A 70,412-nucleotide genomic window follows, 5' to 3' on the forward strand; every position below is an offset into this window, starting at 1 on the left:
TAGTGGAGAAAGAAAAGAGACGGTCTGCCCTCTTGAACTGACACTCTTTGGGGGACATGAGGATCACATGTATTAAAAAGTCAACAGTCATGAAGTAACAGTAGGATAAGTGTCATAAAACGGTGTGTGTTAAATGCTAAATATAGAATAATACAGCCGATAAAAGTATTATGGGAACACTTCAGAAAAAGATGGTATCTGGAATAGTCAGAGAGACTTTGAGAAGGAGGTGGAGCTTGAACTGAGCGTGGAGAAGAATTGTTAAGATGGGACATGGGGAGAGCAGTGATTGATGTGGGGACCAGTGTAAGCCAAGTGGGAAGGTGAGAAGTCATCAAATGGGAACTCACGACTTGAGGAACTAAGCCAGCTCAGCTTGTTGAGGAGCTGTGGACCTAACCAAGATAATACTGAGCAACTGGCACTGAATAAGGCAAGGTGTTGAGGGGGATACAGGATAAAGGCATGGACTCTGCCCTTGTCGCAGTCTGCTCAGGGAAATAAGACACTTCGTGCCCTGTGGTAGTTTTCCTTCTGGCCAGTTTGTTAAGTATCAAATAGGCCTGACTCTGCCACATAGATTACACAGGAGCAAGCAGTCTTGGGGATGGTCAGGCCGCATCTGAGCCTCTCCCCACTTTAGAGATTACTTTAGCTCCCACATGCAGTGCTTTATCTCATGAGTTTAAGTCTTAACAGAGAGTCAATGGAGTATGCACTCTCTGGGATGAGGAGAAGCTATACTGAGGGGTGTTTCTTCACCCCTGTGATGTGTTAGTCACTGGCCTCCTTTCTGGGGCCAAAGCCAGTGGCATCTGCTCTCCCCACCCAGGTTGTTCCTGTACCCCTCAGCTGCTGCACCACTGATGACATCAAGGAGGCCTTCATCATCCAGGCCCAGGAGCAGCAGATGGAGCTGCTAGAAATCCCAGAACACTCAGATATCCAACAGGTGAGGCCTTAGGCCCCTCTCCTTTTATGTGGCTGGGGGTTACCCTGTGCATAGGCACCCTTTTACTCTGAATATTCTTTGAGAAGCAGGAAGAGCACGCAAGCAGGTCTGATAGTACTCTAAGAAGTGATCCTAGTGTAGTGAAGAGGGGACACTGATTGTACCAGGCTCAGGATGTGGCTGCGACCTGGGAGTGCTTAGATGGGGCAGCAACACAGTGTCTCCCAGCTGGGTGTCTGGTGATTGTTGATTTCCTTTTGTCATTGTCTCAACTTTGCCTTGGAGTGGTGGTTGTGGGATAGATAGGGAAGACAGCAGAGAAGCCAGTAGTCAAGAAAAATATGTCAAGGCTCACTACACACAGGGTAATGTCCCAGGCACTCTGAGGACATAAAGAACAAAGTTCACAATACTAAACCATGTAGGATAAGAGCCAAAGGAGAAAAGTGCGCTGGAGGTCGGAGAAGGCCTCCTAGAGGTGGGGTATGATGCCCTTCCTAGAAACGGCCTTGATAGATGAGTAGGGTTCAGATAAGGAGTGGGGAGGACCCTCCAGCACAGGGCAAGGTAGAAGCAGAGTTGTGGAAGTTTAGATACTCATGGTATATTTGTTGGATCCTTTAGAAGAACAGTTTCATAAGGCGTGTTTGTGGGATAGTTAGGAATCTCACTGTAGCTGAGGATAGTAGATATGCTTAAAAAGACAGGAGACAGTTTGTGTGGAGTTTGGACTTTATCCTGTATGTACTGGGGACTCATTGAAAGCTCCTGAGCAGGGGAATAACATGAGAAAAACAAACAGTCTGCCCTCGTGGAGTTCACAGTGTCTTGGGGGACATGATCACATGTATAAAAAGTCAACAGTTGTGAAGTAACAGTAGTCATAAAATGATAGGTGCTAACTGCTAAATATAGAATAATACAGCCAATAAAAGTATTATGGGAAGTCTTCAGAAAAGATGAGATCAGTATGAACTGGAATAGTCAGAAAGACTTTGAGGAGGTGGCGCTTGAGCTGAGGGTGGAGAAGAATGGCTAAGATTGTGTCAGGGGACCAGTGTGAGCCAAGTAGGAAGGTGAGAAGTCATCAAATGGCAACTCACAACTTGGGTAACTGAGCCAGCTTAGCTTGTTGATGAACCGTGCTGTGAGGAAGATCAGTCTGGTGGTGGTGTGTAGGAGAGAGGGCTGGCTGGAAGACCAGTTAGAGAACGTGATGCTGGTCCAGGTGGGGCCTGAACAGAAGCAGCATCAGTGGGAATGGAGAGGAAGGTCTGTGTGTGAGAAAGCTTGTAAGCTACATTCCCTTCATATTCACAGACTCTTACTGAGAACCTGTTTTTGAGCAAGGCACTGAGTCAGGGAATACAAAAATTAGTCCTCATTCCTTCCCTCAAGGAAATTACTACCTAATATTATTGCATAGGATTATAAATTTAAAACTGGAAGGGATCTCAGCAATCATGTGGTGCAACCCTCTTTTTGCAGATGAAGAAGCTGAGGCCCAGAGAGGCTTAGTGACTTGCCCAAAGTCACGCAGATAGCAAGAAGCACAGGCAAGATGCACACCAAGACCTCAGAGTCCAAATCCAGCCCTTTACACCACATACTGACACCTCCTTAGAGATGGCATATACACAGATAGCTCTAATACAAAGGAGCTGGAGGTGCATGAGAAGTACACCGTGCAGAAGAAGGAGGCATCACTTCTGTTTTGGGGGAGACAAGAAGGTCTTCGTGGAGGCTGGCTTTGATCTGGCTTTGAAAGGTGGCCTGGAGTGTTAGTAGCAGAGATAGCAAAGAGGGCATTCCAGGCATAGGAGACAGCATGAATACAGGGGCAGAAAAACACAGAATCTATTCAGGGAGTGGTGGAAGTAGAATGAATGTGTCACAGAATTTCAGAAGTTAGAAGGGACCACAGGGGCATCAAGGCCAAACCATGGCCCAAAGGAATCTTTATTAGAATGTACCCAGCAAGTGATCTTATAGCCTCCAAGGAATGGAAGTTCACCTTTTCCCAAGGCAACCCATCCCACTTGTGAACAGCCTTCAGTGTTAGAAAGTGTTTTCTGATGTCAAACCTCAAGTTAACTCTGAGGATTTTCACCCATTGCTCCTGCTTCTGCCCTGTGGGACCAAACAGAGCAAATATCCTCCTGCCACATGGCAGATGTCTTGTTCTAATCCCTCACATGCTCCCAAATCTTTTCTTCTCTGAGCTAAGTAGCATCCTTTCTTAATATGTTACACTAGAACCACTAGATTTTTTTCAGATGGACCTCAGTCTACTTGTGACTGTTTCATCATGTATTTGTGAAATTAGTTTTTTGAATCCAAGTGTCAGACTTTACACTTATGTTTCTCAGGTTCAGTCTAGTACTCTGGCCTTTTAATATCTTTTTGTACCCTGATTGTGTCATCTGATATGTTAGCTATACCTCCCCAGCTCTGTGTCATCCACAAAGTTAATAAAAATGCCATCTTAGCCTTTATCCAAGTAATTGATAAAAATGTGAAACCTTATAGGGTGAGCATAGATTGATTCCTGGGACGCTTTACTAGGCCCAGGTGCTAAGTAGACATCTAAACCATTAATAACTCTTTTCTGAATCTGGCAGTTCATCCAATTCTAAATTCATCTAATTGTGCTGTCATCTAGTCTGCGTCTCTTTGTCTTTTCCACAAGAAAAGCATGAGATATTTTCTTAAATGTTTTGCTAAAATCTAGGAAAACTATATACAGCATTCCCCAGATATGCTAGTTTCGTAACCCTGTCAGAAAAGGAAATAAAGGTTGTCTGGCATAACCTATCCTTGATAAAAGACATGCTGGCTCTTTGTAATAGCATCTTTTTCAAGATGTTAATCAACCATCTTTTTAATGATCCATTCTAGAATTTTTCAAGGGATCAAAGTCATACTAATATAGAATTTGCAGGCTTGGTTCTGTTCACTTTTTTGAAAATTGGGACTACATTATGCCCTTCTCCAGGTCTGTGGTTCCTCTCCCATTTTCCATCATCATTCAAATATTGGTGATACCTCACCAGTCACATATGCTCATTCATTTAATACCCAAGGATATGGTTCATCTGGTCCAGGTGATGTGAATTCATTAGGAGTATTTTCTAGTGGAGTGGCTAGGTGACACAGTGGATAGAGCCTTGGAGTCAGAAGGACCTGAGTTCAAATGTGGCCTCAGACACATGATACTTAACTAGCTGTGTGACCCTAGGCAAGTCACTTAACCCCGATTGCCTCACCAAAAAATAAATAAATAAATAAGAGTATTTTCTCGTACCTTATCTGTCAACTCCCTATTGGCCATTTTTGTCCTGGCATTTCTAATGCAAAGATCATTCTGTGTCTAGAGAGAATGAAAATAAGAGGTTAGCTTCTCTGCCTTCTCTCTGTTGTCAGTTATTGTGTCCTGGTCACTGTAAGCAGTAATCCTGTCCCTGCCGTGATGCTCTTCCTTTTTCTCAATGTGGCTTTAAAAAAAAACCCTTTTGTTCTTCATTTCCCTAAGCAGCCTCAGCTTTACCACTGTTGACACTATTTTTATAGGACTAGGTTTTATATTCATCCTCTGTGGCTTACCCTTCTGTCCATTTCTTTTTAAAATATCACCTTCTTACTGCAGATGAGGTTTGCAGCCTTTGTATCTATCACCTTTGAACTTTCCCTCTTTCACGGCTCTGCATCCAATTAGTTGCATCCTGTCTGTTCCATTTTCACGGTATCTGTTGTTGTATCCGTCCCTTCTGCATCCCCTAGTCCAGTCCTTTCCCTCTCTCTTTTTGCCTGGACCATTGCAGTATCTCCCTAACTAGCTAGCCTCCATCTCCATCCTCACTCCCCACCGATCTGTCCTTCACATAGATGCCGGGTCCGTGTCACCGAAGCAGGGCTCTGCTGGTCAACCCTCCTGTGGTCCTGATGCTTAATCAAGTTGGAACCCAAGCCCAGCATTTAAGGCTTACAGTCTGGTTCCGCTTCACTGCCCCAGTCTTCTCTCACCAGATTCCTCTTACACACCCAAAGTTTAGGCTACACACAAGAAGTGCCCGAGGTCCTAACACAAGAAGGAGACAGGAGAATTGTCTGAAGAGGCTGATATGCATAAACAAGGAACTGGCCAATTAATTTAGATTTTTAAGTGATATTCAGCTGTCAAATTGATCTTCCAAAAAAGGATGTCTGACTATATCACCCACCCACCTGCCCCCATTCAGTAAGCTCCAGTGGCTAAATATTATTTCCAAGATGATATATGAAATGTTCTGTTTGACTCTTAAAGCCCTTTATCATCTGGCCCCACCTACCTTTGCAGTCCTCTTACTCCTTATACCAGACCCTCCCACATAGTCCTCTGTCTAGTGACTGGTAACAGCAGCTGGGAGCGCTATAGTGCACGGAGCACCAGGCTGGAGTCAGGAAGACTCATCTTTCTGAGTTCAGATTGGCCTCAGACACTCACTAGCTGTGTGACCCTGGACAAGTCATTTCATCCTGTTTGCCTCAGTTTCCTCATCTATAAAATGAGCTGGAGAAGGAGATGGCAAACTGCTGCAGTATCTTTGCCAAGAAAACCCCAAGTGGGGTCACGGGGAGTCAGACGCAACTGAAGGACGAACGGCAGCAGCGGTGACGCTGGCCTCCTAGCCGTGCCCTACACAAGACTCCATCCCCCCACTCTGAGCGTCTTCTCCAGCAGTCCCCTGCACCTTGGATGCTCCTTCTCCTTCATCTTAGTGCCTTCCCTCTGAGATTGCCCCGAATCGGTCCTGTCTGTATCTTGTTTGGCTGCACCTGGCGGCTTGTCTTCTCCCTTACTAGACTGCAAGCTCCCTGGGAGTGGGGACTGTTTATTCCCCCTTTTTTTGTATCCCTAGTGCTTAGCATGTAGTAAGTGCTTAACAAATGCTTTTCGGTTGTCTGACCAATGACACTCGTACATCTATATAGATGTGTTCAACAGGCAGATGGCTAGTGCAGGCCTGTATTTCTGGAGGAAGATTGGGGCTGTTGTGAGAGATGAGTTTAGAGCAAAGGCCTAGTCCTCACGCTGGAGCTGGACTCTGTGAGGGAGCGTGTGACAAGTGGGGACCCCAGCTCTGTCCCCAGCCTTACAGGGATGCTTTGCAATAACCAGGGGAATAATTGTCCTTGTTGAATAGCAGAACTCAGCTTCCAAGAGCTCTGGGAAGGTTTGTCTCTGCACTTGTTGCACTTACTTCAAGAACTCTCTTTGTCACAGATTGCACAGCCGGGAGCACCATATTTTTATGTGGAGTTGGACACAGGAGAGAAGCTTTTCCACAGAATTAAGAAGAGTTTTCCTTTGCATTTTGGAAGGTTTGTTTTATTTTCATTTATTTCATTTCTTATTTTCATTTATTCACTATCACTTCATTGGGCACATTTATGTGTTAGGTACTCACTGCAGGAATACAGAAATGGGCAGGGCAGAATCCCCTTCTTCAGGTAGTTTCCATTTCAGTAGGAGAGACCATGTGTAAGCCAGTAGCTGTAATCCACATCAGAAGGGGGCTGTGATAAGATCATAAGAAATATCAGCCAGGCAACCAAGTGGAGAATGGGTTTGGGCAGGGAGAGACTTATGGTAGGGGAGACTATTAGAGAGGTTATTGCAGTAGTCCAGGTGAGAGAAAATGAGGGAACAAGGGTGACTGGAGGAGAGGATCTGGAACTGAAAATGAAATACAACTGAATTTTTAAAACTGGTAACGAGGGTCTAATCTGAGGCTATGGCCATAGGAGTGGAGAAGAGGAGACATATAGGAGAGCTTTTTTGAAAGAAGAAATGACAAGATTTGGCAGCAGCTCAGGAGAGAGGAAGGAGTTGAGGATGACATGGAAGTTGTAGGTCTTGATGTCAGAGAGGATGGGAGTGCCCTTGACCCCAGTAAGGAAGTCTGGAGGGAAAGAGAATGAATGTTTGGGGCATGTTGAGTTTAAGGTGGCTAAGGGACATCCTAGCTGACAGAGGTTAGAGCTAGAATACCACTGTTCAGACCAGCCTGTATCCAATGATAAGGAGCGAATGTGTGGAAAGATTGTTTGGAGAGAGACGAGGAGGAATTTATGCCCTCTATTGGTACTTTTGGGCTTTCTCTGTACAAAATGAAATAACTATATAGCATACTTTATAACCGTAAATCAGTAAATAACTTGTCCTCCTATCTAATATGCTAAATTGTGCAGTAGAGGCAATGAGTATAATAAGTGTTCAGAGAAAGGAGAGACTGTAGGTTTGAACATTTCTGCTAGAAGATGGGCAGCGTGGGCTAGTGCGTTGAGAACAGGACCTGGAGTCAGAAAGATGTCTTGTCCTCAGTTTACTCATCTGTAAAATGGAGGAAATGTGTGTGGTTGTGAGGGTCAAATGAGTTAATGTAGTCTGTGAGCCACTTTGCAGAACCTTTGAAGCACCGGTATGTAAATGTTAGTGGTGATGATGACGATGATGCTGATGATGATACTGGCCTACAGACATCAAAGGAGAGTAATCATTAACTTCCATTCCTTAAGCATTTATTAAGAGTAAGGCCCTGTGCTAAGCCTCTGAGATACAGAGGCAAGGTGAACAATAGTCCCTTACGTTTGGCTGGGGACACAGCACATAAACAGGTAAGTTAATGCCCAAGGAAGAAAAGAGAATGAACACAAAAGATGTTTTCTTATTAGAAAAGGGGGAAGAGAAAGGAATAAGTATTTATTATGTAACTGCTGCATACCAGGGGGCTGTGCTAAGATTATCTCATTGATCTCACAACAACCTTGGGAGGTAGGTACTGTTATTGTCCCCATTTTACAAGTAAGGAAACTGAGACAGAGGTGAAGTTAACTTGCCTGGAGTCACACAGCTAGTAACTGTCTGAGGCTGGATTTGAACTCAGGTCTTTTTGACTTTATGCTTGCCATTCTGTCCTTGCCTTAGAGGATTTAGGGATTCCCAAAGGCAGAGATAAAGAGAGAGCATTTCAGGCATGAGAGACAGCTTGTGTCTCTAAAGTCACAGTTGGACGTCATGTACGGGGAACCGCAGGGTGGCCACTTGAGCTGGAACATCAAGTGCATGGGGGAAGGGGACATGTGTGCTGGAGAGATGGTCGGAGTCAGATTGTGACGGACTTTGTTTAAAAGTCAGAGGAGTTTGTATTTTCTCCTGAGAGGCAGGAGAGATCCTCGAGCAGGCAGTGATGTGCCTGGGGGTTAGGGACCTGAGGCAGGTTGTCTCAGCAGGTCTGTGGAGGAGAGATTGGCAGCTGGAGACCAGTCGGGAGGTGGTTAGAGCAGTGCAGGTGAGAGGGGGTGCTGGAGAACTAAGGTTGTGGTCCTGGGGATGATGGCACAACTTGGCCTCTGACTCAGATAAAGGGCAGAGGTAAAGAAGGAAGAAGTATAATCGTGGGCACTTGATGAAATGTCATTTAGTAACCCCACTCTCCTTGAAAATGCCGTCAAGCCCTGGATCTTTGCTCTGTCCCTTCAGTGAAAGCTGTGATCCGTACACAGTGGCACACACGAAGTGAATGAAAAGCAAATAGCGATCAGATCACAGTGTGCCCTCATTAACAGGATCAGTACCCTGTTTAGTCCATTCGTTCATGCAGGGCATCAGACACCTAGGCTGCAGAAGCTTAACCTCGGTATTTTTTCGTTGCTCTCTGCTTCCTGACAAGATGGGTTATACCTTCCCTGGCTGTAGATGATGGTGCTTCTTTAAATGCTGTCCAAACATCAGAGAATTGCCGTTTCTAGCTAGAAGTTAGGGAATGTTTGATCAGGAAAGCATCAGCCCCCCTCACCTCTACTAATCCTTTTAGATTCTTTTCCCTTCTGTTTAATCCTCTGCAGACATCTTCCCCAGATAGCTCCACTGGCCTCAACTGGCCCTGTTTTCCAACTGGCTTCTTGACTTTTTTCAACTGGTTTTCTTGCCTTTACCTCAACATCACTATGGAAAACTCCCAAACTTACTCTTTATTTGCCTGACCCTCCCAATGCCACCAACAAAGCTGTGGAATATTTGAGCTGTAAGGGACCCTAGAGGTGACCTGGTCCCACCCCCGCATTGTACAGAAAAAGGAAGCGAGGTCCGAAAAGGTCAGGCTGAGCCTGAACTGGAACATAGGTCTCTGGACTCTCAGTCCTGTGTTTTTCCTGCCAGATCACATCCCACTCTCATAACCAGTCATCCCTCATTCTGCTTATTCATTCAGCCTTATCATTTCTTCCACCTTCAGCCTAGCCCAAATGTTATCTATCCATGAAATCTATCCCCTCAGCAGGAGGTGACTTCTCCCTTCTGTGAATCCTCACAGGACTTTGAATGCACTTATCACATTCTGTGTTCTGCTGTGGTCATTTTTATACATCTCTTATCTCCCATAGCAGACCAGGAGCCCCTTTCAGGGCTAGGGAGCAGGTCTGATTTGTCTCTGCCATCTCCTTGGAACCCAGCCCAGGGCCTTAGAAATAGTCCTTTGTGTTGATGAAATGGCTAATGTAGGCAAACATGAGGCCAGTGTGGGTGGAGGGACAAAGTTTACACTGGAGAGTAATTGGACTAATGGCCTCTGGGCCTCTCAGCTGAGGTTGCTGTGACATGCCTTGTTCTTTTCAGGGAGGTTTTGGCAGGTGAGGCCATCCTCAACATTCCCAACAAGTCTGACTGGAGGCAATGCCCTCGTAGCCGAGAAGAGGAGGAAGCTCTCGCTCGCTTGTTCCGAAAGCATTTCCAGCCCTTTGACTTCGCCCTGGAGGACTGACCGATGAGGAGCCCTTTCCACAGTTCAAAGGTAGAACCAGTGGTCTGTCAGGCTCAGGTTTCCTGGTCCTTTGAAACATTTTCTCTGTACCATAAGCCACATCTTCGGTGTTCCCACCATTGAGAGTTGCCTTGTGAGCAGTGAGGATTAGAGACATGAGATTACCTTTGGCAGAGGAGGTAGGATTGCTGTTTGTGGGAATGAAGCAGTTTCCAGAACAAATATCCTTGCCTGCTAATAAACATCTCTTTTATACCTTTATTACAACCAGCTATTATTAATATTGTGATATTTTTTTTTAAACTACCAAAGTAAAATTTACTTTGCTCAAGGAGTGCTCAATGTAACATTTGACTCGTTGGCCAAGGTCATTCTTAATGGAGTATTGAGAAGGCTCTTGCCACAAACTAATTGTAGCCCCAGGTTGAAGGAAGGCAAATTACCTCCCTATTTTCAGTGATGTCCAGGGCAAGAGGAAGGGTGATGTTAGGGCAGCAGGCTCTGCTTTTAGCATATCAGGCAGGGATATTTGTGGTATGGAACTCTGGGAGCCATGGGGAGTTAACCTAGCTGGAAGGTTGGCTTAGAGTAACAAGGGTGTGAAGTCCAATAACACCCCTAGTCACTTAGGGAAGGCTGTGAGGATTATGGTTCCATTCTCTGCCCAGATTTTTCATAGCAGGAAATGTGGCGCCAGTGTTTCAGGGACTCATTGTTGGTTATCCGGGCCTGGGGTGGGCTGGCCTGGAGGATGTAAGAGAAGCCAGTTTGGAAAAGGGTTAGCAAGAAGTAAAGTTACTGATGTGAGATAAAGAGAAATAAGCTTTAAAGAGAGAAGCAAAGATTGCAAAATATACTGTGGTAGCATTGAGGCTAAATGAGCCTTTCAGTGGAGAGGGGAGATTTATTATAAAGGGAGACCTTTGAGGAAAGAGCTGGATGGGATGTTGTGTGCATCTCAGGAAAGAAGGGGTGGCCTCTGGCTTCTGAAGCTGCCTCAGGTATGCTGACCCCTGGCTGTGGTCCTATTTGTGGCTGATAAAACAGTATGTCTTTGCTTCAGAGATGTGGGGCTCTTGGGCAAAGTTCTGGGCACTTGCAGTTTAGGAAATATACCTTTCTGCTGCCTCATGCAGGCTTATGACGGAGAACCCAGGTTTTGTACCCCAAAAGGACTTTAGAAGTGACACATGGGTAAAGTCATTCTGAACTTGGCAAAAGGTTGTCAGAGGGTACCTAGTGTGGCAGAGGTAAGTCTTAGGAAATGAATATCTTCATCACTAAGAAAAACCCCTCAGCTCTTCGAAGGCAGGAGCTATTTATCTTGTCTTTGGATTCCTGGTGCCTAGCTCAGTGCACCGAGGCACTATGTGATTGTCGGGTGGAATCAGCAAGATCTAAGCCTGGAGGAAGGCTGATCCTCTGCAGGTGCCTTGCAGAAGAGGCAGGGAAAAAATGCCAGATCCCAAAGGAGATTCCAAAGGGAAGGGGAGACGAGTCCTCCTGCAGACCGGACCAACACAGCCTCGGGGGAGGAAGAGTAGATAGCAGCCAGAGTGTCCATGAGCCACAAATGTGGCCTGGAGGGTAGTAGAAGGGGCTGTAAGTGCTTAATAAATGCTGGCTGACTAACTTTCAGACTGTTCAAACACAAAGGCATTGTAAAGATCATCTGGTCAGGGCCACGTACTAAATACTCTAGTGTTTATTTACCCAGTGCTGTTCCACTAAAGGGTGTGAACTTTCCACGGTCAGAGTGGGAGGGACAGGAGAGGGGATTGTGGAGGGAGTAACTTGGACAAACTGACCACTTTTAGACGTTCCCTTTGTCCTTGTGTTCCTGTGCTCATTGAGTCCCAAGCCCTGGTCAGAATGCCTCCACTGTGTTTAGATAGAGCTTGTTCGGGGGGCGGAGCCAAGATGGCGGAGGGAAAGCAGTGACTGTCCTGAGCTCTCTCCCAAAGCCCTCCAAATACCTAAAAAAGTGGCTCTAAGCAAATTCTAAAGCAGCAGAACCCACAAAAAGACAGAGTGAAACAAATTTCCAGCCAAAGACAGCCTGGATGGTTGATCTGAAAGGTATATCGCGCCGGGCGGGGAGAGGAGTGCAGTGCGGCGTGGGAGCAGAGGCCGCAGTGACCCTGGAGCAGGCCTCAGAGGACTGAATTGCAGGCAGCTGTGGTGGTTTCCAGACTTCTCAACCCCTGAACGCCAAAGACAACGTGGAAGGTCAGTGGGAAAAGTTTGTGACTGCGGTGAGAGAGGAGCTAGGTCTCAGCCGCAAGTCTCGAGTGCGGCCCGGGGCTGTGGCTTTTTCCTGAGCTTCAGGCCCACAGACTTAGGGGGATTCCAGTGGCTGATCAGAGGGGGATTGCAAGGATCTCTTTGCCAGGGCTGAGGCAGGAATCTCTTTCTTTACCAGTGCTTGAATCTGGGTCACAGTTCTGAGGGGTGGTCCTGGGACGAGGAGGAAAGCTGGTGTGGTGAAGCTTGTTGTGGTGGTGGAGAGAAAACACCTCGCCCTTTATCATAGCATCTGGGAAGAACTGAAAATTTACAGGTCCCTAGAAGTATCTCTGAAAACAGCTGTACAGACCCCCGAAGCTTGGGACAGTACACTCTTCACATTGGAAGCAGACTTTTACCTTAACAAAGAGTTTAAAACTCAAGTAGTTGGCCGGGATCATAAGTAAGCAGCGCAAAAAGAGTCAGACTACATTATCTTACTTTGGTGACAAAGACGATCAAAACATAGATCCAGAAGAAGAGAACGAAGCCAAAGCTCCTACATCCAAAGCCTCCAAGAAAAATATGAATCAGTCCCAGGCCTTGGAAGAGCTCAAAAGGGATTTTGAGAAGCAAGTAAGAGAAGTAGAGGAAAAACCGGGAAGAGAAAGGAGAGTGATGCAAGAAAATCATGAAAAACAAGTCAACAGCTTGCTAAAGGAGACCCAAATAGATAGAGCTTGTTCCAGCTCTATTTTGTTAAAATGCCGGTGCCTTTTGTTAGAAGTAATCAGCCTTTGCACTGATGAGGAGCACAATCTCTTCACACTTAGCAGGTGGCCCTCATGGCATGATATGACCAAAATAAATAAATGTGGATATTGCTGCATTCAAAGAGGGTTGTAATGAACCTTTTCAAACTAGGCTAGTCCTCAGATGACAGGCACAGAGTCCATTGCTGTGCCTGCACAAGAAGGCTTTCTGTCTTGGTAACGTGTGCCAGACTTTACACACAGCGTTTTATATGTTATATAAACATGATATTGTGTATATATAAATGAGTGTATTACATAAGTTTTATGTATATGTATATTGTATGTAGCCTTTGAGGGTCACCCACCCACAAGAGAGAGCAAGAACCAAAAAATTGTAAAGGGAATATATAGGGAAAATGCTAGGAAGGTAGAATTTGCAGGATTTGGCAGCTTGATTAGATGGGAGGTGGGGTGAGAGAGAGAGAGGAGTTGTGGACGACACCTCATTTGGGAACCTGTGTGACTAAAAGAATGGTGGCAGCCTCCAAAGGTAGGACGCGGGGAGGTTTGGAGGGGGAAGGTACTGAGTTCTGTTTTGGACACGTCGAGTTTGAGATGTCCTCCTGACTTCAGGGCTGGTGCTATATCTGCTGTGCCACCTAGCTGCCCCCATAAGCATTTATTAATCATCGATTGTGTGCAATGGAGCGAGGCTACAAAGACAAAATAGTCATTGAGTCTATTTTTCTTTCTAGTATCTCCTGGATAGATGCTGGAGGGAATTTCCACGACCCCCAGAGCACCAGCCCCACAGACTACCGGAGGTCCCCTCACGGCAGACACACAGACCCTAGAAGTTCTGGCTTGGGATTAAAACACTTTCCCTGCGTACGTGGGCCTGGCAGGTGCATCCTTCGTATCCTGAGGGTCTGAGGGGAGTGGTTCCAGATCCAGTAGCCCCATGTAGGCTGCAGGGTGGATTCCTCCATTGAACCTTGTCTGGAGAATGAGTTCACTGAGCAAAGGAAGAAAGGAACTGTCGGGTGGTGGTGGTGGTGATAGAATCCATTCACTTAATCATTCAGTAGAATAACTTGATTCCCTCATTCCTGCCCCCATGCCTAGTGTTAAGACTCCTTTTAGACCTTGTAAGAAATGACTTGGTTGGTATGGTGCAGCTGTTCCTCAAATGCCAGAGCTTCAGTTTTCTTCTTTCACTATCTCCCTCTGGATCTGGTCTTCAGAGTCCAAAGAGCTCAGATCGTTCCAGGCCCTCCAAATCCAGTTTCCCAAATAGTCTTTCTCTTAATTCTCTACAGAGGCAAGGTTAGAGTTTCTAAGGAATTGAGAGAAAAGTGAATATAATGGAATCCATGTGGCAGTAACTTCAAGACACCAAGAACCTTTGACTTGGACTCAGCACTTCCAGCTAGATAGCCTGAGAACATCAGGGTTAAGCACTTTTCCTCAGCCCCTGGATCCCCTTAAAAGCGTTCGGGCTCACAAGACTCAAGATATCAAAGTTTTATTTGCAGTTAAGGCTTGCACAAAGCTTGCATCCACTCCTGAAGAGAGTCAATACACCCTGATTAGGCACCTCACCTTCCAGAGATCTGAGTAGTTTCTGTGACTTACAGTACTGCCCTGGGTGGGAATCCAGCAAATGGGGGAAGCTGGGGTTTGCTTCTCCGCACTGGTGCTCCTTTCAAGAGCCCCTTTGTGCCATAGTGCTCTTTGCCTGGCAGCTCTTGCTCAGTATCACTGGTTCCCTCAGAAAAACTAAGATTGCTTTCCAGTATAACAGTTTTCCCCAGTAGGATGTTCAGGGTCTACATCCTTTCCCAGCAGAGCTCCAGGGATGTTATAGGGACTGAATTTCCCCAAAACACTGAAAAGAAGCACCAGTGGGGTTCACAGATACCACCCAGCCATAGCTTCCCCTTATAGGGCTGCAACCTTTCCAACCAGGTCTTAGAGGCTTTTGCATAGCACCAGAAAGCCTTCAAGAGCTTAATACAGAGGAATTCCTCATGGGAATAATAGGGACCTTCAGGTTCACAGCTTTCCTCATTAGAGCTCAGAGAGCTACAGGAATGGGAAAACGCTGATCACTTTGATGCAGTAGCCGTTAATGGTTTCAGTTTAGGCTTTGGTCACCAACAGGATACCAGAGGATTTTCCTGCCAAGCCGAGTAAGAGAGTTGTTAATAGAGGCTGAGCTCCCACTTGTCCCTGCAGCTGGGCCAGACTATTCCCTTGCCCGTACCCAACCCACCAGCTGCCCAGTCCTACAGTGAGCAAACCCTGGGAGTCGGGAAAGCCAAACACTGAGCACCATCCTTGTTGCCCCAGACATGACTCAGGAGACAGTGGAATTGGACCTAGAGCCACACCCAGTCTGCCACCTCCCCCATCACGTCAGCAGTCCCCCGCAGGTCTCAAGGGGGGCAGGCTGAGAAGACCCGTCATGGCTCCACCTCCCAAGCCCACCAGCCCAATTCATGGGATCAGGGACAATTTGCCCCTTTTCCAATCTGTTCTGGAGAGGACTTGAAAGGAAACAAGAAGATGTTCGGGAGCCATCGTGGTTCTGTGTCTGTCGTTGCCTTCTTCTTCAGTTCATATGCCCAGAAGTGCTACACAAGAGGGAAATGCGAACAACGAAACGGAGCCCGAGTGACAATAACTTTGAGAAACCAGCCTTTTCTAGAGCCCCCTGCCCCGGCTCCTTCACCTGCCGGGGCACCAGGAAGCAGTTTCTCGCCATCTTTACAAAGTTCTGGAGCTTTCAGGGGATTGCCTTCAAGTCCTGTTCCCTGTCCAGTGAGATGATTGACCACACGAAGAAGCCAAAGTCGCATCAACAGCATTAGACTGTGCTTGGATTGTTAAGAAAGTAAATACTATATGACCACTAAAGCCCCAAGTGAACTGAGACTAGAAAAAGAGATAGTATCCAGAAGCAGGGAAGTGAAGGCACAGTCCACATCATTGTGAACAGCAAATAGCCACCACATTTTAAGAAGGATATTGATAAGCTAGAGGGTGACATAGGAGGGTAGCTATTATGGTGAGAGGCCTTGAGACCATGCCATAAGAGGATCATTTGAAGGAACCTGGGGATATTTCATCCAGCAAAGAGAAGACTTGGAGGAAACATGGTAGCTGCCTTAGGTATTGGAAGGACTCATGTGGGTGGAATGAGAGGGAATGAAAGGTCAACAGAAGGTGCCACCCTGCATTCTACCAATCCAATTGCAGGTGCCGTCCCTTTCAGCTTGGTGTCTGGGAGAGGTGAGAGGAGGGCTGGTAGTCGATAAGTATTAATTACTGTAGGCCAGACACTGCCTCTGACACATACTGTCCAAGTCCCTTCAGCAGTAGAGAAAGTGTCTGCTCCCTTCACATCCCACTCTCTCCTGCACTCCAACGGAAAAAAAAGAGGAAAAGGGAAATAATTGAAGCTGACCTGGTGAAGGGGCCGGTTGATTGCTATAAGGGCTTCTCAAGGCCTGGAGCACGTGACTGATGCTGGGGGGTGAGGGAGCAAAATCAGGAACAGTGAGGGGGGGTTGTAGAATGACCACTGTGAGCTCCGTGGAGGGCGGTCCTAGAATGGAAGAGCGCCTTGAGAGAGGATGGGTTCCCCTTCCTTGGAAGTCTTTGAAGCCAAGGCCAAGTTGGGGATTATGGTGGAGGGGATTCTTACTCCAGTACGGTTCAACTCAGTGGTCTCTGGGGTCCCTTCCAAGCCTGAGGTTCTGTGCAAAGGTGAAGGTGGAAAAGCAGGGGAGCCAATGAGCCCACTTCGGGACGCTCTCCAGCTCCGGTCAGCCCAAATGCCGCACCCTGATTCGGCCTTTCCACTTATCTCAGCAGCCAAGCTTCTTGCTAGGGATCCAGCAATCCAAGACTTTCTCTGTTGGAAAGAAAAATCACATTGGCTTAACTGCATAATTCCTGCTGTTTATGTAACAGCAGAGTGCTTCACCAATATATTCTCACAACCCTGGAAGTAGCTGTTATTGTTACCCATTTTACACATGAGAAAACTGAGGCAGGCAGAGGTGAAATGACTTGCCCAGGGTCACACAGCGGCTGGAATTGAACTCACATCTTTCTGACTCAAGGCCCAGTGTGCTGTCCGCTGCTGAGCCCCATTACATAGACTTGCACTGAGTAATTTGACGTATTCTCTCTCAGAAAGTCCCTAAAACATTAATTCCACAGACACTTCCTGGTATGCTTATATCCAGGGTCATTCTCATGCATCATCTTCTGAGTAAGCAGCCCTCTAAGTTGCTAGTAGGTTGCTAGGAGGTAGCCGTGGCATCGTGGATCGAGAGCTGGCTTGGAGTCAAGAAGGCCTGGGTTCAAGTCTTGCTCCTGATACGTATTGGCTGTGTGACCCCAGGCATGTGACCTAAGCTCTCGTTGTCCTAGGCACTGAGCCCAGCAGCTCTTTAAAACTAAAAGGTCAACAGAAGGTGCCACCCTGCATTCTACCAATCCAATTGCAGGCCCCGTCCCTTTCAGCTTGGTGTCTGGGAGAGGTGAGAGGAGGGCTGGTAGTCAATAAGTATTAATTACTGTAGGCCAGACGCTGTGCCTCTGACACATGCTGCCCTAGTCCCTTCAGCAGTAGAGAAAGTGTCTGCTCCCTTCACATCCCACTCTCCCCTGCACTCCAACGGAAAAAAAAAAAAGAGGAAAAGGAAAATAATTGAAGCTGACCTGGTGAAGGGGCAAGTTGATTGCTGTAAGGGCTTCTCAAGGCGTGGAGCCTATATTGCCTCTGCTCCCATCCTGGCAGATGATCTGTAACCCAGGAAGGGCCGGCCATTCATCATCTCCAGCTCCCTGCTTATTTAGGTTGTAGGTAGGCATGAGCTGCTAAGTGGTCTTCCCGTCCTATGCCGTGCGCCTCATATACTGGCCATCAGTTCCTGAGCCCCCTGAAGAGTAATTATTCCTGCCTGGGCAGCCACTGCAATGTTCAGTTCAAGAATGACAGAACCAAGGCCATCCTATGGATTCCCCACCACCACCTTTCCTACATGTGCCAAGCCTGCCAGGCCCTTGAGTCACCAAGTCTTCTTAACCCAACTGTGAAGAGCTAGGTGCTCCTTGCTCCTGAGCCATGGGAAACCTCTGGTTCCCCCAGCCCAGTGACCAAGAATAAGAGCTTTGAAGGAATACTTCTGATCCCCCTTCCATCTCAACCCAGCCTTGAGGCCACTGCTGCTTACCCCTGCCCTGGCTCGACCAAAGCTGTTAGTTGGCCTTATACCAAGTTTGGCTTGAACTGTGAGAACTTTTCCCCCCTCACCCATGTCTAACCAAAGTCTGGGGGAGCTCTACCTGCTCTCCCCCAGACTAGCCTGAACCTCGAAGGAACCTCCTCCCATCTGTACTGGGCCCCCACTCAGAGCCTGGCCTGACTTAGGGAGTCCCCTTTGCCCTTGCCCAACCAGAACTGTGGGCCCCCCTGACACGGAGTCTGGCATGAGCTCCAACTCTTCCCACCCCCAAGCCTTGAGGGTTGGGAACTGCCCCTGAACTGAACCTAAGCCAAGGTTCCCTGTATCCTAAATCTAGCCCAAAATATCCATGTCCATTCCCCCTCCAATACCCCTCTCCTCTGCTCAGCAAGCTCATCTTCTCACCTCACGGGCTACAACTCAGGGCATTTTTCTCCCTGATCCAACCTTTGAAAGTCCCTGAGCAAACCCAAACCCACAACCCCACAGCTATAGTCTCCAGTGCCCCTAAGATGACAACCTTCTCCCGCCACTCTGGCCTACAGGAATCTAGAATGAGTGGCCTCCTCCCGCTTCTGCAGAGCCCAGCCCAACTGACCACCCCAACAATTCTAGAATCCACCAGTCATCAGGCCAACTGACCACCACCACAGAATCCACCAGGCCAATCAGTCATCACTAGGGAGAAATTCCATATGTACTGGAATATATGTGTGTGTGCATGTGTACGTATATGTATGCATGTATACATGTGTGTTTCTATGCATGAGTAGCATCTATGTGCCATGTGTAATAACAATAATGATCATAATGGGTATTTATATGGCATTTTAAAGTTTACAAAGTCTTTTTCATGCTTTATCTCATTAGAGTTTCGCTGTGAGATAGGCAGTACAAGGATTATCATCCCCATTTTGTAGATGAGGAAACAAAAAATCAACGTAGACCCCAAGGTAAAATATGTATTATAATTAACCGAAAAGGGTGAAGGGCAGTAACGTATCCCCTCTCCTGCTGAGTTGTGTGTACCCTTGGTCCTTGTGTGGCCATTATCTTTCCTGTACCTTTCCAGAGCCAACATGTGTAGTCACACCAGCCCCAGCTGTTCCATTTTGCTCTCCAGGTAAGCTGCTTGAGGCGGAAGCACTTTCTTCTCATCACACTGAGCACAGGTCCTGCCTGTGAATATATCTGCTGCCATCCAGGGCCATGAAAACCCATGTTGTACCAGGTCCATTTTCTCATAGTTCAGGTATCCGAAATCATCACGGAGAGTTTTTGTAGACATGCTTTTGGATGGTACTGCCTTTAGGATGAGTTGTACTCTGATACCCTCCTCTGTGACATAGTTCCAACTTCTGCCACTCTCTAAACAGTAGAGTATCCTCAGGGAAGCTGGGGTTGATCCCTCCAAGGGCCATGGCCCTATATCACTTCCTGCATAATGCATCTGAGTTTACAGTCAATCACCCATGGACAACTGGGGCTTGAAATATTAGTCCAGTGCAATAACCCTGGCGTCTACTGATAGCTGCCTCTCCGGAGATTGTGAAAGACTCTCAGCCTCACCCTGTTCCCTTCATCCACTCCTGGAGATCACCATAGTTTCAGATACAGGGGCCTATGACACAGGACATACACATCTGCATTGGTCCTCCCAAACAGTAATACACCCTGCTCATAGTAGGCCAGAGCAGTTCACCATCTTCGATGAGTGACATCCATGGTAGAGGGTGTCAGGACATAGGTCAGGGGATTGTTGTCCAGCCATCCTTGGCATTGATCTCTGCCTACCTTGTCTGGGAACTTATCAGTTGCAGCTCACTTCAAAACCAAGACCCCCGGTTTGCAGACGGTGTAATAAAGACCACTGCTGGTGAGCACTCTTACTAGCAAACACATAGGTTGTTCCTCTGCTGGCATGAAAATTGCACCCTCCCCCCTCAAAAAAAAAAACTACGTTGGCATGAGGGACACACTTAGATTGACAAAAACCAACATTGATGTATGTGTGAGGCAGCTGACCAAGTCCTCTGCAATGATGGTTCAGCACAACTCTTCACTAACAGATTTTGAACCCCAGAAATGGCTTCAGCTGCTGATCCTTCTTCAGACATGGCCAGCGAAGAAGACTTTTTATCTTCTTGGTATTAGTACTCACTGATGAGATGCTGTGGGGCCCAAGCAAGATTTTTGAGAAAAATGATTGAGAAAAATCATAAATAGAAGAGCAAAAGAGTTCATCTGCCCTGGGCACCACCCCCAAGGTGACTAGGAGAGAAGAATTAGCAGATAGTAGCAAAGCAGAGAGGGTAACTGGGGGGGGGGGTGGAATCAGTACCTGCAAACAATGGGGTAAAGCATCCCAACAGATAACATCAGTCAATAAATATTTTGTTGTTGTTATTCCGTTATGTCCAACTCTTTGTGACCCCATTTGGGGTTTTCTTGGTAGAACCACTCCAGAAACCACTGGAGTGGTTTACCATTTCCTTCTCCTGCTCATTTTACAGGTGAGGAAACTGAGGCAAATGGAGGCAATTTGCCCAGGCTCACAAAGCTAGTGTGCGAGGCCAGATTTGAGCTCAGGTAGATGAGGCTTCCTTACTCTGGGCCTAGCACTCTATCACTGTGCCACCTAGCTACCCCCAATAAATATGTATTAAGTGCCTACTATGTGCCAGGCACAATGCTAAGCACTGGGGATACAGGAAGAGGCAAAAAACAGTCCCTGCCCTCTAGGACTTAACAGTCTAATGGAGGAGACCACATGCAAACAAATATATACAGAGCAAACTAGATACAAGATAGATAGGAAAGAATTAACAGAGGAAAGGCACTGTAATTAAGAGGGGATAAAGGCTTCCAGTGAAAGAAGGGATTTTCTTGAAGACTTAAAGGAAGTCATGTTGATCAGTAGACAGAGCAGAGGAGGGAGCTCTCCAGAGGCAGATATGTGACAGGTGTTCTGGGTCAGGGTAAGGAGGTTGGGAGGTGGAGGGAGGGAAGGCATGTAGCCATGAGAGCCGGAGCCAACTCCCACCAGTGCTGGGAGAGTGTGCCCTGTTGTATGGGGGGATTGGCCTTCATATTTTGCCGTTCTGTTGAATTAAAGGTCTTTCCTTTGAGTTAATGTACTCCATTTGATCTGATAAAAAGTATTGTTTTAGGTCATATGATCTGTGGTTTTAAACAGAGTTAGAAGCTACATTTGAGGAGGATCCAGGAAATGCTGAGAACCATCGTCTTCCCAAGAACACAGCCCAGAGCATTTTGAACTTAAGACACAGGGCCCTTTTGCTGAATGTCTTTCTCAGGCCATTCATTCTTTAGGTACCAGGGGGACTCTGAAATTGAGCACCTCTGGATCTACCCAAGAAAGGCCCAGTGGTCCTTTGGTCTCAGTGAGCATGATCTCCGTTTTCTTGTAAGTTTCCTTAAAGAAGGCATAGATAGTCATGGTATTCACCTACCAAACCCTATCTCATTGTCTGCAGGCCTTTGCCAGCATTTTGAATAGGTTGTAGTAAGTCATCAGAGCCACATCCTAGAGGTGTTTTCTGAGTCAAGAGAAACCAGAGATGCAGGTCTGTCATATCACCCATGCCTGCCTTGGCTAATTCCAAACAGACCAGACATTAGCCAGGTATGAATAGTCCTCCCTCATTCCAGGTAGGAGGTTCAAATGTTCTTTTTAAAGTGGTTGGAAGGAGCAGCTAGATGGTGGGGTGGATAGAGCTCCAGCCTTGGAGTCAGGAGGACTTAAGTTCAAATCTAATCTCAGACTGGCTGTGTGACCCTGGGCAAGTTACTTAACCCTGATTGCCTCAGCAAAACAAAACCAAAAAGAAGTGATTGGATTATAATTGTCCATTGGGATCCACTATCCAATCCGAAAGAATACTTTATATCTTCTGTCTTTATTGTCACTTGTATGGGATCCCATAAGACTAGGTGGAAAGGATCCAGGAAGAGTTGGTAAAACAGACTCATTGAGGTGGCACAATGGATAGAGCGCTGGACCTGGAGTCAGGAAGACCTGAGTTCAAATCTAGCCTCAGACACTTGCTTAGCTGTGTGACTCTGGGCAAGTCATTTGACCTCAGTTTCCTCACCTGTAAAATGGGAAGAATGACAGCACCTACCCCTCAGGCTTGTTATGAGTATCAAATGAGGTAATATTTGTAACAAGCACTTAGCACAATACCTAGCACATAGTAAGTACTATATAAAATTTAGCTATTACCACACAGAGACACATATACATGTATGAATACATATATGTGCATGTGTATATATGTGTGTGCGTGCATACATATATGTGCGTGTGAACGGGCACACACGCACATACACACACACACACACACACCCTTATCTACCCCATCCATCCATATCAGAGCTATCCAAAAGTGGAATGCCTGCCTTGGGTTATACTGGCTTCCCTCTCCCTAGAGATCTGCAGTCACAGAGTGGCTAATCACTTATAGAGAGGGTTCCTGTTCAGGCAGAAGTGGAGCAGATGTCCTCTGAGAACATCTTCACTCTGAAATAGTCATTCCAGGGACTCGCTCCTTCTGCAGGGAACACTTAGTTCTGCTCATGGCCACAAGATGGCAGCACAAGCACAGCCTGTGGGTTAGTAGAAGCCTGATGACCAGGAGGCCCAACCCAGAGAGATGAGAAAGGAGGGACCAATGAAAAGTGAAAGCTGGAGATAGCTCAGGCGAGAGTAGGAAAGGATGTCCTTCTGAGCCAGAGCCTGCAATATCTTTGAAGCAGCTTGTGACCTGAGCAGAGCCCTAGCCAGCAATAATTGAGCAGACAGAAAGGATATGAGCTCTATTCTGTAGCACTGGGTCCTCTCCGTTTCACAAGGAGACCCAAAGCAGCTAGGAAAGGAAAGACTTGGATGTGCATTTGTTAAGCACCTACTGTATGTAAGGCACTATAATAGGGGGTATGGTGGTGGTAAAGAAATAGAGGCATTAAGAAAAATCTTTAAACTAGTTTCCAGTTATGGGAGAAAAAATAGTGCAAGACAGACCCTTAAGGAATTACTATTTACAAGATACTGTGGTAAGTACAAATAAAAAAGATAAAAAATGACCCAGTCACTACCTTCTGGTTTACCTCCTGCTAGGGGTGTAGGACCTAAACACAGATGAGTAAAATCATGTACGTGGGGCGTGCTGGGGGATAGGGGAAGTTCAGACAAAATACTTTGGAAAATTTGAGGATGAAGAAAACAGTTACTTCCCAGGCTTCCCAGAGAATTCTTACACCTGAGCTCTCACTTGAAGGAGCAGAAGAATTTTGGAGGGTAAATGGAAGGAGGGGATACATTACAAGGGAGCTGACTTGGGCGAATGCCCAAATAGGACATGGAATGTCCAGGTTGTAGAAAATAGGCTAGAGTGGTTGTCATGTGAAATAAGGCTCAACAGGTCATTGGGACAAACCAAGGAAGGCTTCCATGCCAGACTAAGGAATTCTGTGCAGTGATGAATTACTCTAGGCCCATCCACTAGTTTTGTGCTCATATCTCCATCCCTGGCATAGCCCAGTTTGGTAGCCACACAGCCTTCCAATGGAGGCCCTGGATGGAAAGGTCAGAACCACTATAGGCCATGCATGGTATAGGCACTGGCAGGTCCTCAATTCAGTTCAATTCAATTCACCAAATATTTGTGTCTACTAAGGGCCAGGCAAAAGTGAAAGTCCATGTACCTCCGTGGCCCTTGTGTTGGCTTGGAAGTTATTTGGATGCACTGACCTCTTGAGACAGATGGGGGTGTGGGTGGGCGGGCTTAGTAGAGACACCAGTTAGGGAATCAGTAGAGGTGGGAGGTTGCTTTCAGTTCTGTAATGACATGGGAGATTTTCCTGTTGAGGACCATTGTCCATTTTTCACCACCTCACTGAGTCAGAGCAGATGGCAGCTTCAGTGAAGGCCCTCTCTCTACAGCAGCCTGGCGGAATGGATTTGGGCTCTGAAGGCTTGCATTCAAAACCTGGCCCTCTGCTATGTGACCACACAGACACACACTCCAAAGTGTAGCCTGCTAGAAGGTAACTTAAATCAATTGTTCACCATGACATTGCCAAAGATGTCCGAGCTGAGGAGGCTGTAGTAGCAAGCATTGAATAGTTCAGCCTCTGTGTAGAGAGAAGCTCTTTGGGAACGTTGCAAACTAGTGTACCCACACCGTGTAGACAGTTACTGGGATTTTGAAAGCTTCTTGATAGTAGGGAGTCCGGGATGCATTTAAAACCCAGGTGGCATAGGACCTGCCCTGTCTGCAACTACATGAGGAATGAACAATAGAAGAGACTGAATGCCAAGAATCCTGTTAGAAGGTAAACTGAGGCCCTAGGACCACATGGCCTTTTATTGACAAAGCCAGGACTAAAATTCTGGTTACAGAACATAAAATGTCAGAGCTGGGAGAGACCTCAAAGATCATCACATTCAGTCCCTTGATTTTACAGGTGAGGAAACTGAGGTTCAGAGGAGGGGAGGTGACTTGTCCAGGGTCACACAGTAAATTAGTGGCATAGTTAGAATGCACAAGTGGTGCCAATCTCTCTCTAGTGTAGAAACAACTTTGTAACTCAGTTTAATTATTAAATCTCTGTCCACTAACCTGGATTCGTGTATTATGCAAATTTGGGGCTTCATCTTGATTTTTCTCTTTATAATATTCAACTGTGTTTGGTAGTAATGAAAGCTGCTCTGTTCCATCGTCAAGGGCAGTTTATAGAGGAGAAGGTGAGGGGAAGGGAGAGAGAGAGAGAGAGACAGAGAGAGAGTGAGTTTCATCTCAGGGCCACCTGATCCTTTTGATTTTTTGTTACTTAGCTTTCCCAAAATATTCCCAACCTAATCTCCCTGGCCAGACTGTGACCTTCCAAAGATAGGGATGTGTCTGGTGCCCTGAGAGCCCCCAGAGGTCAGGGAAGGACTCAATGCCCTGTGAGGTCCCAAAGTCAGGTATTGGCCCAGTGCCATGTGAGCGCCCAAAAGTTAGAGATGAGTAAAAAGGAAGCATACGGAAGTGGAAAGAGCCCTAGACCTGGCATCAGAAAGTCTTGGATTCCTATTTTCCCACCAACACTTAACTGGTTCTGTGTCCATAGACACACATTTAATTTCTCTGAGCCTCAGTTTCCCCATCTGTACAATGGAGATGATAATACTTGTACTTGCTGGCCACAAGGCTGTTTGAGAATTAAATGGGGAGGGGCAGCTAGGTGGCACAGCGGATAGAGCCCCAGCCCTGGAGTCGGGAGGACCTCAGTTCAAATCTAACTTCAGACACATGACACTTACTAGCTGTGTGACAGTAGGCAAGTCACTTAACCCCGATTACCGAGAGTGAGAGAGAGAATTAAATGAGAGAATGTATGTCAAGCACTTTGCAAACCTTAAAGGGGCGTATCGATGTCAGCCATGGGTCTTGGAGTGGGGATCCCAGCTGGCACCAGTTCAATTCAGCAAATATTTCCTAAGCTTCTGTTCTGTGCAGGGTTCTTTGACAAGAAGCCCAGAAAGGTGAATAAGATTTGGCCTCTGCCCTCAGGGGGTTCAGAGTTTAGTGGGAGAGATTAGAAGTAGACAAAGAAAACTAAAACAGGAGACAAAGTCCAAGACTCCTTTTATGAGAGGTCTCAGGTGAGGGGCAGAAGGTGCTGGCACTGTAGGCAGAGGGCCTGGGTTCAAACCCTTCCCCCAAACTACTTGAGTTACCTTGGACATGTCATGTAATCTCTAGAGGCCTCAGTTTCCTCATCCATAGAGTGGAGAGATTAGACTAGATGAACTCTTTTCAGGTTCTCCATGTGTGAATGTATAGCGATCCTTCCCATGCTGATTCTGCAGTCCCAGAGAGTAAGCTAAAGAAAGAGGTGAATGGAGTTCAATCTGAAGGTTTGCTTCTGGATTTGTGCCAAGTGGGAAGTGCAAGACTAGCCCTGGACCCCACCCTTGAGGAAGCATCAGTCTGGGTGGATGGGGAGAGAATGATCCAAGCACTGTTAGAGTAAGCCCCGCAACCTCTCGTGCAGACTAAACATGAGGTAGCCATCCAGGGTGGGCCGCTGGAGTCTGGGAAGGCTTTGTGGAGGAGAGAGTCCTAGAGATGGGACAGATAGATTGCAGATAGATGCAGGGGGAGGAGGAAGAGAAAGAGGAGAAAGAAAAATGGAGAAGGAGGAAGAGGAAGAGGAGACAGAGTACAGGAGGAGGAGGAAGAATAGGAGGAGGAGGAAGAGAAAGAAAAAGTGGAGAAGGGGAGGAGGAAAAGGAGAAAGAGAGAGAGGAGGAGGAAGAGGGTGAGGAGAACAACAGGAGCAAAGACTCAAGAAAGGGTCACGCTGGGTATGTCCAGGGAGCCGTGAAACAACACTAGTCTAGAGTTAGGCAGGCCAGGATGGGAAGTGGAGGGTGGAGACACCTTTAAGAATTGGCTCAATACGCTTATTTGTGGTTTGGGGTCCATGACACAAGGGGAACAGTTTTGCAGAAAGTCTTGAATTTTTATGCAAAATTTTTTCAAGAGACAGTGGAACTGCGTGTTTTTGTTTGAGTGCCCATATGCACTGCTGAGATTTTTTTAAGATGGCATGTGTTTTGAGGAAACTGCTTTTTTTAAGAGTTTAAAGATCTTACAAGTAAAGAGAACTATAAGAATCATTTACTTATTTTTACCTCTTTTAAGAGAAATAAAAAATGTTTCTCAAGTCTGTTTTTCTCCAGTCTCTACCTGACTGTTAAACTATTTTTGGCAAATCACTAATCATTGCATAGAGTGGAAAGTGTGTGAATGCAAAAAAAAAAAAGTTAGATATGATATTGTATCTGGAATCTGTGCTATATTTTGCTCCTAATAGGATCAACTCACTGTTTATCTAAGGCTTAGCTGTCTTGTATTAAAAATTATACAAAAAAAAGTAAACCTGTTTTATACATTACTGTTTAACTGAAAAAAAAATTGGCTCTATCACTTAATCCCAATTGCCTAAGAAAAAAAAACCCAAGAACTGACTCAAACCATCCTAGAAAGGGAGATCTAACAGATACCTCAAGAAGGGGTGTGTGAAACCTACAATCACAGCAGGCCACCTGAAATTTTTTGAGTCCTACCGTTTCTAAAAGCAACCCATAGTGGTTTGTTGGTGGCTTCTTGTTTCCTGTGAAAAGGTGCTTCTAGAAGCTATTTTTTTTTCTCTTGTAAGTCACTTAAATTCTGTCTGTCTCGGTTTCCTCACCTATGAAATGGGGATAATAACAGCACCTACCTCCCAGGGCTATTGTGAAGATTAAATGAGAAAATAATTGTAAAGGGCTTAACGCAGGGCCTGGCACACAGAAGGAGTTTAATAAATCCTTGGTTCCTACCTTTCCTCCTTCCCTCCCAAGGAGTCACCCCTAAAGAACAAAAATGTGTGTGGGTGGTTGGAAGGCGCAGAGTTCAGCAAAACTAATCTGGTATGTGCAGTATTCCATACCCATAGCACCCCACCTCTGCAAAGACCTTCTTGCATTTTTAAAAGAACACATCGTTCTTCCTGGCGACCTGCAGAGTGTTGCAGAAAGAAAAAAAAAATCAAGGAAGGAAGAGAGAAATGGAGGGACATGCTCCAGGCCATGCCAGCGGCTCTTCTAGGGGATGACCGGAATATAAACAGGCATATCCTGTACTGGTCATTGCAAAGCTCTGCTCTCCATACTCAGTGGGAGTGAATCATCAGTATTTTGTCATTCTTGGTACCACAGAGAACTTAACTGGACTTCTGGGCTTCAGTTTAAATTAGGAATGACTGGCTCTTGGCCGGTAATGGAGTATACTTAATGAGGGCTGGGGGCTGGTAAGAATATATTTGTCGTGTAAAGATTGGCTGAAGGAACTGGTGATGTTTAGCCCAGAGAAGAGAAGGGAGTGAACATTTATACAGCACCTACTATGTGCCAGGCACTGTGCTAAGTGATTTTTTACAAATATTATCTCATGTGAGCTTCACAACAGCCTTGGGAGGTAGGTGCTATTATTATCCCCATTTTACAGTTAAGGAAACTGTGGCAGACAGAGGTTAAGTGATTTGCCCTGGGTCACTCAGTGTCTAAAGCTGGATGTGAACTCAGGTCTTCCTGACTCCAGGCCCAGTGCTCTAGGCACTACGCCAAAGGTCATGCCTGGATAATCCTTAAATAGGAGGTAGAGTTTGATAGAGGTCCTCAGGACTTTGAAGGGCTGCCATATGGAAAAAAAGGATTCCATTTATCTGCTTGGCCCCAGAGGACAGAGCAAGACACAGTGGCGAGAAGACTTAACCTTTGGCTTGATATCAGGAAAAGCTTCCTAACACTCAGAGCTATCTGAAAGTGGAATGGGTGCCTCGGGAAATAATGGGATGCCTTTCACTCTTCAGGCAAAGGCTGGAAGACCACTTGTAACTTATGATGTAGAGGAGATTTTTATGCAGGTTTGGGTTGGGCCTCTGAGGTCTTTTCCAACTCAGACTCTGTAAAAATCTGGCTTAAAAACTTCAAATCTAGCTAGAAAACCGAACATAAAGCTAGACTAGAAATTTAGAAAGCTAAACTGGGAAATAGCTAGAAAGCTGGAAATGCTCCCGCCCCAGTAAAGCTCCTTAAGGGCAGGGATTTTTCTCTTTGTATTCTCACACACACACACACACACACCCCTTGTATTATTGAAACAGATATACAAATCCTTCAAGAATGACTACCCATGTATAACCTCTATCAAACTGCTTGCCTTCTCAATGAGGAGGGTGGGGAGGAAAGCAGAGAATTTGGAACTCCAAGATCATTTTTACATGTAATTTGGGAAGATAAGATACTTTTAAAGAAGAATGGTGTCTCCAAATGGATAACAGGATCATTTCTTTCTGCCTTGTTTAGGCCATCAGATTCTTAGATTTTCTCATCTGGGGAATCCAATACCCAAAGTCTGGGATCTCATGATGTGAGAATTCTCTCTATGCAGATTGCAACGCATCCCTTTGACCCTCTCATGTCACTCTCGTCTATGTTCTCCCATAAATCTACCACAGAGGGACTTCCCAACCTACTGGAGAGCCTTCCTCGCTTCCTTTGAGAGGACACCATTACCAGCCCATCATCTTTTACTTGTATACTACTACTACTACTACTACTACTACTACTACTACTACTACTACTACTACTACTTCTTCTTCTTCTTCTTCTTCTTCTTCTTCTTCTCCTCCTCCTCCTCCTCCTCCTCCTTCTTATTCCTCTTCTTCTTTGACTTGCCCAGGGTCACACAGCTACTAAGTGTCAAGTGTCAGAAGCCAGGTTTGAACTCAGGTCCTCCTGACTCCAGAGCCTGTGCTCTATCCACTGCACCACCTAGCTGCCCCTACTCATATGCTTCTATTATGATCCTCAATTTCTATTTTTCAAAGACCAGAATGTTCCATGGATCACAGCCATACAACAACACTGGATGATTGTTAGCACTAAAACGATGTGCCTTTGTTTCAGAGATAATTGGGGTCACTAAAAGAACTTTGGAATTTTCCAGAGGAAATCCAGCCAGCTCTCCTCTGTTTGTTCAGTTCTGGGCCCAACTCATTGTCAAATGAGTTGACATATGACTTTCCAAACTTTAAAGGAATGCTGGGTATTATTTTTATCTAAGGTGTATAAACTGATGGAGGGGGCAGCTAGGTGGTACAGTGGATAGAGTGCCAGGCCTGGCCTCATCTTCCTGAGTTCAAATCTGGCCTCAGACACTTACTAGCTATGTGACCCTGGGCAAGTCATTTAACCCTCTTTGCTTCCGTTTCCTCATCTGTAAAATGAGCTGGAGAAGGAAATGGCAAACTGCTCCAATATCTCTGCCAAGAAAACCCCAAACATAGGGTCATGAAGAGTTGGACGTGACTGAAAAACAACTGAACGACAACATCGTCTGCCCACTGGACACATCTCCTGAATGAGATCCACTTGCTTTTTTCCTATGTGAATAGTTAGGCCAAACTCTTTAGAGTGATTATGTATCTCACCTCGGTGGCTCTGCAGTATTCTGGGGCTCGATCCTCTTTGGCTCAGATTCAACACTAGATCTCTCTCATCATAATGGTGAACGTTTTGGCAACCCTGCATTTCCATTTTACACCTCACTTCATATCAATAATCAGAGGGTCTTTGAACAAGTTTATTTCTGTTACGTCTTTCAAGGAATCTTATATAATTCTGGCAGATGCGAGGAAGGCACCTTATTAGAGGAGAGCCTATGAGGTGATATTTTGTTTTACCATACAAAATGTTTTTTGAAAATCAAAGGTAATTGCCTATTTTCCTATCTGTATTAAAGTTTTATGAGCATAATCTACTTCACACATCAAGGGTATCCTTGAAAAAGGTATTAAAAGAGAACACTTTCCCAAATGACATTCCATGGTAGATCCATATTTACCATCACACAATTGGCTGAAATAGGTAGAAAGGATAAAATCCTTCCCATAATTATATCTTCTTGATATGCAAGGCTGTTCTGTCCCTCTGTTCCCCTTCCATCTATTATGTTCTTTCTGAATATGGTATACATGTCCAGAGCCATTTTTCTTTATTTCTTCTTTTAAAATTTTATTGATGCCTTTAATTTTACATTACAGTTATTTTTAGTTATGCCTAGTTCAAATCCCACCACCATCATCCAGGAGCCTCCAGACCCGTGTTCCCAACCCACCAATTCTCAGTGATACCTATGAGGTCAAATTTACCTTCTCACACTAGGATCTCTAGTTCAGTTTATTATTATATGAACTTTGTGTATTTGTGTATCTAGACATCTGGGACATGGGTCTTATTGGCTTGGATATTGTCACCTGTGAATTACTGGGCAACCTCAATGTTACTCTCCCTAGGTTGTAGCTGTACTCTCTATGTCTGGTGGTAAATATTCATAGCTAGCTTTTCTCCCTCCCCTTCCTTTCTAGTTTAAAACCTCTTGAGCAGATTTGCAAACTTTAGGTGAATATATTTTTACCAGCCCAAAGCCATTGTCTAGAAATCCAAATTCTGTGCTCAAAGGCCATCTGAGAACATGCAGCTAGGTGGCACAGTGGCTAGAGTGCCAGGCCTGGAGTAAGGAAGACTCATCTTCCTGAGTTCAAATCTGGCCTCTGACACTTACTAGCTATGTGACCCTGAGCAAGTCACTTACCCCTAGTTGCCTCAGTTTCCTCATCTGAAAAATGAGCTGGAGAAGGAAATGGCAAACTACTTCAGTATCTTGGCCAAGAAAACCTCTACTGAGGTCATGAAGAGTCAGATACAATTGAAATGACTGAACAACAACAATATTCCCTATTGTGTTATTCTGCCATTGGTGCTGACTGTCGTAGGCCTTTTCTGACAGCCCTCCAACCCCTTTTCTGCTTTGCCCTTCTTCATCCCTACCCTTCAGGCACATCAAGAGACAACATTAAGTGCGAAAATATGTTTAAAAGGAATGTATATATATATAGCCTATATCAGATTGTGCGCCATCTTGGGGAGGGTGGTGGGGAAAGAGGGGGGGAAAAATTTGGAAATATGGAAGTGATTGTTGGTAAATCAAAATAAATCAATTAAAAAAGAGAGAGAGACAGCATTAAGGAAGGAGATTTGTCTTCACTGTATCACACACTTTATTGATTCTTTTCCGCTAAACAGAATAGAGGACCTTTCCCCAGACATGAACCATGCAGTCAGATCAGGGCCAGGACCACAGCGCAGTCATGAGCTTACATGGGATAGGAGATTATAGTGGGGTGGCACCCACCATATGGTCATACACGGAAACATAGAGGCAAGAGTCAGAGCTACACTCAACACCGCTATCCATAGACACAGGAGACTACACACACACAGAGACACAGGCCCAGGGAGAGCTCACACATGGAAGGGGATGGGAAAATTACACTAGAAACGGATAGTGTCTTGAGAGAGGTCCTCTGAGAAGGCCATTTGCAGAGGGGCCTGGGGTGGAGACAATTGCTGTGATGGCCCTGTCTCTCCAGCTTTCTCACTATCCTGGGTTTCCCAGGGGCCCAGCCCTGGGGTCAAAGTCAAGGTTGGGGTTAGGGTCAGCGTTGGAGGTGACCGTAGCTGCTCCCAGACAGACTGTTGTCCCTGGGGGGGGGGGGGTGTTGAGAGAAAAGGTCGTTGTGAGGGTTACCTGGGACAAGAAATTCTGTCCCCACCCATTCCAGAAGCAAGAAACTGCCCTTTCATTAGGAAAATCTAAGCCCCAAGTATCCCCTCTTTGAGATGTGATAAGGGGAGGCAGAGGTTATGTGGACATACTGACATTACTGAATGCTATAACCTGGATCCCAGAAGCCCTAGGAAGCAGGTGGTAAAGGGGCATTTTCAGTAAGTTAAGGGGAAGAGTTCCTTACTGTGCCGGAAGGGGAGAAGTTCGGCTCTTTCCTCTCCAGGGCTTTCACCTTTGAACCACCAGCATCCACCTGGGATATGATGTTCCCCAAGACATTTTCAATCTGCTCGACCCGGTTCTTGAGTCTGAGAGTTGGAGAATGTGAACAGGCTCGTGTGAGTCTAAAGGGACTCAACCATATGCATCAGAATCAGGGAAAAACCCTGTGTGCCTGGGGGTGGGGGGAGCAGGAGCTCCGGCGTTCATCTGAGGAGTCCTGTGAACCTGTTTGGGGAATGGGGCTGTGTGTTTCTGGTGGGGAGGCAAAGCCTTTCGTGTCAAGGGAAGACGGAAGCTTGTGTGTGTTGAGGGTAGAGGGGGAGATGAAGAGTCATTAGTGTCAGGTTGTGGGGGGAGAGCTCTGTGTCTGGGGGTGGAGACTAAGCCCTGACTATCTTTAGGGACAAAGCTATTTAGGCGTCTTAGGGAATGAGGAAGGGATGTGAGGGTGGTTGGGCAGTAGTAGAAACAGAGTTATCTATGTCTAGGGGTAAGAGAAGCATAGGGGCTGGGAGAGAAGACGGAGTTCTATTTATGACTTGGAGGGAACAGAGCTATGTATCTGGGAGGGGGAACAGATTTGAGAATGCCCAGGGGTGTCCCAGATCTCTGTGTGTCTGGGGAGGGAGAATAGAGCTGTGTCAGAAAAAGATAGTCATTTGTGTTAGAGAGGGGACAGAGATGTGTATTTATAGGTGGGATAGTTTTATTGGAGGGACATATACTTGTGTGTTGAGGAGGGCCCAGATTTTTGTGTATCTGGGGTTGAGGACTTTAGGATTGAAGACAGAGACTTTTGTGGAATATAGTTGTTTGTGCCTGGGGAGAGAGCGGACAGAGGCATATCCTTCTAGGAAGGCCAGGGCTGTGAGTGTCTGGGGGCTAGGGACAGAGCCCTGTGTCTGTGCCATCCCTCTGTACTCTGCCCCGGTCACATTTCATATGGATTTTTCGGCAGTCAGTGCTGGGCATCACGCTTTAGGAAGGGCATTGGGAGCAGGCCAACTAGAATGGTGAGGAACCTCAGACACACACCACATTGAAGACATGATGACTCCGAGAAGACATGATAACTAGGTCCAGGCTTCGAAGTATGAAAGAAGAATCTGGAGGCCAGAACTCAGAGCAATGAGTAGAAGCTGTGAAACGTCCACCTGGGTGTAAGGGGAAGCCATTCCTCTCACTCTTAGGACTATCCAAAAGTGAAACAGGCTGTCTGAAGAGACAGCGGACTCCCCCTTCCTGCAGGCGTTCAAGCCATGCTGAATGGCCACAGGCAGGTCAGTCCGAGAAGGGAATCCTTTTGGATCTGGATCCCTGGGTGTTGGATGAATGGCCACAGGGTGCTTTCCAACTCTGAAATTCTCTTATTCTACAAAGGACATCCACACAAGGGGCAGAACCCTGCTTATGTCTTGGGGTGTCAGAGGGTCAATAGAGCTGGTTACTTCTGCAAGGAACAGAGCTCTAGATGTTGGGGATGGGGAAGAGTCATGAGGACCTATGAAGGGACAGAGCCATGTGAATCTAGAGAGGTCAAACCCCTGAGGATCAGGACGGGGCAGGTGACAGAACATTATGTATCTGGAGGCAGGGGGACATTGTCTCTGGGACTGGGAGTGGGGGTGGTATGTGAGCCTGAGAGGGCACAAAACCCTATGTGAACAGAGAATATAGTTTGTGTCTTGTATAGAGGATAAAGGCAACTGTGTCAAAAGGGAATAGAAAGGGAATAAGCATTTACTAAACACCTACTATGTGTCAGGCACTATACTAAGTGCTTTAAAAATATCAACTCATTTGATCCTCCCAACAACCCTAGGAGCGAGAAGCTGTTATTTATCCCCATTTTACAGCTGAGGAAACTGAGGCAAACAGAGTTTAAGTGACTTGCTCAGAGTCACATAGCTAGTAAATGTCTGAGGCCAGATTTGAACTCAGGTCTTCCTGACTCCAGGCTCACTACTCCATCCACCACTCCAGATGCCTCTGAAGATATAAAGTCTAGAGTTTTGACCAGAGACATAGCACCGCCCCACCCCAACCCCCACCACTGAGCATTTGGTGGAGAGCAGTCACAGAGGGCTGGGCGGGAATGAACCATTTGTGTTTCGGGAAGACATTCCTGTGAATTGAGGTGAGGGGAAGGGGACAGACTCTTACTAAGTCCTGGGGTGGAAGATAGAGCCTGGTGTCTGAGAAGTGGAGAGATCCAAGTGTATCTGGAATTTGTACTCCCAGGGATTTACAAAATCCCTAAAATCTCATTAGGTTGATTGGAGAACTCATTGAATTGGCCAAGGTGTTCTCTGGTTACTCTGCTTGCTTCCAATGGGAAAACAGTAAGGGGAAGGGGACAGAATCTTGGGTAGCTAGAATGAGGAAATGGGGTGGTTACAGAGTACACTGTATTCCTAGGGTAGGTTTCTGGATGAATGGGCTAGCAAAAGAGGTGGCAAACCCTTGCGTATTGCCAGGGAGGAAGGGCGTTTCTGTACTTGCTTCAGAGGCCTGTGTATGTGTGACAGGTGGCAAATCCCTTCATGTCAGGGATGGGACGGGGGTGAGAACATAGCCCTGAGGGTGGAGGTTGGGGAGAAGGCAGGGGATAGGGTGGGACAAGTCTGGTGTACCTGGGCTTTATGGAGTAGTGGGTATCTAGAGATGGACGTGGGGATGGAGACGTCTGGGTCTGGGGGAAAGGAGAGAATCATGGGGCTCTGGGGGCCCAGAGACTTGTGTGTGGTGGATGGGTCAGACCAATGAATGCCAACAGAGGAAAGAAATATTTGTTCCTTCTATTCGGTGTGTCTGGGAAGGGGGGAAGGAGGGCAGGCAGGATGTCTTGGGGCAGGTACAAGGCCTATGTGTAGGTAAGCCAGAGCTGTCTCTGTTTTGGGGTGAAACAAAGGCTGACTGTCAGGAGATGGGGAGCATGGGCATTTCTGTAGGAGATGGAGCTTTGCATGCTGGGGGAAGAGTCTCTAGAGGGAGAATGGCATGTGTGTCTGAAGAGGACAAAACCCTGTTTGTCAGGTTGTGGGGGGAAGGGAGAAGATGACAAGTGTCCTGGGTCTGGCAATAGTAGAGGGCTGTGTCTGGGGAAAGGAAAAGAGCCCTTGTGTGGTGTGGGGAGCAGGGCATAGAGTCTTTGTGTCTGGAAGGGGGCACAGGACCCCGTAAATGTAGAAGGGAAGGAACTGGGTTGGGGGGAGGCACAGAGAAGGAAAACCGAATCCTGTGCATTTGGGAATAGGACCAGAGTAATGTGAGTATGGGAGGGAGGACAACAAAGTTCTATGTGTTTGGGGTAGAAGGCCATTGGGGGAGGGGCATGGGGGAAGGGGGAGAGAGATGCTGGGGGAGGGGAGGAAAGCAGGGGCCCATCTCTCAGGGAAGGAGATTGAGTCTGGGGGGCCTGGGAGTGGGTGGGTGGGGGTGGAGCAAAGTCCTGTGTGGGGAGAGAGAACTGTACGTGTCCGGAGTGGGAGACAAAGCTCTGTGTGTATCTGTGGAGAAACACATGTGAGCGGCGCAGCTGTATGGGTCCCAGCCAAGCAGGGTCATGTATGGGGGATGAGGGAGGATTGGAGGGAGCAGAGCAGAATGGTTAGGAAAAGACCGAAGTCTGAGTAAATGGAGGAGAGCCCTGTATGTGGCTTTTGGGGAGGGGGGCAGAGGGAATCCTAGATTTCTCTAGGATGGTTGGAGGAGGGGCAGGAACAGAGACTTGTGTGTTTAGTGGGGGGAACAGGGGGCCACATGTGCCTTATGGGAGACTTATTTAGAGCCTTGTGTATCTGTGGAGCTCTGTGTGTGTGTGTGTGTGTGTGTGTGTGTATGTGTGTGTGTGTGTGTGTGTGTGTGTTTTAGTGGACAGAAAAGGAAGGATGGTGGAGAACAAAAGAAAGTCCTAGAAAGAGGCAGATGGGGGCAGGTACAGCATGTCTTGTGGGGCATGGGGGGAGAACGTGAGAGGGTCACAGTCCCCTGTGTGTCTACAGGCAGGGGAACAATGTCTTGTGTTTTGTGATAAGGCCCAGTTGTGTGTGACCTGAGGGACAGGGCCCTGAATTTGCTGGAGCAGAGAAATGGATATAACAGTCTTGGACTGAGCAGTGACAAGGTCAGGGAAGGTGGCTGAGGACAGAGTTAGGGCTTAGCCTTATGTAGACACATACCTACCCTTGTGTCCCTAGGAGCACGTACCTGTGGAATTCCTCTCCAGAGACCCACAGGCTTCCCCTGGCTCTCTCTGAATGCGCCTCATTCTTCTGGCTTCCTCTAAGGGACTGGCCCAAGGTCTGGATCTCAGCACTGAGAGCCACCTGGTAGAGACCACCACGCTCATTGAGTGGTGCCAGGCGGCTGCTTCATTCATGGTCACTCTTCATCCGAAGAGGCCCCCAGGGACAGCCTCCTAAGTCCCCTCCTTCTTCCCCAACCCCATGTGCAGGCTCTCACCCGCTTCCCCTCTAGGTCCTGGCGCATTCTCTCCTGCTCCTCCTCATCCAGCACACAATTCCCATCTCTGTCAAACCTGGTGAAAGCTGCTGTGACCTCAGTGATTTCATGCTCAGCATGTCCCAGTCTAGGCAGGGAGGGGAGGGGAGATGGAGCTGTGAAATCTCTGTGTGATCTACAATCATCTACATATAGTATCACAGATTTCAAGGCCATCCAATCAAACCCTCTCCTTTTAGGAATGGGGACCAGAGAGGGCTTCAGCAGCTTGCTGGCCCAGCATCCCACAGGTTGTAAGTAGTTCCAAATCCAGCGTACTTTCCACTTCTCCTACGCTCCCTCTCTTCACCCCCAGAGAGCCAAATCCAGCCTGAAATGACGGCTGGACTACACTTTCCATAAAGGAGAAGGGAGCACGAGCAGTTTAACATGGGAAGAAGAGGACTACGGGAGTAAAGCCAGGTTTCCACGCGTATGTGTGTGTGCGTGTCTGTGCACACACGCGCACACGTGTGCACGGGGTGGGGCACATTAGGGGGGTGGCTGGTAGACTGGAGGATGGGCGTCTGGCTGTTTCTTACTCACTCCCTCAAGGTGTTGGTGAAGTCCTCGAACTGCAGCTGCTGCTCCCCGCCCCCCAGCACCTTCTGCACATCTGAGACCCGCTCCTTCTTCAGGCGCAGCCTCAGCAGAGTCTTGTTGTACCCCTGGCGGGGCAGGAATAGGGCAGGGGCAGAAATAGGGAACCCACCTTGCTGCCTACCCGCTGTGGGCCGGAGGGTCTGTGCCCCCCAAGGCAGGGGGATGCTGGGACACCAAGCATGGAGTACTGGGGGGCAGGAGGCGGGGGTGACCCCCTGGACGGGGTTGCCGGGGCCTGACTTGGGCCGGGGTTAGGGCTAGTCACCTGTTTCAGGAGGTCTGAGAGCTGCAGCTCATCCTTCTGTCCAGCTAGCTCCTCCTTCACCTCAGAGTACGTGTCATTGATGATGGCCAGGAACATGTTCTAGGAGATGGGGACCAGGAACCTCTGTCCACGTTCTTTGATCTACTGTCTAAAGAGACCCGCTGACCCCTGCCTGCTGCTTGCATTGGCCCTAACGCATGTGGGCTCAGCCCCTTATTTGGAGCCATAAGACCTGGGTTCAAATCCTGCCTCTCCACCTTCCTACCAGGCTCCAGTTATCTCGCTGGTAAAACCAGGAGGTTGGACTAGATGACCTCTCAGAAAGAACAGGAGCCAGCCTGCACAGGAACTTCCTCACAACCAGCTGGTGAGGTCAGTCCTACAGATGAGATGAAGCCCAATTAATTGGAGAGAAAACTGAGTCTCAGAGAACTTGAGTGACTTGCCCAAATCACAGAACCATACAACTAGGTCTGGGAGGGACCTCAGGAATCATTTTGTCCAGTGACTTCCCCAGGGTCACACAGCTAGTTAAGTGTCAAGTGTTTGGTCTGAGGCTGGATTTGAACTCAGGTCCTCCTGACCTCAGGGCCAGTGCTCCACTGCACCACCTAGCTGCCCCCAACCCCCTCTTTTTACAGGTGAGAAAACTGCCCGAAGTATCATGGCCAAGGTCATGTGAACAGAGCTAGCAGATATGGGATTTGAACTCAGGACCAGAGACTCCAAGTTCAGAATTTCACATTCCTTCCCCTGCCTTCTCCTAACTAACTAGTGTAGGAGATGGTATTTAAACCCAGGTCTCTCCTGATTCCAGGTCTTCCCATTTTGCCTCCTAATTTTTGAACTAATAATAATAATAACAGCTAACATTTACATAGCACTTACTATGTGCCAGACACTGTGCTAACACTCTACAAATATTACCTCATTTGATCCTCACAACAACTCTGGGAGGTAGGGGCTATTATTATCCCCATGCTAGAGATGAGGAAACTGAGGCAAACAGAGGTTAGATGACTTGCCCAGGGCCACACAGCTAATAAGTGTCTGAGGTCAAATTTAAACTCAGGTCTTCCTGACCCCAGGCCCAGTGCTCTATCCACTATACCGCCAGCTGCTCTTTCTAGCTAGCTAGATAAATCCTGTGATCTCACTGGCCCTACTGAGCGCATCGATCCTGTGGATCCTAATGACTCCTCATACTTCATTGACCCACTAACACCCTAACTGTGCTGACCCATCAACGCCCCTCCAAGCCCTGATCGTAGGCTGGTCTGGAGCCCCTCTACCACAATTCTGGAAATAGCACAGTGGGAGGCTCCCCCAGCCCCAAATCCAGCTTTGTAAGAACCTTAACCTTAGCGGAACTTTAGTTCCCTCCTCCCCCTTCACCCCTTCCCATTCCTGGCCCAAGTCTCTCCTCAGCCTCACCAAGAGCACAAAGAACACAAAGAAGACGTAGGTGACAAAGTATACAGGGCCCAGGATTCGGTTGGCCTTGTCAATGGCATCATAGTCAAAGTCTCCAAGGATGATCCGGAACTGAGTGAAGCTGAGAGAGCAGGGCTCAGCCTCACCCAAAGGCCTGAGCTCCCGCCTCCAATCCCCCACCCTCAGCCCCAGTTCCCTGCTTCTCACTCAAGAACTGGGAAGCCCTGCTGCATCCCAGCTAGAGGTGGCCAAGGCAGGGGAGGGGTGTTAGGGACATGAGTAGGCTCTGAAGCACAGATATGTACACTCTCACACATGCACATACTGTCACATACGTGCACACTGACTCACAATGACACATAATGCACCTGCAGAGAGAGCTTCCTGGGGACAAACATGTCCACACACTCACACACAGGCACATGCATAGACACACATGTGCTCAGACATATCTCCCTGGGGATCCCAGAAGCCCATGAGGCTCAGGGCAAGAGGACAACCCACTCACATGCACTTGACAAAAGTGCTAAAGTTTTCCACTTGGGTCCCAAAGAGCAGGAAACCCAGCTGGGCATAAGCAAAGAAGACAATGAAGAACATGACCGCAAAGCCTAGAATGTCCTTGGCGCAGCGTGCGAGGGTGGACGAGAGCTGAGTCATTGTCTTATTGAAACTGATGTACTTGAATATCTGGGGAAGAAGCCAATGGGGCTTAGGGGGAGCAGAGAGGCATCGGAAGATTCTGGGGGTGCTGTGTGAGGGGACTCAGGAGGTGCCTGCATGGTGAGGCCTTGGATAGCCTTGCATGAAGGCAGCTCAGCTTCTGATAGGAGCGAGAAGCTAAAGGGGAAATGATTGGTGGGGGGACCCCTGAGAGGGTGATACTGAAGGGGTGTCTGTGTAAAGGGTCTCAAGCACAGGCTAGCCTGGAGGGGTCCTTGTGCAGAGGATGATTGGGGGTAACCTGCATGAAGGGCTCCAAAGGGAATGATTTTGGGATAGTCGCGGCAGCGGGGAGGGGTGTCCCAGGGAACAATTATGGAGCTGGGAGGAGCTCGTACCTTGATCCAAGCAAAGAAAAGGTTGACGGCATTCATATTGTTGTACTGTGTCTGCCAGAAAGCCAGGAACTCAAAGTCGGCATAGTCACTTGGCCGCTGTAGGAGGTGCCCCATAAGGCGATTCACTTCTAGGGTCCGGAACACATGGAAGCCTACAGCCATAATGGAGAGCTGGGGAAAGAGGAAGGGGATGGTCGGAAAGTCACAGGAGTGGGAGGGAACATGAGAGTCGAATATGAGGACCCAGTCTCTTTAGGTCCTGCTACCACACAAGGGGGAACTCACAACCACTACTCCCTTACATGTATGGTCTCTGTCAGTGGCCACTAAGCCCTCTCATAATCCCTGGTTACTTTGTGTTCCTTAGGTTGTATATGTCTGTACAGAAGTCTCATGTGCTCAATCATGCTGCAAACTGCCCAAGGCAGATGATGTAAATGGGTTTGGTACTGATGAATATTTGTCACAAGATCAGCAATGGCCATGTCCTTAAAAGCACCTTCTGAACCCTCTCCTATTCTCTCAAGTGTGCCTGTGTCAGAGATCAGGGAACCCTGGCAGTCAGATGTCAGGGGACCCTGGCAGTCAGAGATCAAAGGACCCTTACACCGGTAATACCAGTACCATGAAGTTAGTTCTCCGCCTTCTCCTATACCCTGAATAGGATGGAGGGGATAGAAGCCCAAGCTCTGAATGAAAGGGCAGTATAGCTCAGTAGATGCAGCTCTAGTGGTGGCTTTGACACCATCTCCCCTGCCTTCCATGTGGCTCCACCAACACAGGAATCCATGACTGTATCCCTGCTCATCTTCTGGGGACAGTAGTAAGAAATGTTCACTTTCCTCGAGAAGTATCCACTTGGCTTTAAGATTCAACACAGCACTGGTTCATTGGTGGAAGATTGGCAGCAGCTACACTTGATGGGACCATGCCCTTGGTGGAGAAAAGAAGCCCTTTGTGGGAAGATTAACAGTCTCAAAGCTGAATTCCTTGTCCTGGTAATTTGAGGGGCTGCTGCTATATCAATGTTATACAAACAGCAAGGAAAGGGATCATTTCTTAATTATATGAATGAACTACCAGAGAAAGCCTTTGGGGTTAGGAAGAGGCCAAAAGAAGGGGTTAAGTTAGGAACTCTGGGACCAATTGGCAAGGTACCCTTTGTCAGACAAGCTGGTGGTTCAAGGGGGGGGAGGGCATACTTGTCTTGGTTGAATGTCTGGAAGATAAGAAGAGAACATGGGCTCAGTACCAAGAGAAAGGAGAGGAAAAAGCTACAGATAGGCATGAGAGCTTCAGCCTGTGCTGACAAGGTCAGCACAGGTTTGGGTATATCATGGCCTGGACTTCAAGTGCAGCACTCTGGATAGCTGTCCTGGCCCAGCCCTGCTGGTAGGCACAGGGCTAGGATCATAAAAGCGAGCCCTTAGAAAGACTGGTGAGAAACTGTTTACATCCCTACATGGGAAGATGCTACTTGTAACTCTTGAGAGCTGTAGCTTTATTACAACATTTAGAAGGGATATACATAGAGACAGGGTGTGGGTATAAGTTGACTTTGATGTGATGATAAAAAGTGGTGAAAATGGATTGTAATGGGAGAAGAGGAAAGGAGGAGACAGAAAAGGGTAAATTACATCACATGAAGAGGCACAAAAACCTGTTACAGTAGAGGGAAAGCAGGGAGGGAGATGAGCATTGTTTGAACCTTACTGTCATCGAATTTGGCTCAAGGATTGATTACATAATCAGTTAAGTATAGAAATCTAACTTGGCCATATAGGCAGTAGGAGGGTAACGGAGAAAGAAAAGGGAGGGGATAGAAGGCAGGGAAGAAGTAGGGGAAGAGGGAAGAAAGAGAGGTAGCTGATAGAAGGGAGGGCAGACTGAGGCAGGCGGAGGTCAAAAGACTTGCAAGAGTATTGACAAATGGGGGAGGGCCAGAGGCCTTCATTTCCTTGGGTCCAATGCACCAAATGTATCAGAACCTGGGTTTTGGTGCAGAATCCCTGGCACGTGAATGTGGGCAGCACTACCCCTGCCACGAGTGGAGACCAGCACAATGGACTTCCCTTAGACTGGACAGGCAGCAGTGAGTTTTCTACCTTGTCCAAAAACTTACCCAGATGGAGACCAATTTCAAGGCCCCCTAGGGTGGGGATAGGGTACAGGGAACCTAGACCTAGAGAAGGGAGGTCCCAAGGTGAATTTTAGTAGCAATAGCCAACATTTGTGGAGCACTTTAAGGGTTATAAAGTACTTTACATACATCATTTGATCTATCCCATTTGGGCTGCCCTAAATTCCACATTCCATTGGCTGTGAGTAGATGAAACCCGGAGGCCCCAAGTACAGGGGAGAGAGAAAGTCAGTCAACAAGCATTTATTAAGCATTTACTATGTGCCAGGCACTGTATTAAGCTCTGGGGAAACAAAGAGAGACAACAGTAGAGTCCTTACCCTCAAGGAGATCACATCCTGATAAAGGGGAGAAGAAACTATATGCAAAAAATTACACGTACTACAGATATAGAGATAGATATATAGAGATAGACAGAGATAGAAAAGAGAGAGATAGGATAGAGATAGATAGATAGACAGACAGATAGATAGACAGGTAGACAGGAGAAGGTAGTTCAGGGCACAGCAGTTCCTCCCTGTTGGCAGAACACAGGAGGTACTATAGGTAACATTCCATCATCTACTTCTATTCCCTCAATGCCTGGAACGCTCTCCCTCCTCACCTTTACCTCCTGGAAACCCTAGCCCCCTTAAGCACCACCTCCTACAAGAAGTCTTTCCTGATTTACCCAGTTGTTCCCCACCCCCTCAGTTGTCTTGGTCATATTTTATACTGGCTTATCTGTAAATACAAATCCCACCTTCTGCAGGAGGGAGGACTTTCCCAGCCCCAGCTACCACTATATTCCTTCCGAGATTACCTTCAGATTACACAATATACATCTTGTATATGCCTAGTGATTTTCATATTGTCTCTTCCCCCCTCCCCCCCACTCCCGGTTAGACTGTAAGCTCTCAGAGGGCAGGGAACAGTATTTTTGCCTTTCTTTGTTCTCACAGTGCTTAACACAGTGCCTGGTGCATATTCAGTGTGTATTGATTGACTGCCTATGTACATATGCTTTTATCCCCAGTAAAATGTAAAGTCCTTGAAGGCAGGTCACTTTCTCTTTCTTTCTTTCTTTCTTTCTTTCTTTCTTTCTTTCTTTCTTTCTTTCTTTCTTTCTTTCTTTCTTTCTTTCTTTCTTTCTTTCTTTCTTTCTTTCTTTCTTTCCTTCTTCCTGTGTTCATATCACCAGTGCCTAGCACTGTCCTTGGCACACAATAGGTGATTGATTAGTAAAAATTTGTTAAATTGCTAAATTGAAGAGGTTGTTTTTTTTTTTTTTTAAACAGAGCAAAGAGAATGATGCGTGGCGCTCTGAGAGGACAGGAAGAAAAAAATCTACAGAATGTTCAGAGGATTCTGGACAAGGGAAGCAATGAGGCGGGTCACACAGGTTGTATGGAAATGCTGGCCCACAAGAAAAATGCTGACCAGCAAAAGTGACTGCCACGTCCAGGATGTCCGTGAGAGCAATAACTGGGAAGTCGGAGGATCTGGAGGAGTGAAAAAAAGTCCCGCTCTGGGCCCCTCTGGAAAGGCCTCCAAGCACAATCCCACACTATCTGGTATGCAATCTGGGCCAAGTCCCTTAGACTTCTTGGGCCTTCATTTCCACATTTGTAACGCAAAGGGGTTGGACCGATGATGGGGAGTCCTCTCCTGCTCTCCACGGTGGCCTATGACCCTTTTCCATTACCCCCCTGCCAGCAGGATGCCAACACTTTTCTCCCCACCCCACCACCAGCATGACACACATGCCCCCTCCTCACCAAAATGACCACCATATCCAGGATGTTCCAGACACTGCTCAGATAATGGAGCTTGTGAATCCTCAGCTCCAGTGCCTCCTCCACCACATAGTAAAAGATGAAGACGCAGAAGAGAATCTCACATCCCACAATGAAAAAGTCCCAGGAGCTCACATAGTGGATCAGCTTTACAGTGCGGATTTGCCAGGACGGAACAGCCCCTCCTGTGGCTGGGAACTCTACCACCAGCCTGAGGGATGAGATGGGTGAGAAATGGCCCTTTATGACTGGCAGCCCCCAAGAGTAGTGTCAAAGCCCAGGGAGAGGGAAAGGCTTCAAGGAGACAGGGCCTCTAGTAGGCCAAGGAGGGGGAAAGAGCTTCAGGGAGATATAGAATCTCAGGGATGGGGATCTGGGCCCACCTCAGCACACAGAAGAGGTTGATGTTGGCATTATAGACAGAGAAGTCAATGAAGACAACACGGGTACCCCGGTCCAGCCACAGCCCATCTTTCAGGCCACGTAGGACGTTGGCACTAGCCTCCCGGGGCCCTGGTAGGTCCATGTAATAGCCACCACCGCTGTAGCTCGTGAGCTGGCCCCAGTGAGAGGAGCCCCCCAGTTCATCCTCTGAATGGTATGTCCACCTGTCATGGGTGATAGTAGGTGGGAGAGTCAGTCCTTCCTCTTAACAGTGGTTACACCTCCTATTAGTAAATCTCTCCCATCCCCCATTCTTGCATGTACTTTTTCTGCTATTGCGATGTCATCGCCCCTTCTCAAAGTGGAGAAGAACTTTAGAGGTTATCTAGTCAACCCTCTACCTGGGCCAAGATCCCCCCATTAAATTGATGCTTGAAAACTCTCTAGTAATGGGGAAGTACCTACCCATCAAAGCAGCCCATTCCACTTTGGGATAGCTCTAATTGTTAGAAAGCCTTTCAATATGGCGCTTCAACCTACCTTTCAGGAACATCTACCTACTTCTCAGTATTGCTCTTTGGAGCCAAGCAAAATAAATCTAATCCCTCTTTCCACTTAGACCTTCAAATATTTAAAGACAGCTACCATGTCCCTCTCTCCCCATTACCCCATAATCTCCTCTTCTTCAGGCTAAACATCCTCAATTCCTTCAACCAATTTTTGTATGGTATAATCTCTGGTCTCATCACTATCCAGGATACCATCCAGTGGATCCACCCTAGGTTTTTAATGTCCTTCCTAAAACGTGCTGTCCAATACTTACCATAATACTCAAGATGTGTTCTGACTGAAAAAGAGAGCAAGAGGATACTAATTTCCCTAGTCCTGGACACTAAGCTTCTTAATGCAGATTAAGGATTTTTAACTGTCATGTTACATTCTTAAACCATGTTGAGCTTCAGTCCATTGCGAAAAGGGATTTTTTTTTCACATGAATGCTTGTCAATATACACTTCCCCCATCCTGGAATTTTGCAGTTGATTTTTTGATTTTCTAACTTCTTGAGATCTTTTTGAATATGAACTCCATCATGCATATTTATATGCATCCCAATTTTTCATCCATTGGCAAAGCTGTTGGACAAAACAGGACTGAGAAGAAGTCTCTATGACGCTCCAGTAGAAACTTTCTTCCAAGTGGACATTGATCAATTAATCATTTTTCTTTAGGTCTAATCATTCAACCACTTCCAAATTCATCTAATGCTTTGCTTAAATCTGACATCCCCCAGAGCTCCTGGTCTACTTTGTAAAATGATGATGATGATGATGATGATGATGATGATGATGATGATGATGATATGACCACTCTTGATGAAGTAACACCAACCCTATCCCCCCATCTCTATCCCTCTATCCTTTATCTTCTCCCCACTCCCCATGATTTCATCCCCATAACTCCATCCTCTTCCCCCCATCCCCTATTTTCTTCCCCCAAATCAAGGGTCCCCTCATTATTTCTGTTTCCCTAGCTCCATTCTTCTTGAAACTCTCCAAAGCTCAAAAAAAGCAACTTGCTCTTGCCTGGTTCCCATTTCATCTTTCAGTATACCTGGATTGGATGAAAATCCCCTTTCTATTTGCTCAGGACAAAGGGGTCTCACTCACGCAGTGCCATTGAGGGGTCCAAAAGGGAGCCTGTCCTCCTTGTCTGGAGAGTAGACATCATAACAGCCCAATATGTCCTCTTGGAAATCTTCATGCACAGCACATGAATCATTCCTCACTTTGAGCTGCCGCAGCCTTGGAACACCCAGGAGTAGGTTCTCGTAGTAGATGAATGAGTGTGTGCTCTGGCCCAGGCTCTGGTTGTTATACCACTTGTTCCAATAGAGGCTGTCAAGCAATGGGCCCTGGGCAAACTGAAGCAAGGGCAGGCCCAGGAGTGGGGGAATGGTTTGGCCTTGTACTTCCCAATCTAACACCCATTCCCCAGTCTGATGCCCAGAGCAACCTGGAGTAACCCAGAGCAGTTAACACCTAAGTATTACAGAATCACAAAATTTCAGGACTGGAAAATCCATCTAATTCAACCCATGCCTGCAAAAAATTCCCATTAAAATATACCTGACAAGTAGTCACCAGGCCTTTATTTCGAGAACTCCAGTGGGGAAGAGGATGACCCACCCAAGCTCATCCCCAGGCTTACCCCTGCCCCCATCAATCTGACTACTGTGACCCATGGCTATCAAATGATCGAGGAACAGACTTGTCCCTGGCCTGATCCTTCAAACCAACCCCACATGGCTCTTGACCCAATGCCTTGCCTTGCCTTCCTCCCATACTGGCCAAACTCACGCCCCAGAAGTCTTTCATGCTGGTGATGGTCTGGAAGGAGACTCCAGTAGCAGATGGGGTTTGTAAGAAGAGTTCTGACATCACTTTGGTGTAGTAATAAGCACTGGAGCTGGTCATTCCATAAGTCACTGGAAAGCAATAGGGAAATTGGTTTCTTGGTCCCAGCCTGGACATTTCCATCTATCCATGAAGTGGTGGAAGGGACCAGCAGATAAATTAGGGAGGTCAGGTCTTTCCTTTCAAGGATCCCCTCAAACATCCATCAATAAGTCCTTATGATTTGGTTGTCCTAGAATATCTTTCTACTCATCCTGGAGCTGTCTCTTTTTTCTAGGCTATACCATCTCTTGAGATAATGGGTTCTGTAAGTTTGCTCCCTTTGGGCAAGAAAGGAGGCTGCCTTATACTTTTGTCAAAATTATTTCCTTTGGGTTCTGGAATTACCCCCTTGTCCTTGGTCAAAATTGGGAGCCTGGGCCAGGGAGCTATAGGGCACCCCAACCCATTCACCTTCACTACCACTCAAATCCTCAGGCCAGTGAATTTTAGTGACCCCCGTCCCCTATCCTGGGCAATCACTGAGAACTTGGGATCAGGGAGCTACAGTAAACTATAAAGGGTTTGGCTGAAAATTTGAGAATGACCTGTTTATTGGGTTAAATTATTCTGACTTTTTATATGATAGGAAAAACTTTCTTAGTTTTTTCTATCTCTTTCCCAACTTTAAGGCATAGAAGGGAAGACATGTAATTAGATGGGTAGAACCCCACAAAGGAGCCATGCCAACAAAACGCTTCCTAATTGGTTGAGAATAAGCCTGGGATTAGAAGAATTGACCATCAATCCAGAGAGCCCAAACAAATGGCACCCCAAAACAGCTTGGAGTAGTTTTGAGGAAAAGACATCATTCTCATGGGAGGTCTTGAGGAAGCAAGGTGATATGGTGATGAGGAAGAGCCCAGAGAAATTCATGATTCATGCTAAACCTTGAGAACTTTAGGATCCTGTATACCCTAATTGGGCCAGCATAAAAATCATAGAATCTCAGACTTGTGAGGGACCTCTGATGTCTAGGCCAATGAGTTCTTGATCAGGAGTCTTCTCTACAATATCCCTAGCAATATCCCCCATCCAACTTTTGCTTGAAGACAACCAGTAAAGGATGGGGAATTCCCTACTTCCTAAGGCAGTTCATTCAACTTCTGGATAGCTCTACTTATGAGGATATTTTTTCCTTATTTAGAGCTGAAATCTATTCCCATTACTTCTAGTTCTGCCCTCTGGGGCCAAGCAGAACAAATAATGTATGGTGGAAAGAACAATGGATTTGGAGTCAACTGGATCTGGGTTCAAATCCTGGCTCTTCTATGTGCTATCTATGTGAACCTGGGCAAATCATTTAACTTCCCTGGACATCAGTTTCCTTATCTATAAAGTGAGAGGTTTGAATGGTATGGCTTCCATAGGTCACTTTTAGCCTAAATTTATGATCCTATATCTAATTCCTCATACACGTGACGATTCTTCAAGTACTTTGACAACAATTATATCCCAACCCTCCCCCACCCCATCTTCTTTCTTCTAAAAGAAATTCCCAATTCCTTCAACTGATATTTACAAGCATACTTTCCAGAATCTTTTTCATCCTGCCTTCTCTCTTCTGGACATGTTCCAAGCTATCCTAAAATGTCATGTCCCACACTGAACACAATACTCCAGATGTGGTCTGATGAAGGCATACAGCAATACGACCAACTTCTTATTCTGGATATGATATTTCAGGGCCTTACTCAGAGCAATGACTTCATAAATTTTTGTTGAATCACATATTAAATTGTTGTAGTTGTCTTGTCATACTGATGGCTCATTTTTTGCTTCTACTACAATAAAGCCCCCGGATCTTTTCTTTCTTTTCTTTTTTTTGCATGAATCATCATCTAGCTATGCTTCAGTCTTCTATTTGTAAAATGAGACTTTATATTAGTCTTAATAAAATTTCATCTTAAGATTAAGCCCAATGTTCTATCTACCCTGCTAAGATATTTTTGGAACCCTATTCTGTTATATAATGTGTTAGTTTATTCCTTCTTGATCTGTGTCATCCACAAATTTAATAAACATGCCTATCTTTATATAGTCATTTTTCATAAAATCACAATTTTGACTAGATAAGGATAAGTACATATTCCTGGGATACTCTACCAGAGACCTCTCTCAAGATTAAAACTGATCATTAATTACTCTTTGGACCAGACATTCAGTCAGTTCTGAATCCCAACTTAACTGAGATTTAGCCCACATCTCTCCATCTTGTCCATAAGAACAGTGTGAAAGATTTTGTCAGCTGACTATCTGAAATCCAAGTACAGCTTATCTACAGATTCTCTAAATGAATCAATCTAGGAACCCTACCCAATAAGAAAGAAAAAAAGGAATAAAGGAAGAAAGGAAGGAAGGAAAGGGACAGATGGAGGGAGGGAGGAAGAAAGGAAGGAAAAAATTGCCTTAGTCTACCATCATCTATTTCTGGCCCAAGAGAAAACTACAGTGACCTAATCGTATCTCCTGCCCCTTTCACTCCCGCCCCAACACAAACACATGCTGTTTCTAAGTGACATCAGCTTTTCTTTTAATGTTTGTCCTGTTAACAATATATTTTAAAATGCATCCAGGGATCAATACCAGCTCAATGGCCTATAGTCTAAAGAATCCACTCGCTTTCTCTTTTTGAAAATCGAGATAACATTTTCCCGTATGCAGTCTTGTGTGACAGCTCATGGTCTGCAGGATTTTTTTCAAAGATCGTTGTCAATGGCTCATTAATTATATCCTCAAGTTTTTTTCATTACTCCGGTATATAGTTTATCAGAGCCTACTGACTTGAATTCATTAAGGGTAGCTAAGTATTCTCTGACCAGCTTCTCACTTATCTGAGGTTTCAATTTCCTGTTAATTATTTTTATTCCATCCATTCCCAAAATGGTTCTCCTTGGCAAATAAAAGCAAAATAAAAGTGGGGTAATTTTGTCTTCTTGCCATCATCCATTATCATCATCCATCCTATCTGCCTTAATCACTTCTCTGACCTTTTTTTTTTTGTCCCAACATAGCTTATATAAGGAAGATACATCAAGTTTGATTAAGGACTACCTTATCTGTACTTAAAAATAATCCCCCTCTTTTTTATAGTCTTTAATGTTTATTACAGATTTTGGTGCCTTCTGAACTTTAACAGTTCTGACACTCTACTAGACTGCTCACTCTTTAAGTATTTATCCTCCATAGACTGCCCTTAATTCCAAATCTTGTACACATTTTTATTAAATAAAAAATGAATTTCTTCTGCATCCACATCCCTCTCTTTAGACAACTCCCCTTCCTCATCAGAATTATTTATATTGTTGGAATTTAATTCTGAAAAGATTCCCCGGTTTCTTATACCAATTTCCCCCATAGAATTGTAGATCATGAGACCCTACCCATCCTTTCTCTGAATATTTTAAAAATTGTTCCCCCTAAATCCAAGGTTGGAGTGGACTTTTCCCTCCTCAACAATTATGGACTCAAAAACATCATGGTCACTTCTTCCAAAGATTCTCACCAGTTTTATTTCAGTATCCTATTACTCCTTATTGATTATCATTGATAGCCAGAGAGGCACAATGACCCCCAAACCCCTGTCCTGACATATGAGGAGATCCTAAAAGAAACCTTCCTTTGTGAACATCAACTAGCCAATGAGTCTGAGTTTTCTGAGATGTAGGTGAATCTTACTAGAGTCCTTAGCATCCCCATAGCCCCAAAATAGCATTTGATTGAGCCTGTTTGCCTGATAAGGTCTATATACAAGGGAGAAAAAGAAGGGAGGGCATGCAGGAGTTAATCTTTGAGACAGAACTAAGACCCCAAGCCCTAGGATTGTGAATACAGATATGAAGTCATGTTGGGAAGAGCTAACTTGCTCCTATGATAAGAATGAAAAAAGAGATGTTATAGATGAACAAAAAAACCTAAGACAGATCAAACCCATCTGCATTTGCATGCCAGTGTGCCAGGGAGAACTTTAGCTATAAGACTTTGTTGTAATACTTTGTTGTAATGCTGAAATACTTTGGGATCCTTTTTTCTCTTTCTACTCTCCCACTCACACTGTTTATGTGTGTAACCCAAGGTTCAATCATGGAGTATTTGCATAAGGCTATCCCCATCAGTGGGGAGAATGATTATTGTGATTCCAGACTCTTTCCCACTCCCCCCTCACACAGGCTAGGAGCAGCGAATTCACAAGTAATCATTCTCTCCACCAATGAGGACAGTCTTATGAAAATGACCAGGCTTGAACCTCAGGCTACATATAGTTCGTCTTTGGTACTTAAAACAGGACATCTCTTGAGAACTACTAAGGACCAATAAACTTTTGTTAGGAATAGGAGGGAAGAGAAGAGTAGAGAAGAGAAGAGGAGAAGAGACAAAAAGCTGAGAGACTGTATTTCTATCTATAGGTAAATGGGAGGAGACAAACTCTGGTCAGAACCAAGGGTGGTGGCAACTGAGAAAGGAACAGAGGGGTAAATCCCTGGAGCCCAGGGTAGAGAAGAGAATGGATGAGGAGTCTGGTCAAAGCTTGACCTGACTCTGGGAGTTCATGCCAGAAGGATAGCTCTGACAAGGGGCATCATTGGGGTAGAGGCTCAGTTTGAATTAATTTCCCTTCATACTCTCCAAAATGAAGACTGCTCATCTGCCACTTTCTTGCCCCCTCAAACAGCATAGAATGTGATGTGAATCCACTCACATTCTAACAATCTAGGTCTCGGTCTGTTTGTACCCCCCACCACACCTCCATACCTTTTACTATATGGCCATTATGCCACTCAGAGACCTAAAGGCTCACTGTCAAGGCTTGTCATCACTGTCCTGCAGTCACCATTGTCCTAGAATACCATCATGGGGATTGGCACTAGGACTAAGCATACACTCTGTTTTATTGGCTGGATGAACTGTCTGGCCTCTATGATAGCATTTTCATTCTTGCCACTCTCTCTAAATTAAGGTTTGCGACAGGGATCCTGAGAAGCATGGCCATGGCCACACTAAAAAACTAGGACCCCTGATAAGGGGTGAGGACACTCCTCTTGAGCTAGAGAGGAGGCACTGTTGGAATGGTGAGGACCTGAACCAGCAGAAGTGACTGAAAAGTGACTGAAAAGAAAGATAGGAAAAGAACCAGGAGGATGTGGAGGGAGCAGTGAGTACCCAGAAGAAGGGGCTGCCAAAGCCTGAGAAAAAGCCCTTAGATTTGTCAATAAAGAAGTCATTGATAACCTTGGAAGGATGCATTTCAGTTGACTGGTAAAGATGGCAGCAGGGGTGTGCTGGAGCAGGCTCTCAGGCACATCAATTGTTACATTTTCAGTGTGCAAATCCAGGCTTCATTTATTATTTGGTTGATTTATCTATATTTAAGAGAGTGATAGAGGAAATGTTAATGGTACAAATTAAACTTTTAAATGTGCCCTTCATACAATTTTTTTCCTCCAGAGCCAATTGTTAAACACCACTAGAGGGAAGTAAGATTGCAGAGCATTGATATCCAAGCTTGGCAAAAGCAGTGGGAGGGCACAAGTTAATGACAGTACCTATGGTTGCCACCAAAATGTGAGGGAATTCCCACAGGAATTTCTTTTGACTCTCAAGCCAAAGAAATAGATGGGACATCAAGTGGTATAAACAGAGAGCTGGGGAAGGAGACAGAATGTAATATCGATAGAGAACTCTCTTCCCAAAGTGTAGATTCTTTAAGATGGAAATAGGGGGGAAGCCTCAGACATTAGCTGAAAGATGTTCTGCTTTTCCACTAGGTAGCTCTGTGATGCTATCTCAGTTGTTCCTTCTCTGGGCCCCACTTTGCTCATCTGTAAAATGAATTTATTTCAATTGAATCGTGGTTTCTTAAACTATGCTTTGCAAAACCCTAGGGTGTTTCTGTGTGAGATGAATTCTGTGAATGAAGCTTTCTACTAATGATTTTCTTCTCTTCTAAAATGTTAAATGTGAAATACGTATCAAAATTACTTATTACATGGAGTGATGTAGTATGAAAATAGGTTTAATCTTCTTTTTTTGCTGCAAAGTGAATGAAGAAGAAATTCAAGAGTGAAGAACATGATGTGGAAGAGTAAGGAATCTAAGAGAGATCAGGACTTTTTATGCTCAATAAATAGAATCCTTCAAGGCCAACATTTCTCTCTGACTACTCTCTACTCTGGGCAGCTAGGTGGTGCAATGGGTAGAGCACTGGGCTTAGAACCAAACAAACTCATCTTCCTGAGTTCAAATCTTGCTTCAGACACTTACTAGCTGTGTGACCCTGGTCAAGTCACTTAACCCTGTTTGCCCCAGTTCCTCATTTGTAAAATGAGCTGGAGAAGGAATTGGCAAACCACTCCAGTATTTCTGCCAAGAAAACCCCAAATGGGGTCAAGGAGAAATAGAAACAACTCAAATTTCCTACTCTGGATCTGACCAAGCCTTTATTTCCTCTCAACTTCCTCCAGAGAGGTGGGAACAAATTAATCTCCTGCCTGGAGATCCTAATCCCCTCAGAAAACATAAGACAAAACAAATTTCCCAGATGCTATCCCCAGTGGCATCAGAACCAGGGTTGGGGGGAGGATTTTAAAAAAAAACCTCTCCAAATATAAGATATTTGGGGACTGAATCTCAATTTGACTGAAGTCGTTTCCTGAGCTTCTTATATTTAGAAACTTTCTTATAGTCCTAGCTGTACCACCAAGATAAGTTGCCAACTCAAAACATGTCACCAGTGTGCCGGTGTTCCTGTCGCTGGTTTTCTTTGGTTATGCTGGCTGCTTTCAGAGGAAGGCAGGGCAGCATCAGCTAATGAAACGTACCCCAGCCATGTGGTCTTAGGTGTTTACAAAATTATGCTCATTCATTCTGGTTTATATGATTTTGGCTGGAAAAGGCACAGTCTTCACTATGTATGTGTGAAAGGGGACATTTCCTCTTCCTGTCCGTCATCACTGAGAAGATACAAGGAGGCAGATACAAAGAATAAAGTTCAAGCTGAAACTGCGGAAGCAGGACAGCAAGAGAAACAGAGCCAGCTAACCAGAATGACAAGGTTGTTCCAGGTCTAAATCCTAAGATTCAACCCAATGATGAAACACAACACCAAAGGATTCGTGATGAAACATGCCATGCACCTCTCAAAAAAGAGATGATGGATTCACAGCATGGATTGAGACATCAGTTTCTGTGTGTGTGTGTGTGTATGTGTGTGTGTATGTGTGTGTGTAAAACATGACTAATGCAGGAATATGATTTGTTTGACAATAAATGTTTGTAATAGGGGTATTATTTTTCCTTGCTTGCTCAATGGGGAAGGAAAGAGGTAGGAGAGAGAGGGAAGGTGAAAATCAAATGAAATTTAATTTAAAGATTAAAAAGTAATAAAACCTATGATTCTATGAAATGCCATCAAACCCAGAACCAGCAGAATAGCTAAGGAGAATCTCTATAAATGAGGAAAACCAGAAGTAGGAAGCCAGGGTTAGGGCCACAGGAAAACTGGACAAATGTACGTGAGGTAAGGTCATCATGGAGACAAGTTGGCAATGAGTGGCATGATGGTTGTACCCAGTCCATCATCTTAACAGAATCACATCGCCCAAAGTGAAAGATCGGTAATTGAAGAGTGAGTGAGAGATGGAAAAGGGCCTAGAAGAGGAGGGCACGGGATCAAGGAACTTTGTTACCTAATTCTAAAATCTCATTTTTACCTCTTTTTCTGATTTGAGATTCTTTGAGTCCCCAAAAGGAATCAAAGATGACTCCTTCTGACCAATGAATGAAGGAACAAAAAAGCATGCACTTCCTCCATCCAAGGGCTATGCTTGAACCAGTTTGTCCAGGGATAGATAGATAGATAATGACTGGATCTAGAGGCAGGAGCCAGGGACTAGAAGCCCAGCTCCATCATTTGTCAAGCCTGGCAAACCCTCCATTCCCTCTTGGTTTCCATATCAACAGATTAGGAGGTTGGACAAGATAAATCTGTATGGTCACTTCGAACTCTAAATCTTAGGAAAGAACATTGACTTGCCACTATTTGATGTTTAAGGATGAATCACCAAAAGCCCAGAGCACATCCCTCCACCCCCCACTTCTTCTCAACTCCATGGTGACCAGACTTGGCCTTGCACAGGCCCTGAACCTTCCCCCCAACACAAAGCCTAGCTTCCCAGGTGCACCTAGAAGATAACAAATACCTATTGTTCCCCCCACAAAGGCCTTTACAATTCCTCCCCCAACAAAAGCTTCCATCCATCACCCCAGGAACACAAAGAGAAGCCCTAATGCAAACAACAGAAAATTAGGTTTGGGTGGGGATAGATAGGGGTAGGAAGGGTGTAGGAGATGCTCCATCTGCCCAGGGAGACCTGGGCCCTGCCTTTGGCAATGACATCACAGAAAATGAGGATTACACAGAATATAGAGGTCATCCAGCCCAACCTGGAACTGAGCAGAAACTTTCACCCCAACATCCCTGACAAAGGGCTGTCTGCCTTTGCTTAGAGACCTGCAGCAAAAGGTCTGCTCCGGTTTTGGATTGTATCATTGTATCAAGATTCCTTTTGTTAAACAGAAACTCTCATCCCTGCACCTTCCACATGTGGTTCTTTGTGCTGCCCTGGGAGGCCAAATCTCATTCTTCTTACTTATGACATCATTCAGCTATTTGACAATGACTAACCCAGGGCCAGCAAGTTCCAGAGTCAGGATTCAAGCACACCCAGGCCAGGCCATCTGTCATACAGCATAGGATGCTCCATGTTCTAGGCTGTACTGCTGGTGGCTTCCTCTCCCACTCCAACCCCATCAGGCAGCAGACTGTTGGGGAGAATCCCTACGAAATAAATGTAGCTCAAGGACAAACCAAGCCAACCCCAGGGGAGTCCTCCCCTTGTTTCCAATTGTTTCTTTCTATCTGGTTCCGTTTCTCTAATGTACCTTGAACACCTTGGACCATGCTGATTCTTCTCTCTAGTGAAGAGCTCAGATCCCTCCCTGATAATCGGGCAGTTCTGCAATACAGTGTTGGACTTGGAATTCAGAAGACTGAGTTCAAATCCTGCCTCAGACACTGACTAGCTATATGACCCTGGCAAAGTCACTTAATCTGTCAGCCTCAATTTCCTCTTCTGTAAAATGTGGATAATAATAGTCCCTCCCTCACAGAGTTATTGTGGGGATAAAGTGCGATCATATCTGTACACAGCACATTGCCAGTCTTAAAGTGCTTTATAAGCATTAGCTATTATTATGATTAGCTTAAATTTGGACCTGTCCTTACTGGTAGCCATGGGGCCTCTTGACAGTGAGTGCCATCTTCCCCGGAACTTCTCCAGCTCCCCCAGGAATGAGCTCCTTTGACTTTTCTTATTTCAAAGCCCCCTCCCAGCCTACCCACTAAATTCTTTCCATCAGAGGGAATTCCACCCCTCATGAACTCCATGATGGCTGAGATTCCCATATTCAGTCTCCCTGATAAATCACTCAGATCTACCCCCCCCTCAGTGAGCGCCCTTTCAAAATTGTGTCCTAGAAGCTTACAACATCATTACTTTATGCAAGAATCACAGACAGCTTCTGCTAAGAATAAGTTGTTCAGTCATTTTCAGTCCTGTCCAACTCTTTGTGACCCCATTGGGGTTTTCTTGGCAGAGATACTGCAGTGGTTTGCCATTTCCTTTTCCAGCTCATTTTACAAATGAGGAAACTCAGACAAGCAAGGTTAAGTAACTTGCCAAGGGTCACACAGCTAGGAAGTGTCTGAGGCCAGATTTGAACTCAGGAAGATGAGTCTTCTTAACTCCAGGCTTCCTTTGAGCACTCTATCTAGAGAGTCCAAATGACACTCCCAGAGGGTGTGTGTGGTGTCCACAATGTCCACACTTCTGGAGAGCTATCCGCATTGTTCTTTACAGCACACTGTACCTGAGGCTAGAAATAGAATGCTGAGAAGCCAGGGCTGAAGACACTGTAGCTGAGGAGGGAGGGTCAGTAGTCAAGGCTGGGACAAGACATGTTCTCCTAATGATGATTAAGTAAAACAATAGCTCCATCCATCATTTGCTAAAAGAAGATTGTACAGTAAGCATGTTGCAATTCCTGTCTCTTGCCTTTTCACTCCCTGCACTCAAGAGGCCTGTAGCAAACGTTCACTCCCCACAGTCGCAGAGCACAAATTTCCATGTGAGTGTGAGCACAGGAAACCTGAGGGAAGGTCCCCGGACGGCATGGATTCTTGGTCTCAGGCCCTACTCCCTTGTCCCCCATAAGAGCTCACCCAAATGTGCTTACCAAGCAGCTGGTCCTTATGATGACTTATATATGCACCTATCATTTTTTAAAATGGTTTAGCAAAAACAGCTTTTTAAGACATTCATGTACCACAGAAAGGAACTAAATCTGGAATGATGAATATCTACCCCAAAATGGAAAAGATGGAGAGATGTGGGCTAGGTACAGTTGGATGAATATCTACTGAAAGCCCTGAACCAGAACCACATTTCTTTTCATGTTCTGTTCCTTGGTTTCCTGGTCAATTCTTCTCATCTTAGACCTTAGATCACATTTTTCTGAGGCGAGTACTTTGGAATCAAATTCCCTCAAGTCAGTTGTAGTACGGTGGAGAGAATCCAGATTAAGAGTCAAGAGAGCTGACTTTGAGAAACTAGCTCAGTCATTAACCGGTTGCATGTCCTTGGGTCTCATTTTCCTCATCTATAAATGGGATTGGAAGGAGTGAGTGTGCATTATGCTGAATAATATCTAATGCACCTTATTCAGTTAACAGTTTATGATTTCAGGGTGAAATTCTCATGACTATCTTTTTCCCATCAAGAATTTTCTCCCCTTTAAAGACAAGACCTGGGTGACCATGGGTAAGTCGTTTCTTCATCTACATATATCTATATATCATACATGAGGGAGGGTGGATTCTGTGTCCTCCCAGGTCCATCCCGGCTCTAGATCAATCAATCAATAATCAATCATTAAGCATTTTTCAAACACCTACTATGTGCCAGGAACTGTGCTGGGGACTGAACCTAGAAGCCTAGGAGAACCCTTCCTCTTCTCAACAAGACTCTTACACTGCTACTGGGTAGATGTTTAAACAATATTTCTCTTAACAGTTCCAGAAATCCTAGACTTTCATTTCCTTTACAGGGCTTCTATTCTTTTTTTTTTTTTTTTGAGGCAATTGGGGTTAAGTGACTTGCCAAGAGTCACACAGCTAGGAAGTGTCTGAGGACATCCTGACTCCAGTCTGGTGCTCTATCCATTGTGCTAAGTAGCTGCCCCCAGAGTTTCTAATTACAAGGCTAAGCCTACACCTGTACCATGCAGAACAGAGAACATTTGAACTTCAACTTTAAGAGGCTTCATGTCAGATGCTTTACATCCAGCTGTTACTCACACAGGCAGATATCCACTAGAAACACCACATACACCAGCAGCTCTCTCAGGGTGGTCTTGACGTAAAGTTCTCTGTTTTCTGCCATGTTCTCTGTTAGTGTTGTACCCCAAAGTCCTACAGAGCAGGGGCAGGGAGAACATACTGAGGGGTGCAGAGAAGTAGAATCCCGTGGACATTGACCCATCCATCCTTCCCAGCCTCCTGTGCCCCCTTCCCAAACCTGGTCTATCTCTTAGGCTATCCTCCCTCCCCAGAGGGTTGATGCTCTAAGCAAAAGTCACCAAAGATGTGGTCAAAAGGCAACCTCTCCTGATGCCCCCCTCTACACCAACCCAAATCCCATCTTTGGGGGGCCCTGGCTTCCCCCCTAGAATGCCATTCATTAGATTCTCCACTGCTTTCCCACCCCATTCTCTGATGTCTTGGGGGCAATAGCTCAGGCATGGACCCTGATCCTAGTGCCCACAGCCCCCCCCACCACATTGAGCTCACATTCCCTCCACCAAGATCACACCTCCTGAGCTTACAGTCCTTCATGCACATCTTTCCAATGAACTCATAGTCCTACTGTAAGCTTGTAGTTACCTCCCCCCAACTCATAGTACCCCACTACAGCACTATTGAGCACAATAACTCAACAGTAACCTCCTGGGCTCTTGGCCCCCTCAAACTGACACTCCCTCTACTGAGATCATGTACCCCCCCTTCACCCTTCCCATTTAGTTCCCAGTCCCTCCCTCTCCCCTAGTTAATGGAGGGAGGGGACTTTCCTTCAGCTACCTCGGATGCCACGACAGATGTGGAAACACATGTGGCGACAGCAGTCTATGCCTGATGCTTGAGGTGCCCTCTTGAGGGGCCCACCTTTGGGCTTCTCTCCAGGCGGACTTGATAAAGGACCAGAGATGGTGCAAATCTTCAGGGTTGCAGGTGGTGAGGGGGGCCCAATGTAAGCTGGGTTGTCCCAGGCTCTTGGCCCCAGCCCCTGCAACTCCTGACCTTCAGGGTTACAGCTGGGGCTTCCCCTAGAACGCATGTCTAAAGATGCAATGGGGTGATGTCTATTGTCAGAGAGAAGCCTCAAGCTTCACCTGTTTGCACCCCACCTGCAGCGAGAGAAAAGGAGCAAGGGGCTGGCCTGCCCAGAGCTCAGCTTAGTCCAGCCCAGCCAGGAGCCTGGGCAAAGGGAAACTGAGCTCACAACCTCTCTGCTTGCTTGCGGATTTAGGAGGAAAGGAAGCTCAGAGGCTAAGCTAAGAGGCTATAAGGAAGGAGGGATAGAGGGAGAAAAGGGAGGGGGATGATCATCAATTACGCCAGGGGGGCAGTGTCTCAGGCTGATCCCTTAGAATAATTAGAGAAAACTGGAGGGGGGGGGGGGGGGGGGGGGGGGGGGGGGGCAGAGAGGAGACTCCCTTGGGAAAGATGATGAAAGGAATGAAAGGACCTCTGGGTTCCAGAAAAGAAAGGTTTAGGGGAGGGGGTGCTGCAACATAGCTCTGGGCTGAGGTATGGTAAAAGCTCCTGAAAGGCCCGACATGGATTTCAGAAGCGGGGGGGGGGGGGGGGGGGGGGGGGGGGCCGGGTGGGCCCCCCCCCCGGGGGGGGCGGCGGGGGGGGGGGGGGGGCGGGGGCGGTGGCGGGGGGGGGGGGGGGGGGAGGGGGGGGGGGGGGCTGGGAAGACCGACAGGTTCACTCCTCCTGAGGTTCAGCCAATTGTGTGGAAGGAGCCTCTCTTACTGTCTCTTTGGTGGGGAGAGGGGGTAGGACAATCCTCTAGACTAGGGGGCAGTGAGCGGAGGAATGGGTGTGGGTAGCAGGTGTAAGTGGGGATATGAGTGAGCCCGAGGCAGCAGTGGGTTTGTCCAAGATAACATCGGCTGAGAAGAGGTGAGACAGTCAAGGGGCTTCCTCATCCTGGGCTGGGAGAAGCCATCCTACCCCCTTGGTTTCACCCAGGAAAATTGGATTTCTTCCTCTAGCTAAACCTAATCAGAAAGGAAGGAGCTAAATCCCTCTGAGCTGCAGACCTTGGGTGGCCAGTGGGAAACCATGGAGACACTCAGAATCCAGGGCGCCCTTCAGACCTAGTTCAGGGTCCTGGTTTATCCAAGGCCTAGAATAAAATGTTCCCATGTGAATGAGACCAGCCAAAAATTACTCTAAATAAGGATAAACTCCAATTGTGTGAAGGCGGTTGTTCGGGGATAAGAAAAAGAGAGAATAGGAGGGAAGGACACAGAGTGCAGCGACAGAGCTAGCTGTGGAGGTAATGCCAGGGATGGGGTCGGAAAGCACAGGTAGATGAGGATGGAGGTGGAGAGCAGAGACAGTGTTAGGGTTCTGAAGGCTCAGCATAGGAAACATACTAGCGTTTGTGAACACTAAAGGTGATTTGTGTCCAGTAGGGCTGGTTTGGTTTTTTTGTTTATTTGTTTCATTTTTGAGATGCTAGGAAAAAAAAAAAAAGACTTGATGTTAGTTCTTTCTATTTCCTCCCCTACTGGAGCTGAGAGCCCTGAGAGATGCCTAGCTCAGTAAAGGACCACAGAACTTGAGCAGAGGGCCACAAGTCTGCCTTTCCCTTATTGATTGTCTGAGAGGCAGCCTAGGATTGGAAAATAGGAAAATAAACAATCCTGCATGCACAGGTGTGCCAATCCCCAGGTAAGCAGGGGATGCATTCTGATGCCAAGACTCCATTCCTGTCTAGGGTGGTGAATAAGCCAGTGGCATGGGGAGGTGCTGCAAACCCTAGTTAGAACCCATGACATTACTTAAAGAAGGGATTTAAAAGTTTAGGTGGTACTCAGCCTGGAGTCAGACAGGTTACTTTTACTTCTAATGAATAATAATAGATGTTTAGATAGATAGGTCAATAAGTAGGTAGATAGATAGATAGACAGATAGATAGCATTTATATAGCACCTATTATGTGCCGGACACTGTGCTAAAGTGCTTTACAATTATTATCTTATTTGATCTTAACAACAACCCTAGGAGGTAGTTGCTATCATGATCCCCATTTTACAGATGAGGAAACTGAGGCAAACAGAGGTGCAGTGATTTTCCCAAGGTCACAGAGTTCCTCTGAGTGAGCTTTCCCATGTGTTTCATCATTTCCAATATGATTCCAGCCCACCTTTCAGGTTTATAATGCATGAATGTTAAAACTGTATGCTCTAATTGAACCGACCTGTTTCCTGTTCCTCATGTGATGTTCTGCCTCTCATCTTGCCTTTGTAAAGGCTGGCTCCATGCCTGGAATGCATTGCCTTCTCGCTTCTGCCTCACAAAATCCCTCATTTCCTTCAAAGTTTAGCTCAAACTCCATCTTCTACATGAAGCCTTTCTGATCCACCCCATCTCCTGGTGACTCTCCTCCACTCCCCTGACTTGTATTTACTTTTTATTTATTTTATATTGACTTCTATGTGTACAGGCTCCCCTCTTCCACTAGAATGTAAACTCCTTGAGGGCAGGGACTTTTCACTGTCTCTTTGGATACCCAGAGCCTAACCTAGGGCCTGACACATAATATGAACATAACAAATGCTTGTTAGTGGATTACTTCACCTGATAGTTGTTTGCATACACATAATTTTTTTCTCTACTAGACTAAAAGATCATCGAGGGCAGGGACTATTTTGTTTCTCATCTATTTATCTCCAACTCTATACACAAGGCATTTGAGTTGTTGATTAATAAATGTTTCTCAAATTGTTCTGATTTGACCTTGGTTTCATTCTTTGACCTCCCAGTACCTCTGACGCCTCTCTCTGCCCATGCCAAATGACCCCAAGTTATGGCCTTTGATCTAGACATCAGTCAATGCCCTGTTATGGGTGGCCATAGAGCCCAGCAGGCATCAAGGGGCCAAACCAAGAGCAAAGTCAAACCAATAGGGTGAAATAGTTCTGTAAATCATGGGGAGGACTACAAGATCAGAGCCTATCACCCAGCTAGAAGGAAATTTTGGATTCCAAGTCAATAGCATAATTTCCCATAAGTTTCTTCTCTTCACAAACCAGGAAGAACAACAAGGCCCTGGGGTTTTGGGACGAGCTGACCCCTTGGCAGAGATTGTTACATACAGATGAGGAAACTGAGGCCCAGAGAATTTAAGTGACTTTCTTCAGCTGCCTTCTCCCTCTACCTCACTGTGGTCATCTTCTCCCATGGGTGAATCCCTCCCAGAAACTCCATTTTGGGGAAGGGCCTCTAGCCAGTCATCCCTTCTCCTCTGGATTTTGCCCCCAACTGGTTACCTTCCTCTGCCCCTCCCCCACTTTTCAGGTCCTTTTCTTTTTTGTCTTCCCCCGTTAGAATGTAAGCTACTTGAAGGGAGGGACTATCTTTCTTTCTTTCTTTCTTTTTTTTTTGGCTTACATTTGTATTCCAAGTGCTTAGAACAGAGATTGGTACATAGTAAGCACTTAATAAATGCTCACTGACCGACTGATTTGGCCAAAGTCACATAGATAGTACTTGGCAGTCACAGCTAGTAGCGATGGATGGAAACTGCCCTATGAGCAACCCAATGACAGGCCTCCAAAGGTGAAAGTTGGCATGTTCCTCCTTGCTCATGGTTTTCAAGGAAAGGTTGGGTGACCTCTTGATAGGTGTATTCTAGAAGGGATTCTTGTTCAAGTCTGGACCAGATGGCCTCAAGCTCTCTTCCAGCTCTCAGATTCTGTGGTTCTGAGTCTTCTCCATAAGAAGACCACTGGATTTAGAATCAGAAGGCTTGGGTTTGCTCCCCAGGTCTGCTACCTATATGACCTTGGGAGATCACTTAACCCTCTCCTACTTCAGTTTCTTTATCCAAAAAGGGTAGGGATTAGCTTAGATGACCTTAGAGCTCTAACATTCAGTGTTACTCTGATCGTCACTTTCTACTGGCCTTGCTGGGTTCCTGGTCCTGACCTTTCTGGTCAACCCTATTTTGTTACCAACTAAAACTAGAGCTGTTCTCTTAGGCCCTTCCTCAGGGTGCCATATACTCACCAAGAAAACACGTATCTATCAGTTTTTGAACACCTCTTCCTTTCTGTTCCCCAGATTCTCCCTAGTTCCTAATGTCCCTACTCAAGCTATGGCCCAGCCTGAATCATTTGATGGGAGCCCAAAGAGTATATCACTTAATCAGCCTGTTGGTGAAGCTTCTGACTTCCATTGTGTGTATTCCCTAAGACAAAAGCAACAGTCTCCAGGATATCAGGCCACAACTGGACCAGCCAATTCCCTGTTAGTGTTGTAAGGGCAGTACTTTTAAATGCAATGGACAAGCTTGCTCTGCTGGAACAAATCCCCCTGATCAATTTTCTTTTGCAAATGACACTCCTTTAACTGCTCCATGGTCACTTGAAAAATCCTAATTTTTTTTTTTTTGCTTTAAATGCAGTCCACACACACATAGCTCAGGCATGGACTGTCTACTTGAAAAATGCCAGGCACTGTGGCTCTCCCAGCATCTATTATCTTGTCTGGGCACATGTCAAACAACAGGCATTGAGTTGAATGATGTTATCTCTAGATTTTTCTAACCCAAGGTGGATGGGGTTCATCATCTCTCTTGTCAGGTGCTAAATCAGAGATGCAAGCCAGGTTATCTCCAGAAATCTTTATCATCAGGGAGTTTACCTAATTTCAGAAGCCTGACTCTCTCCACCCCTCCGCCAGTCAATGAGAAAATACTAAATGTAGTGGGAGCACCACAAGTTCTTTGGGGGAGGGAAAACAAATACACACATGATTCCCCTCTAGTCTTTTCAGAGTTGATGACAGTAGGAGATACAGAGGTTGAAGATTACATCAGGGAAACCTCCCAGAGATATGAACAGAGTGACCATGCCCTATCCTACTCCCAAGCCCACCCCCAGGGACTCATGTGGGGCTGAATCACTTTATGAAAATAAACAAAACCAAAGTTCTACAGCAGTGGCCGGCCTCTACTATTGTCAGGGGAAGTTCACTCATCCTCCTTCTTAAATCTTCCACTGCATACTGTCCCATAGGCCCATAAAGGTGATAAAACACACTGAGATGCTATGAAAGAGTCAGCACTGTCCCTTGAAACAGCACAACCATAGCTCACTGTAAGTCATGGGGAGTTTCCAAACTCCTTATCACTCAGTTTCAATATTTTTCAGCTATACCCCTTTCCTTCCCACCATGGGGAAGCTAGTCTGGAAGGAAGGAAACACACATTTATTAAGTACCCACTGTGTGCTAGGCACTGTGCTAAGCATTTCATAATTATTAATTCTTATAACAACCCTGTGAAGTATGTGTTATTATTATGCCCATTCACAACTGAGGAACCTGAGGCAGACAGACGTTAAGTGACTTGTTCAGGGTCACACAGCTGGTAAGCATCTGGGGTCAGTTTTGAACTCAGAGCTTCCTGACTCCAGGCCCAATGCTCTTTCTACTGAGCCACCCAGCTAACTCTCCAGTGTCTTTAATGAATCCCCTACCCAGGACATCCTCAACTCAATGGACTGCATCTTTCTTTTCAAACTCCACCACCAAAAGAAATTTGACCTGGACCTAAAAGTGTGCGGTATAGAAATGAAAATAGTCTTTAAGGTCCTGGATTGCCCACTGCAAATATCATTGGTCTTCTGGTGGTAGGCAATAGGGAATACTAGCTGAACTCCTAATTTTTCTTTTCTGAAACCCTCTCTAGAACCTAATGGTGAATGATGGATTGATATCTGAAACAATTTGCAGAGGAAACCTATGACCTCTTTTCAAAAATATCACATGGTCAAAGGGGCATGGGATCAACCTGGGACATATAACCAGATGGCACCTCCTGCAGTGATGGTTTGCAGCCACTAAGATGGTAGCTACAAGGGATTGGTCCTAACTTCTTTGTATTGTACAGTGGGGAAGACAGAGATTGTGGACATGAACTTTACACTTATAGACAGGACAAAGGTTTGAACCCTTGGACCAAAGTGCTAGGTGGCTTTCCTCTCTGATATCTCCAAGCTAAAATGTTGATAATCTGATTGGCATTGATTTATTAATCAAATAAAGCTAGATCAAGGATTTTTTAGGTTTTTCCTGCCATTAGGCTAAAGTGAGTTTGTCACCATTCCTTTGTGGAAGGAAGTTGGATTGTCTGGTCAGCTTTTCTTCTCCATTGTTCCTTCCTCTCTCCACTCATGCACAGAGAAAGTTCTCCACAAGGCTGCAGTTGGGAGTTGTGACTAGAGGGCAGAAACTTTTTGGTGAAAAGGAAAAAAAAAGAGTGTCTGGATCCATCTAATAATGACCCTATTCCAAGGGTGGGAGCCAGAGGAGGTAGTGAGTACCTCTTCCTTTCAATTTCACCTCCACTCTCAAAACTCAGAAAGCACAGACTATACTAATAGAAGTAATCTAATTCTACCTCATAGGTATCCCTGAGACATGTTAATGGCAGTTATAGTTGGAATATGTATCACCATCTTAGGAAAAGGTGTGGAGCCATGGATAGGTGAATATGGAAAGTCTGAAGGACACCAAGAGATTTTTCTTGAGATTCTTTGGATCCCATGCTGTGGTCCACATTGTCATGAAGTGGTCACCCTCAAACTGAGATACCTTCTCCTGACTGTCTTCCCCTTTTCTGCCAACCCAGAGCAACACTCCTCATCTGAAGGAAGAGGTAAAGAAAGAAGTTTCTACTTCTTTCCAGGAATCCTCTCCTCATGTCTCCCACTCTCTGCCAAACCCTCCTCATTCCCTTTTTACTCTTTCCTTCCAGGCCCTCATTTCTATTTTCCTCTACCCTTCTCAGTCTTCAACTCCTATTTCTCTTCTGCCCCTCCTTAGCCATGGTTTTTGCTCTCTTCCCTTTCTCTGACTATCCTGTGTTCTCACCCTTCCCCTCCACTGCTCTCTTAATCTATCCCTAGCCCCCTTCTCTTTCTACTGCTTCTTTGGACCACCATAATCTATTTCTCGAAGGACATACATGATTCAAAAGGAACAACGTAGATTAAAAGAGAGTAATTAAGTGTCTTTGTATATTAAAGAGATATATTTATATGAGGGAATCCAGAAACCTGTAAAGGAAAACACAATGGAAAACATAAATAAATATCAATGAAGGGACAAGAGAAATTAAATTGTTGTGGGGGTACACTATGGACCACCCAGAAGGAGGAGAAAATGAATGAAGAGTTTTGTAGACAGATACTAAATCTGACACAGAAGCTATTATACTAATGGAGGCTTCCACACATCTGTCTGAGCTCTTTCTCTGCCAAAAATAGAGCAACTAATAATATTTGTAATTGGCCTTAATTTTCATTTTGTCCAGCAAAAAGTGGAGAAATAAGTAGAAGAAATTGCTCTTCTAGACATGACTCTGACTAACAAGGAAGTAGAAATGATAGGAACACCACTTAGTCATAGAGTTTTTGACAAAGAAGTAGAGGGAAACCTATCATTGTGGACCCTAGACCTAGGATAGCAAATTTCAAAGGGTTTAGAGAAAGGATAGTCAGGATCTAATTTTTTTAAGGGAAATCAGCCCAAGCTCAAGTCAGATAGAAATCACACAAGAAAGATCTTCTAAAAATAAAAGCAGAAAATATTCCAATGAGGAGGAACAGGAGGAGCTATTTTAAAAGATTAATGTGGATGCATAGGAAACTCATAAAAACCAACTCAGATTTTAAAAGAATACATATAAAAAGTGAAAGCAAAGACAGGTAATGAAGGATAAATGCAAAGGAGTTTCAGGGTGCTGTAAGCATAGTATCAAGAACATTAAAATCCAGAAAGAGATGAAGCTAAAGATGAATGCCATTGAACAGGCAACATATCCAACACCATCAACAATTTGCCTCAACAGCATATTGGGGCAAGAAGAGGATCAAAGGAGGGAAATAGTTGGTTGGGTGGCCAATCTGATAATAATGGGTGATGGTAAGAAGGATGGACTACTCAACTCTTATCTTGAGGCCAATTTCTCTTTTAAGAGAACTGGTATCGGGATTAGGAAGGGTCAAATAAACAAGGTTAAGAGGAATTGAAAACTCAAAATAAGTTACAACATGGTAAGACAGCATCAAGCATCAAGCTATACTGGGTTCAAGCTCAATGCACTCACTCAAGCCAACAATCCCACATTCAGTCAACAGTCAGCCCTAGGCTACTGAAGAAAAAAAAAAAGCTGACAAGTTAGTGATCTTTGAAAAAAATCTTTGTAAATAGGAAATGTGCTGAAGAACTAAGGAAGTATAAATTTTCAGATTTAAAAGAAAAAGAGATAATAAGGTTTACAAACTATAGACCAGTGAGCTTGACTTTTACTATTGGCAAAATCCTAGAACACCTCATTAAAGGGATGAACTCTTATTAAATTCAGCAAACATTTACTGAGTGCCTACTAGGGCAAGGCTTTATTTTAAGCATTGATTAAAACATGATCATTTTTTGTATGTTATTATATATACATATATATTTATATTATATGACATAAGAGAATAAGTAGGTTTTTGCAAACCATTTTCTACAGAGGATCATATCTTTACAGTCATAATATTGATTGAAAGGTGTTGAAAATACAAGACCCCACAGTTGTTTGTTGTTTGTTGATTACAAAGTGCTTTAGTTTATATTACAAAATACAACTTCCAAGGCTCTAGTCTCTCATAAAAGATCCCTCAGTAAATGTAAGCACAAAAAATAACAAATAGCTCAATGATCCTCCGATTTTTAATGTCAAAAGAGAGTCAAAACAGGGAAATATATGCTCAGTAAAGGTGTTTACTACCTGTCATATGAAAGGAGCCTTCTCAGAGTCCAAATTGAAGAGAGATTCTTAGAGAGCATGAGGTACTTTAGATGTTCTTTGTGTACTGATAATATTGTGTCAATTGCAGTGAGACCCCAAAACTACAGGAGCTTTTGAATGAGACCTGTGATTATTCAGAAAAGATTGGCCTTATACAATAATCCCTATAGGAAATACTAAATGGATGAGAAATACCTATTTTCTGGGCCATAATCTACAACTGGAAAGTGAGTCTAGTGAGATAACACACCAATGCATATATATTTGGGACAAACATCATAGACAAACCGTGAGTTAGGCACAGCAGTTAATAGAAAGAAAGAAGATTGAAAGTTGTTGTTCAATCATTTTTAGTCATGACCCCATTTGGGGTTTTCTTGTCAAAGATAATGGAGTGGTTTGCCATTTCCTTCTCCAGCTCATTTTACTGTTGAGGAAACTGAGGCAAACTTGCCCAGAGTCACACAGATAGTAAATGTCTGGGGCCAGATTTGAACTCAGGGAGATGAGTCTTCCTGATTCCAAGCCCAGTGCTTTATCCACTGTGCTACCTAGCTACACCAGATTTAATAGCAACTGGGAATTTGAACCACTATATTTTGAATGTTCCCAGGCTGTTATCTGGCACAAAACTCCATTTTTTTAAATAAATAAATATATATATACATATATTTTGCTTTCTGGTGAGGCAATCAGAGTTAAGTGAGTTGCCCAGGGTCACACAGCTAGTAAGTGTTAAGTGTCTAAGGTCGGATTTGAACTCAGGTCCTCCTGACTCCAAGGCCAGAGCTCTATCCACTGTGCCACCTAGCTGCCCCAAAACTCCATTTTTAAAAATAGGTTCTCCAGGTGATGCTACATGGTTGCAAATGTAATGCCACAACCTTTAAACTTATAAATGACCCAAAGGGTAATGGTGAGGGGGGGATGGTGAGCTAATAAGTAAGTCACAGCATATATCCAATGATGATGTGTGCATAATAAATGGAGTAAAGAATGTTTGAATACTGTAATAGGTCTGTAATCTTGTCAGTGACACAGATCACAATGCATCTGTGTCTTCTAATCCTGGGTGACTCTAGTCCCTTCTTCCAATCAATAATGGGTCCTGCCAACATTCTAGAAACCTTCCTCCAGTTCTCATGACACTGAATGAATATCAGTGTATCATCGGGGCTGTCCATTGGCTAGACTTCACTCTTGCCACACACCTGTCTTCTTTTCCCATCATGTGTTTGTCTGATGATGCCCTTTACACCACTCTCTTGTGCAATTCTTGACTAATAAATATTGCAGCCTATTCACACCTACCATGTTCCTTTCCACTGACCTTTTAGTGAATTCTTCTTGGATAATTCGTAGACTCTGGATTCCATGGCCTGGAAACATCTAGTATCACCTCAAAAATATAGGAAGTGTTGCTGTAAGGAATTATTTTTTTTTTATTTTTTTGTAGTGAGGCAATTGGGGTCAAGTGACTTGCCCAAGGTCACACAGCTAGTACGTGTCAAGTGTTGGGTCTGAGGCCGGATTTGAACTCAGGTCCTCCTGAGTTCAGGGCCGGTGCTCTATCCACTGCGCCACCTAGCTGCCCCCTGTAAGGAATTCTTGATGTGAGAACAGAATTCCCTCTGCCAAAGCAAATTGCCACCCACCTATGACTTAGCAGATCTATCCTAGGGAGTCTCCTGAAGTATATAGAATTTAAATAACTGGCTCAGAGTCACAAAGCTAATACGTGTCAGAGGCAGGATTTGAAAATAGGTCTTTCTGCCTCTAAGTCTGCCTATATAATGATAATAAGCCTTTCAACTGCCCTTTCATTGTAAGAAGGAAGGATCGTGGCCCTTGTTGTCTGCACCTGGCCCCACCCTAGACCACCACTCTTTAATTACATCTAGACCCCTTCTGTTACCTCCCACTCACCCCAAGCTATTGGCCACATTATAAAAAGTTCAGTCTTGTCTACCAAATTGCTCAGATTCTTAAAATCTGGCCAATATGGCAGATTCTTAAAATCTCACCCATCTCAATGGGTGTTTTAATAAACCTTGTCTCTGACTGAAAAAGAAAGAAAGAAGGAAAGAAAGAAAGAAGGAAAGAAAGAAAGAAAGAA

General features: G+C 45.6%; 2 protein-coding genes and 1 non-coding gene across 3 annotated transcripts in view; 2 read left to right on the plus strand and 1 right to left on the minus strand.

The window, feature by feature from the left end:
* CWF19L1 (CWF19 like cell cycle control factor 1) overlaps window positions 1-13,924 on the plus strand; it is a 34,734-nt gene extending 20,810 nt beyond the window's left edge. The window contains exons 12-15 of the mRNA XM_027846350.1: window positions 833-952; window positions 6,216-6,313; window positions 9,609-9,783; window positions 13,490-13,924. Of these exons, the coding sequence (XP_027702151.1) occupies window positions 833-952; window positions 6,216-6,313; window positions 9,609-9,753 (363 nt within the window). The 3' untranslated portion in view covers window positions 9,754-9,783; window positions 13,490-13,924. The remainder of the gene's footprint in view (window positions 1-832; window positions 953-6,215; window positions 6,314-9,608; window positions 9,784-13,489) is intronic.
* LOC114031319 lies at window positions 516-666 on the plus strand. Its single transcript, XR_003567728.1, has one exon. It is a non-coding gene; the product is annotated as a small nucleolar RNA SNORA12 (small nucleolar RNA).
* A 17,900-nt stretch (window positions 13,925-31,824) lies between the features above and the next one.
* PKD2L1 (polycystin 2 like 1, transient receptor potential cation channel) lies at window positions 31,825-59,533 on the minus strand. The gene is made up of 15 exons (XM_027846296.1): window positions 59,278-59,533; window positions 58,498-58,611; window positions 46,989-47,116; window positions 46,299-46,552; window positions 44,631-44,855; window positions 44,230-44,458; window positions 40,333-40,503; window positions 39,780-39,961; window positions 39,272-39,392; window positions 37,838-37,936; window positions 37,516-37,637; window positions 36,931-37,057; window positions 36,652-36,794; window positions 32,429-32,552; window positions 31,825-32,159 (listed from the first exon to the last, which is right to left on the minus strand). The coding sequence occupies exons 1-15, from the start codon at window positions 59,531-59,533 to the stop codon at window positions 31,950-31,952; spliced, it is 2,505 nt and encodes an 834-aa protein (XP_027702097.1). The 3' UTR covers window positions 31,825-31,949.
* Between the last annotated feature and the right edge of the window lie 10,879 nt (window positions 59,534-70,412).

The sequence above is a fragment of the Vombatus ursinus genome, unplaced genomic scaffold (genome assembly GCF_900497805.2).
Source record: "Vombatus ursinus unplaced genomic scaffold, bare-nosed wombat genome assembly UNPS02015129.1, whole genome shotgun sequence".
Classification (NCBI taxonomy): domain Eukaryota; kingdom Metazoa; phylum Chordata; class Mammalia; order Diprotodontia; family Vombatidae; genus Vombatus; species Vombatus ursinus.

Excerpts from the sequence above, each read along its gene's own strand:
- PKD2L1 (XM_027846296.1), bottom strand. The coding sequence starts at position 59,533 with ATGCGTTCTAGGGGAAGCCCCAGCTGTAACCCTGAAGGTCAGGAGTTG. Across the intron at positions 58,612-59,277 it reads CATCTGTCGTGGCATCCGAG|GACTTTGGGGTACAACACTA; the intron begins GTAGCTGAAGGA and ends CCTGCTCTGTAG. Across the intron at positions 44,459-44,630 it reads AACCTCTTCTGTGTGCTGAG|GCTGGTGGTAGAGTTCCCAG; the intron begins GTGGGCCCAGAT and ends CTCATCCCTCAG.